General features: G+C 38.7%; 2 protein-coding genes across 5 annotated transcripts; both read left to right on the top strand.

Moving 5' to 3' along the window:
- Positions 1–20,572: 20,572 nt before the first annotated feature.
- Positions 20,573–61,579, top strand: PIK3C2A (phosphatidylinositol-4-phosphate 3-kinase catalytic subunit type 2 alpha). Of its 4 annotated transcripts, XM_059826153.1 has the most exons (33): positions 20,573–21,450; positions 21,532–21,689; positions 26,309–26,409; positions 28,112–28,269; positions 31,264–31,384; positions 32,032–32,143; positions 32,724–32,803; positions 32,908–32,971; positions 35,508–35,651; positions 37,844–37,886; positions 37,975–38,188; positions 38,271–38,393; positions 40,025–40,192; positions 43,580–43,688; positions 44,454–44,596; positions 45,228–45,416; positions 45,889–45,982; positions 46,249–46,343; positions 46,662–46,842; positions 47,736–47,840; positions 48,754–48,846; positions 49,181–49,310; positions 50,872–51,008; positions 51,691–51,860; positions 52,975–53,131; positions 53,549–53,658; positions 54,438–54,645; positions 57,054–57,178; positions 57,579–57,696; positions 57,793–57,874; positions 58,320–58,429; positions 58,669–58,794; positions 59,392–61,579. In XM_059826153.1, the coding sequence occupies exons 1-33, from the start codon at positions 20,580–20,582 to the stop codon at positions 59,572–59,574; spliced, it is 5,022 nt and encodes a 1,673-aa protein (XP_059682136.1). In that variant the 5' UTR covers positions 20,573–20,579; the 3' UTR covers positions 59,575–61,579. The 4 variants fall into 4 exon arrangements, with proteins under 4 accessions (XP_059682136.1, XP_059682134.1, XP_059682135.1 ...); XM_059826151.1 differs by having other exon boundaries at positions 20,573–21,689; XM_059826152.1 differs by having other exon boundaries at positions 20,573–21,689; positions 26,303–26,409.
- Positions 61,580–62,780: 1,201 nt separating this feature from the next.
- On the top strand, positions 62,781–67,244 carry RPS13 (ribosomal protein S13). Its single transcript, XM_059825847.1, has 6 exons — positions 62,781–62,837; positions 63,268–63,316; positions 64,855–64,933; positions 65,843–66,012; positions 66,372–66,472; positions 67,167–67,244. The coding sequence occupies exons 1-6, from the start codon at positions 62,815–62,817 to the stop codon at positions 67,198–67,200; spliced, it is 456 nt and encodes a 151-aa protein (XP_059681830.1). The 5' UTR covers positions 62,781–62,814; the 3' UTR covers positions 67,201–67,244.
- Positions 67,245–71,413: the final 4,169 nt, after the last annotated feature.

Raw genomic sequence — 71,413 nt, 5'->3', positions numbered from 1 at the left:
GTTTCTTATATTTTCAAGGTTGAAAAAGTCCATTTCTATCTGTCTTTAGAAGCTGTTAAAGTCTCTTTCAACCAAAGAGAGATATCAGAGATGATCAGTACTGCATATTCTCTGCTGTGTTTAGGAAAATGGAGTAGACAGGAACTACTTTTAAAATACTTCACTGCACAGTGGGGCCATTTTGTAAGACTAGCACATTCATCTTTTTTTCAGGTTTAAATCTCATAAAGACTACTTGGTTTTAGAAAAATTCTGGCTTCTCTGATGTAAACCTTGTGGATTTTCAACGGTTTTTAATATTAGATAGGAGATAGGCATTTTACTTCGTAATCTAATGACCAGGTTAGAGTTGGACTTCTTTGTAATAATGTGAGACTAAGAGGGACAGTATGACCTTGCTAACAGGGTGTGAACAAATAGCTGGAGGACCTAGCTTTTCATTAGTTTGGTATTTTTAATACATAGTCTCTCACAGGTCAAGGATTCAGCCAAGTACCTTTGGGGGGTGCCAAAACATTGCAGGTGGATTCATCCATTGGTTTTAGTGGGATGAAGCAAAAATAATTTTGTTCTTTTTAGGCTATGCTTTCAGTGAAACCAGAGCAAAACTTCCATTGATTTAGGTACGAAACCAAGATCATGCTTAATGTTGCTGTGATGTGATTCCTGACTGGGATGATGAATTTCTGCTCTTCCAAAAGACTACGTAGTACTCTAATGGAAGTAATATTTGCAGGTGACATACGCAATTTAATCAATTTTTGCTGAAAGGCTTGGGACATAGTTGAAATGAGGTAGCTAAAGATTTTTCCATTAAGAAGTTTCAAAGAATCACTAGACCGCTCTACACTTCTACCACACACATGCGTAAACTTAAATACTTGCTGCACCATGGCAAATTAGGTATGGTATCATAGGCAGAATTAGCCAATGACACTATATGGAGGTACCATTCCCTTATCCGTATCCTCTTCCACATCCTTCAGCTACTCTTGAGTATATTTCTCAAGCAAAGGGCCATTACTATTTAGAACTTAATATTACATTTATGCTTGGAAAATAAGTAATTTTCTTAACATTGATACTGGGTTTGCAAATGCTTCAATACTGCCTGAGTGCTGCTCTTAATTACAATGAATGCTGTATTTCGCCATGGCCTGATGTGTCACTGCTTCATTGCAGAAGGATGACTGTGGATCCCAAGAAGGTTTGCTGACAGGTGGTTTCTCTGACACCTTGGAAGATGAGAAGTGACATTCCTTACCCGTTCTGCACCCCCACACTTGGGTGCATAAGCCTGATCTGACAGAGTTCCTGATCCATTTGGTAGAATTGTTCTGATGGGTGAGGAGTATCCACAAAGACAGGGTTCGTAATGAGGCCAGAACTGTGCGGTGTGATGATTAGCTGTCCTCCTCCTTGAAGTTTGTCAGTGAGCAGTGCATACATGAACACACACTAATTTTTTTCTCCCACACACACAAACTCTGTGTCAAAGTGTTTAAGTGAGTTGTGACATGTATTAATGCTGTTGGCTTCTTTCTGCTGGGGGCTGACTACTGCAATCCTGTCTGGAAAGTTTTCCACCAAACTCGGAGATAATTTTCATTAAAACAATATCCAGTTTTGTCCCTCAAGCATGGGTGTCTTTCTACTCGTGAGTGTAAACAGCAAAGGCAAGCAATAACTCCCTTTGAATAATGTGCCAGTACTCTACTCTTACATAACTGTCATTCCTAAGTACAAGACACTTATTTACCAATTAAAGCATCTTGGCAAGGTTTTCAGGTATTTTAAATTAACTCTGCTGCTTCTAGAACATCCATTAGATAAAATCTGTTGAATTTGCACCATTGACCCTTAACCTGAAAACCAGTTTTGCAAATGTCCTTCAGGAAACACATCGTGCACTTAACTTCCCCTATGAAAACTACAAAAAATTGTATACCAAAATACAAGGATTAAGGACCAGAGACATGACAGAATTACACTTGGACAGGGATATGAAAACTACCTCACTGAATGTACTTGATAGTGGACATTGGTGAGAAGAAATTATCCTGTGTGACTACAAATAAATGCATGACATAAGGATTTGTTCATTTTTTTTTAATAGTAGAGTATTTCCATTGACTAGCAATGTTTAAAGAAGAACTGTGAAGTTGTGATACTGATGAGCATAGGGTTACTACAAGAAGCTTGATGCAATTACCTCATACCAGAAAGGAAATACCAGATTTCGTTGATGAGGGCTTGGATCTTCCATGGAGCTGCAGGAATCTGAGCAGCTGGGAGAAGACTCTGTAGCCTCTTTCTCAGCAGCCTGCCAAAGAGATCACTGTGGCAGTCTCTTGCTCTAGGATTCCTACGGGTGGCGCTGGCTTTATTTTGCTTGTTTGTTTTATTTTAATTCTTTGATATGGGATAATTCAAGTGAGTAATCAATATGAAGTTTTATCATCCTCTGCCTTTGGATGTCTGATTAAGCATGACTTGCTGTGATTGGGATTTTAAATACCAGAAGTCTTCCCAATTACCTCAATTACCTTTACCCAAGGAATGATTGCTATTTCCAGGTACGCATCCTGTTACCCGCAGTTACTCCCTCAGGTTTTTCTGGCATCATTCTTACATTAATAACCCTTACCAAAGCATACTGTAGACTAACAACTATCCCACGATACCTCCTCAGTATATTGCAGCACTGACACAGTTTCTGCATGCATTTTCTAACTCTTCTGCTTCCACTCCATTTTAGGAATGTTCAGAAGCTTCATTTTATTTAAGGCCTTCAAATGATAGAAATTGTGTGTATCTACATAGAACACGTCCTATCCAAAAAGCATTTCTTAGAATTTCTTCTCTGATTATATAAACCATCTATAAAAGGAAGTTATATTAAAAAATATATATTAAGTGAAAAATTACCACAAAATATTTGCAGTAAAACAAGTAGTCAAATGTGTTAAATTGTTTCTGTTCTTCAGTTCCCTGGTCCAGTAGCTCTTCTCGACATAATTTATTCAAAAAAATTGGGGTAAATACAAAAAATCCTTTATGAATTTCAAATGTATGCCCTGTCATGCCATTTTGAAGAGATTGTTGCCTAAATTGTGTGGGACATACCTAAGTTTCTGTGCCAAGATCTGTAGTAGTATTTTGGCTTCTAGTGCCTAAATTCCCATTTACTGAAACAGGACCTGGGCCCTAAGAAAGAAAAACGTTCATTTTCCTGAGAGAATATTTTACTTCCACTTGAAACTAGCATCAGTGTCTTTTGATTACACACCAGAATTTTCTTCTTATGTTTGAGCCTAAGTATGTAACTTTTATATGTAGTCAGCTGAAATTATTGTATAGATTCTGAGATTCATAGGCAGACCTTACACATGCTGAAAACACATGCAAGCTATTGCATAACAGTGAAACAATAAAACCAGAACCATGGCCTATTTTTCTCTTTCTTTCATTACTAACACTGATCTCCCCTTTCTCCCTGAAAGAAATCCACCATGAAATATAAATGGCAACATACTGTTGAATAAACATCTGCCGATGTAAGCAATAGCTATTTAAGCTTGAATAACCACTCAGAACAAGAAGTGTGAGCATTAATAATGAAGTTCAAAATTACCAAGAAAAGGTGTTGTGAGACTAATCTAGGAAACTATACTAAATTTTCAGAAGGTATATTTTTGAGGAAGTAATACAGTCTTTTGCTTTCTTTAGGAGTAAAAAAGAACCTGTCTCCCTCTGCTGGTTTTCAGAGAAAAAAATAAGTTTATAGAGACTAAAAAATCATAGCTGAAAATTTGATACAAATTACCAGATGTTCCAGAATTAGGACTTAAAACTTGTTGCCTTTAAATACATAGTAGTCACCTTGCAGACTACAATTACAACTACCTGTCTGATTAGCTGAGGATTGGTAGATTTTTTGGTAGTTACTCTGTTTAAGCTAATAGTTTCTCAGTATATCTTAACATGATTTCTTCGTATGTATGTCTTTAAGAAAATGTAATCTAAGATAAATTTAAACTGTTTAGCCTTTAATTCAAACATCACTGAATCTTGTAGGTATCCTGAAGAGCAGCCGAATATTAGAGTTGTAAATGTAGATGCATAATTTTCCTTTCCTGCATAGTCTGAGTTAGTGTACTTTATAATTCAAATTAAGCCTTTTTCTTTCAAATATGGGTTTCTAAACTGTTCCATAAATATAAGTCACAAGCCATAAGGCTTTTGAAGGCCACACACACAAGGATAGCTACAGCGTTGAGCATAGCTCGCCGCTTGCGACAACTGCATGGGGTTTCTTTGAATTGCGCTGGGACTCCGATGTTTAGGCTGGGTGCTCGCACCTGGGCAAAACGCAGCGTTGGCCGCCCTGCCGAGCTGTGAGCCCCTGCACTGCCGTTTCCCCAGACCGCTCCACGAGGCAGTGAGACGCCCATGCGTGGTCTGTGCTGAGGAGAGTGTATCAGCGGGACGGGAGCTTTGTGTTGCAGTCCCCACCCCGATGAACAGATGTTTGGGAATTTCCATGGAACGGACGTGTTGCACAAAGTAGGTACCATGTTCTGATACACGTCATGGTATCTGCAAAGAGGTTTTTGTCCTTGGTACAATATGCTCCATCTTCCTATTGTCAGAGGAAACACATTTGTTCTTTAATGTGCGTCTGCTAATAATTTCTCATTCACAAAGAGGATACTCTTAACTATAGACATCAAGTTTATTCCTTCCAATTAGTTAAAGGCAATTAGCAATTCCAGTTGTTAAAGTAAGGTGTTCTGCTGTTAAATTTGGAGGGCTTACATAAATGCATTTTAGGCTGAGAAGAAAATGAAGGCAATTTGGTTTTAAAGTTGGGTTTTTTTGGTTTGTTTTTTTTACTTCCCATGTGTTATCTTCCCGAAACACATTTGTTAACGCTTTGTTACATGTAGCTGTCCTTTTGATCTGGGTATACATCAAGCTTCCTTGTATCCTAAGTATTGTTTTAAAAGGCATCTGCCAGGGGCAGTTTGTCATATTTCCAGTTAATACCAGTGTCAGTATAGTTAATTACAACAAGTTGATTTGATTTTTGCATATGTGGTGTTGGAATTCTTTTATGAAGTTTTGAGTATCAGGGTAGTGAGCACAGCACGCACTTTCTGCACAGATTTGACCAAATTATCTCATGTTTTTTCTGCCTGTAGTATACAATTTAAATTTTAATAAAAATGTTACTGAATAAAATTGTATGGATTTTTACTGCTTGTCTATCTACAACACACTTTTTTTTTTTTTTTTTTCCACAAGACACAGCTTTACCAAGTGTCTCCTGAAAACTCTCAGGACAACTGTGGCATTTGGTCAATGTATCACAGACAACATAAATAGTAGCAAGGTAGTGAGACTGCTGAGACACACACCTTGTGCATTGTATTTACATGGACATTTTAATAACTTCCTGTATAAGAAATACTTTAAAACTGATGTAATGTTTTCATGTGGAAATGTGTAACTTGTAATTACCCATTCATAAGCAAGTCTGCAGGCTATGTCATTGTTCCCCTCATTGACTCAACTACCTAGGGGATAGTGTCATTTTACCTAAAAACTGGGCTTGCAATGCCAAGCAGTTCTCTCTCCTGCAGCAGAACTATTTTGGCTGCCAAGCTGCAGAGAATGCTCCGTGGCATCTGATATACAAATGCTATTTCTAAAACTGGCTGGTACTGCTTCTAGAGTGCACCTGATAATTGGTATTTATTTAATGTGAATGTAGCTGAGAAACTGCGAAAGCAGAGGCAAAAGTACCGGCGTTGGAGTTGCTTTTCATTGTAAGGGGTGAAAACCAAGGAAGGAATAGCATATTCAGTTTGTAATTTAGTGTGACAAAAGCAAATCAGTACCTATTTAACATCAAGTGGAATTTGGGTTTTATGTAATCCTTTGTAACCTAGAATATTTTGCAAAAATGGGATACTGCTAAAAAGGATGGGCTGAAGTTATTAAAATACATGCAAAATAGCAGGAAAATTACCTGACAAGAAGGAAATAATTTCTAAGGAAAGTCACAGGAGGTTCTTACAGTTATCATGGGACTGGTAGACAGGCTTGATAGTCTAAAATTCTGCACTGATCTGTAGAATGAACCACACCATCTTTCCTATCTTGTCTTTTATGATTCATATTTGACTTGGTCATGCTGTCATGTATTATGTAATGTGATGGAGGTTAGTCAGTCAAATAGTCATGATCTTGTTGAAATCGTAGCCTAAGCAGATGAACACCTCTTTGGTTGGTGATGGATGAAACATAGAAAAATGATTGTCCCGGGATGAAACCCTGTGGCCAGAGAGTCAGTGGCGTAATCCAGAGCAGTTTAATGTGACCTGTGTGTGAGAGGGAAAGCAGTGCAAACACCATGGGAACTGTTTTGCACTGGGACATGCTAGTCTGTTGGATCCCAGGCAGAAAGGCACTCTGTCTCTGTAAAGTATCATTTAAACTGCTGTTTATTAGAGCCAGCACTGTGAAGAAAGAGAGGATAGCACAGATAATCCTACACTCCTATAGATGCTGGGAACCCTCAGTTGTGCAGCATCAAACAGGCATGGCATACTCTGCAGACCCCATCCATGGAAAAGGGTTTCCCGTTTCAGTCATTGTAGGATTTTCCTACAAGAAAACAGTTCTATCCATCATTTCTACTGCTGAACAGAAAGGATATTTACACGGGAACCTCTTGATGCACTGTTAGATGAAGGCAAGGTGTAATTGCCAGTACCAAGTGGGAGCTGCCTGCAGACTCCTCTTAGAATGAGCCACAAAGTGCATCCTGCAGCCGAGGGTTACGCACAGCCCAGCACAGGTGTGAAGGCCAGGCTGTACGGGCAGCGCTGCACGGCATGGCACAGGCCTCCGTCTCATTGTTACGTGGGTCACTAACTCCTCCACGTACAGTGGTCTTCTGGCCAGGATCACTGCAGGAGCCCAATAGAAGAGGTGGGCAGGAGACGTGACTGCCAGGACAAAAAAATCTGAAATGCAATCTGGAAAGAAGATGTATTTGGACAGACGGTCTGGAAAGAAACCTGGATCTTGAGAGAAAAGTAGATGTCTTCTACTGATGCTCCGTTCTGCGTTCAAAATTGGAACCAAATTGCCTTATTGATTGTCAATACTGGATTGGCATTAGAAAGGATTGATTTCTCCTCTTAATAACTGACAGTCTGACACATTCTTGATAGCTTGGATGACAAGGGTAGTAAGAACTCTGGTAATTTTTTTCATCTGTGTAATTAAAGCGTCACGCCTGTGATGCTTCTACAGGAACACATTTTGTGTCAGCCTTCCAGGTCTCCATTTTGCTCCTGTGGAAGTCACCTGCAAGGGCTTTCATTGACCTTAATGGTGCTAGGTCAAGATTTATCGGATAGAAAATGCTTAGATGCAAAAATGGTGGGGTTTATGTATAATGACACAGAAAATGTTGCTGCCAGCAATGTATTCATGACTTATTTTTATTAATTCATTTATTATTGTAGCTTCTAAACTGACACTTTTTCACGTGTCTTCTATGTGTCAGTAAGCATTTTGTATTTTTTGGAACTTCAGTGTGCTAAAAGGGCTGAATAAAATGCCACTAGGCATAAACTGAATTCTTTGATTATTTTAAGTAGTATTCCCTGAGTGGACAGAATATAAAATTACTCTCCCTGGAACTCTTTTGCATCTACATTAAAAATGGTATTGTTACTTCTAAATGCCCGTTACAACTTTTAATTTGATCTTATGAAAGGCCCATTGTCTAAACTTTGTATAAAATCCCACATGCAATACTTCCGAGCATACTCAAAGCATTGCATTCTTTTGAAGCTATTGTGAAGGTCAGACCAAAATACTGCCTTTTTGAGACGTGTTGGTATGTCAGGAAGGCCGGAGTTGACAGCAGGGATCTGCCGGGGCCGGCCAAGTAGCTTCTGAAGTTCAATTGAGCAGAATTCCGTTCAGTGGGACGTGCTGTTCCAGACCACTGGAGGCAACTGGCGAGTGACGGAAGCATTTCTTTCCACAGCGAAGGCCCGCGTGCCGCGGAGCGCCCTGGTTTCTCGGCCGTCACTCTCGCCCTCCTCCTCCGAGGAGTTTTCTGGCCCCGGCGGGCGCGGGCAGCGGCGGAGGAAGTTCCTTCTTTCGCGGCCCAGCTCCAGCCTCCGGCACGGACGCTTCTGGTGCGTTGCGCAAGTCCCCAGTCACGCCGAGCGTTCTCGGGAAGATGGGCCGATAAGGGGAGGAAATGACGGAGGGGCACCTCAGAGCCACCCAGCCCCCGCTGCCGTGGCCGAAGGGGCCCGGCCGCCACAGCGGCGACGGCGGCAGCCGGGCCCCCGCCGGCCGCTACCGCCCCGTTTCCCCGGCGGGAGTGGGCCCCCGCTGCCGGCCGCGCTCCGCAACGTGCCGCGCCGCCCGAGCGGAGGCGGCGGGGGGGACAGGTGAGGTGGCGGCCGGGCGGGCGCCCGGGGCAGGGTCCGAGTGAAGCGGCCGGCGCCGCGCCCCGCCCCCCGCCCATCTCCTCAGGCCCGCGCCCCGCCCCTTGCCCCGCCCCAGCGCTGCGGGCCGGGGCCGGAAGTGAGCGCACGGCGGCGGCGGTTAAGCGGCGGGAGGGGGTTGCTTCTAGCCTGGCGCGCGCGTTCCCGGCGGCGGCGGCGGCGGCAGGAGGGAAGAAGGGAAATGGCCGTTGCTGCGGGGCAGCGGCGCCGCGAGGTAGGCGCGGGGAGCCCGCCGCTGGATGTCGGGACGAGGCTGGAGCTCCCTCCCTCCCTCCTTCCGTTTGGACCCGTCCCGTCCCGTCTCGTCTCTCCCTGACGATGTCCTCTTGCTCCCCCTTCCCCCGCTTCGCCCTCTCCTCCCTCAGGGGTCGCGGCGCCGCCACCCTCGGCCTCCGGGCGCTCTCCGCTGCCGGCTCGGCCTCGGCGCGGCTCCGGGCCCGGGGGGGGGGGCAGTGTTCCCCGCGCCGCCGGGGCGGCACCTGCGAGCGGCGGGGCCCGGGGCTCGGGCCGCGGTGGCGGGTGGGCAACGGGGCCGGGGTCAGCCTGCCCGCGCGGCTCGTCCCCGCCGCTTCGTGTCCGTGCGGGCTCCTGCGAGCCGGGAGGCGGCGGCGAAGGCGCTGCCCGCTGGAAGTACCTCACCGGCTAACTGCGGTGTTTGGGGCGCTGGAGCGGCGCCGCTTCCGACGCGGAGCGGTAATTCCGAGGCGTCGGGAGGAGCTGCCCGCGCTCCGTGGCACTCCGTGGCACTCCGGCTCTCGGAGGTGCTGCCCGTACCTGGGGGTGAATCTGCGGGGCGGCAGGCAGCTGTCAGCTGGCGCTGAGCAGGAGGCACTTGGGAAGGCTTTAGGGAGCCGGAGCGCTCGCCCCGTGGGGGGGGACCTTGGCTGTCGCCGCGGAGACCCACCGGCTTTACATTCCCTTTTAATCTTCTGTTGGCTTTTTGAGTGGGTTAGCTAACCTCGGGTTGGTGCGTTGCTGTGGTTCCACGGAACTTGGCTGTTTACAAAGTTGATCCTTTAACAGCTCTGCTGTTTCCTCTGGGAGCTTTTCGGGTATTGGTAGTAATACATGGAAGCATGTAACTGGCTTACTGTTCACAACTTGATCGAGTTTATTCTGCGTCAGTGCAATTAAAAAAACGTATACCTGCATCTGTGTTAGCACAGGTAACCTCCCACTAACAGCTACGCTGCTGTTGTTGGGGAAAGAGGATATGGTAGTAAGATGCACTCAAAAGAAAGATTCTGATGCTCTTCCTCATCATTGCATTACTGCAAATGTGGTCCTAGAGCATTGTGCAGTTAAGCTGATTTGAGGCAGGGGAGAGACGCAGAGGTTTTAAATAACAACCTGGCATGTTTAACACAAACCTTTTTCCAAAGGGAACTGAAAAGTCAAGAAAAAAAATGTGTGATCTTTGTACAAGATGTTGTGCAATACCTACTTAGAATATAAACTGTGTTCAAGAGTAGTAGTGATGGATGATTTATGAAGAATCCAAAGGGGAAGCAGAAATGGGGCGGAGAGAATGAAATCTGACAGACGAAAGTATTTTGTTAGTTGGTTTTGTTAGCTTTGAAGGCAGTTGTGTCCTTCATTCCTCCAACACTGAGAGTGGGCCTGGAAAAAACTTTTTTTATGCACCTGAGAGGAAGAGAAGTTGCTTAAATTGGGCTCACTTACTGTATTTGGGGGTGTGGGGAATGGGACTATAATGCCCACCAAGTTAATTTAAAGAAAAAAAAAAAGAAAGCAAGTTGAAGTGAAACTGGTAACAATAAACAGACAGTGAAAGAAAGTTGCATAAAAGAGAAAGGGAGTGGGAGAAGTAAAGTAACAAATATTTGAAGTTAAATGGCCTTTTATTGGGGAAGAAGAAATAAACCAAGAGAGTAATCGTAGAATCATAGAATTGTTTAGGTTGGAAAATACCTTTAAGATAAACTATTTAGAGTCCCATCTTCTTAAATGTTGTGCTGCAGTTGAACAGTCTTTTACATAATGATGCTTCTTTATAAAAAATACATAGGAGGTCTCAAGAAAGATTTAAAATTCTGATTGATTTAACAAAATAGATTTGTCCTACTTACTTGCAACATAATAGTAGTCCTGGTTTAGAAACTTGAGGTTCTTCTTCCCTTTTGGAGTATTATTGTCATCATTAAGAACTCAAATGTAAAGGTTCATCAGTACAGATAATCAATGTATATAAAGGTAAATTGATGATGTAGTTATTTTTATCTTTTTCTGAGTAGCTCTCTACGTAGCAACAAAGAAAATTGCATGCCTTAAGTGGAAAATGATGCATTTCAAAATGTCAAGTGAAAAAATCTTTTCTGAATCTGTGTTCCTCTGGTTCTTACTTCTCAAACTAAGTCAACTTGAAACTGGTGATATTTCTTATCCAGTGCTCCTATTATAGCTGCTACTTAGCTGAAGAAAATTTAATTAAAATGTTGCTTAAAAAGTAAAAATGCTGACGTGATGTTTTGGTGGTTTTTTGGTTGTGTTAGGCTTTGATGTGGGACCAAAACCAGACCACTATGGGGCTATCTAGAAAAATGAATGCTAGATTAGAGTAGGATTGTGTGTTGTTTGTCTTTTAAACTCTTGAACAATCTAAGGCTATCTTAGGGATGCTTTAAAAATGGCAATAAATTAACATTGATAGGTAGGACAGTGTAAGCATAATGCTAACATGACTAGAATTCGTAGAATGTAGTATGTGTTTTAAGGTTAGCTTTAACGACATTCAGGTAATGATCTTCCACTTTTTATTTCAGAACTATTGCCTTTTAGTGTCTGCAGTTAGTGCAGAAATTGCTGTGGTATTTATTTATTTTTAGAATAGTACAACAAACTTAAACATGAGACGGTATAGCACAAATGTAAATTTTTTGCTTTGTGGAAGTGTAACTGTAAACATATTCCTCTATTTTAAGTAAAAGATGTGGATGTGTAATTACTTATTAGAGCCAGAGTTCAGTTATTATCAGCAGTGGTCAATAACGTCAGTCATCTAATACAGCATTCATCCAGCCTCTTTGTACACAAGAAGGTTGCTGTGATGTCAGATTTTGCAGAAGAATGCAGAAGTTGTTTCCAGACTGGATAAGTAAGTGAAGGAGGAAATGTTTCAAAGCATGCCAGTAACGATAAACCTCACTTAATCTATAAAAGACTTAGAATAAAATAATTTCCTCAAAGCTTACATTCAAAAAAGGTTATGAGAAATATTACTTTGATCTATACCTTAGTAGAAATGCAACCTGAAATTATTTACTTAGAGTCAGTTTAGTTTGTTCCAAGTGGTGGTCACTTCAGAGTGCTTTCATTGAGGAAATTGAAGTAGAGAGAGAAGGTGTGTCTGTATATTTCATGTAACTTATAATTTTCAGATGTGTAGTATTAAAGGTTTAAACAAAACATCACTTAAAAAAAACCAACCATAGTTGGAAACTTGGCCTATGTAGTGTATGAGGACCTCATGATATTTGTGTTATGAGTATGTCACTAGCTCAGATCTCGAGGTTGGTTACTGCATGATGACGTAGGTGAAATGATTTGGTCCATACAGAGTTTGAAGCTTGTAGGTTTCAATATTGTAGTTGATGTTAATAGTTACAGGAGTCACATGGAGAACAGGTCATTGATAACCAATATGGTTTTCCACTTAGATGGTAGTCACAGCAGAAAAGCAGAGTGTGGTGACAGTGCTGAGTTATGAGGCAAGTGCTGAAAGTTTACATGAGTTCAGCATGCAGCCGAACAAATTCTTGGAGCAAAAATCCATCAGGGGTCTTTAATATTAGAGAATTTACCTCAGGATTCAGGAAGTCCTTGAGTGGCAAATGAGTAGAGACTAGAAGAGTATTTTGAGGAAGTGTCATTACATGCTTGCCTTGTTTAACGTTTTTCCATTTGCATTTCTGAAGCCACCCTTACAGACAAGTTAAGGACGAGATGAACCTTTGGTCTGAGTATAGCCATCCTGTTCAATTTCCTGCCTGTGTAGTGCTTAAAAAAAAAAGTAATCATTGAATCAATATGTCTAATAAGCATTTAGTATTTTCTAATGTATAAAGCAAAAAGGTACATGTGAACAGTGCATTTGTTCTGTCAATTAATAATCAACAGTTCTGCTTAATACTTACATAAATACTAGATTTGTGACTGAGAAGCGTCTGCTGGTTATAACTGAAACTGTGCAAGTTTCCTGCCTGAGGGGAAACTCATCTGCTAAAGCAAGTGGTAGAAATAATTTGGCTACTGCAGCAGAATTGCATTTGGTTAGACTGGTAGGTTGATACTAATACTAATAACTGAGTTAAATCTGGGACAGAGCTGTGGTGGCATGGTTTTGCCTCCCTATTCTACTAATGGTTTTGACTATGTTCTGTTGAAGGTGTATACTGTGCATTGCTGCACGGGGAATAGAATAGGATCTTTGTGGGGGAGGGTTGTTTTCATCTCCCTGTGTTAATAGCCACTGGACATTGCATCATGAACTTCCTGCATTTTGCATGCTTTGTGACATTAGGAGGATATTTGCAGGGCTTACTTCAGGCGTGTAACTTCAGAAAATTTGGGGTTTTACCATGGTCCTCTGTCTGTGCTGTAGAATGTTGTAAAACTATATGGAAGGTGTTTGGGCATCTGTATTAGGGTAATTAAGGCAGAGAGCACAAACGTTTCTTTGCTCTTCTCTCTGCCCTCCCTACCTTCTAGATGCTTTCTATATTTTTAATTGAATTGGTTATGTAGTTTAAAATGTTGTCTACCTTCTGCTTAGTACCACTGTTACTGGCATTAGTGGATGTACTAGTATAGCTAGATGCTCCAGGTAATTTGTCACACTCTACTGTGATCAGGCCTGCACTGTATGAATAACTAAAACTTTGTCAGTGCTACTGCTGCCTGGAGAAAGCCCTGAGCATCCTTGTCACCTTCTCATAGCTGACCCTGCTTTGAGCAGGTAATGGAACTAGAGACCCCCTGAGGCCCCTTCCAGTCTTAATTGTTCCATGAGAGTGGTATTCCGGAGTAAAATTATTTTGCAAATCATGGTTTACTGGGCAAATTATTCAGCTGGGGAATCAAAATATTTGGGGCAATGTCATTACTTAAAAAATAAAACACCCAAACCCTAAAACAGTAGCTAATTTTGATTCTGTGTGGAATATTTTGTATTGCATGAGTGTTTTCAAGTACCCTTTGAAAAGAGGGATTGGTGGAATAGAGCGTGAATCATAAAGGTGATGTGGAGAAAAGCATTACTTTAGAGGTGGCTGAAAAGCAAGAGAACCAGTAAGAAGTTTGTGAAAGTAAACTTCTGAAATAAAAGGAATGGATATGAAAGCATTATTCTGTAAGGAGAAACATTGCAACAGAACTAAAATTCTTAGCCTTTGTCAAACAATGCTGGTAATAGGCTTGGCTGTAAGGCATGAAAAAAAAAAAATATCTTGGCCAAGTGCATGAGAATGAAACTGATGGCATCCCAGGTTGCTTCATTATTGCTTTTTCTGGTATCTGCATCCAGAAAATACTGGGCAGGAACAGAATTGCAGGTATGCTGTTAGAGAGCTGAGAACAAAATAGGGAGAAATATGGAGATGCAAAAGTTGGTGAGTAGTTCTACAGCTGATGAAACCAATGTCAGGTTTCTTGTTGATTTGTGTCTTCAACTGATTGGCTTTAAGGACTTATTGCCATGATTCAAGCATTTATAAAGATTATTCTGGTAATAAATCTGTGGAGTCCAACAATATGAGCTCATGCTACTGCTTTCTTCTAGCTGTGACACCCAGTGTTCTTGACAGTGTTGGGTTGCTTGTTTTTATGAAACTTGGATAGAATTTAATTGTCTTTAAGACCCCTATCTCTTCCATAGACTTAAATGAAATTATGATTGGGCTTAAAATTTGAGGGGAGGAGTATTACAGCACAAGTATGCTTAAGAAGCTTGCAAACATACTGTACCAAATCTCCATGTCTCCACATCTGCTGGTGGCTTGCAGTGGTTAATGGTGGAAACCGCTGGTTCAAGAAAGGGAAGAGTACTTTGTGGCAAAGGAGAACATATGATCTGTAGGTAGCTGTAGCTGCCTACACCAAGATTTGGCTGGAACATCGTGATGGATGCTTGCACCCTTTGTCTCTCTTGGAACATTGATCCAAAAAATCAAGGTTCTACAGTTACAAAGTATGCCATATCTAGTAACAGTCTTCTGCACAGTGTCATGGGTGAAAATTGATTTAAGTAAGAAAGTTCCTAAGTGTTTTTATAAGCACTGAAACAGCCGAGGCTTTTCAGATTTTTCGAGGGATTTGTTGCCAATATTGAAAGACCTTGAGGCATTCCTGGAGACTTTCTGTTCTAGTACTGGAAACGCCATATTCTTACCTAGCTCTAAAGATCAGTGGTTTTGTGATGAAATTGTCCTTTTTAGATGCAAATGAATTTTCAAAATCAAAGTTAAGAGATGCAGTTGCTGGTCTCAGTACAACTGCTTAGGCATTTATGAGCGGAATGATTTGAGCAAAACAGAAATGAGTGCTGGTTCAGAGTTTGTGTCCAATTAAAAATTGCACCTGTATTTAAGCTAGTGAAATTGTCTTTGAAGATTCTGTAGATATGACCTGAAATGAAATAGATTCAGTTTTTTGGTTAACGGTGTTAATCTCATCTGTAAGGGGGCACTTTCTAATGTGTCTAAGATGACTAGATTAAAGAAGCTACTAAGTTTTTAGTGGGAAGACAGCATGATAGAACTATATACCTGAAACACTAGTCTTTCAGGATTACTTACGCGCACATTATTGAAAAAATTCTAATTTAAACCTAGCAGTATTTTAAAAAATATTGGACTTACTTACTTCAAGAGGTCATGTCACGAGTATCTGTTCAGTTGTTTCTTGATTTGTAGCAATCTGAATGCATCTGGCAGAGAGGGCTTTTGAACATCAAAGTTCTTGTATTTTTTCTTGCTAAGCAGTTTTCCTGCTGTGGCAAATTTCTTGCTATGAATTCCTTTCCAGATGATTAGTACTTTCCATAGTATATTACTGCTGTCTTATTTTGCTAAGTTTTCCCATAAAACTGCTACCATCTCTGGTATGCAGGCAAGATTTCTTAATTCTGAAGTTAGCTATCATTCAATGTTAGGCAAATGCCTCAAATATTTTTTCAATTAATGGCAAAATAAGCATGGAGTTATTGTGAAAACTGCACTTGTCTTGAGGAAGCTCTGGCTACTGCATGTCACAGCATTACTTTATAAGGAATGTAGGAAACAGTCTGACTTGTTATCATTGCTTCTGTTTTTAGTGCTTGGACTCTAGGGAATTTATGTGTACTGCTTTGTGATAACTGTAAAGTATTTCTTAAGAATGAATTACCAAATAATAGGTTCTGTGCTTGTTTAGCATCAGAACAAGTTATAAATAGAATGTTAAAAGCCTTGGGGTTTTTTGAAAAAATTGTTGTGCAACTCATCTTAAGTAGGGAAGAATGTTAACATCTACATGAGCAGATGGTGAGATTACCTCTGCTTAAGGTAACAGGGTTTATCTCTAAAGTCATCCCTTGCTCTTTAAGATAGGAAACTAATTTTAGATTTTGGGAGTCTTTGTCCTGGTAGAGATGTAATATAGTGTATTGATTCTCCTGAGGTTTCTCAGCAGAAACCTATAAATTCCTCATTAGAAAAAAATTTCTTTATGGTTCAATATTATGTATTTGGAAGAGTAGCACATATGTAAATATATTTTGTTTTTTATGTAAGCCTTTAAGTGAAAATCTGGTTGGAAATTAATTTCCATTCCATGTAGAGGCTTTGAAGGAGATGGTCAGACATCTTGCTGTTTCTTGGTTCTTGATATTAATAAAGTTTTGTTGATGCAATTTTTTTTTTTAAAAGGAGCATTTTACTCCTTTGAAATAATGAATAATGATTAGTACTCAATTAAATAAAATTACATAGCAATACGCAGGTACTTGACTGAGCAAATTAACTTTAGAGTCTAAACACATTTATTCAAAATTGCCACCAAGGAAGTGTTGCTCTTAAGGAAACTGCTAGACTGGAGCCAGAGAAAGTAGTCTGCGGACTCATATCTGATCACATCTGGTTGAATAATTAAAGAAAATATTGCTTAAAGTTAACTAAGTCTCACTGCAAGAGACTTACCTTTCGTCAAAGCTGTAGATAAATCGGGTGGTTGAGATTTTTAGACCCACTTTTAAACAAAGTGGGCAGTGTTGGTGAGTTACTGCTGGGGCAGTGTAAATATGGTGACTTTATACAAAATATGAAGTGTCCATTTAATTTCAAGCTTAGGGGAGAAATAAGTGGTATAGGAGACTTTTTATCACTTTCAAATTTCTGTTATAATCCCTGCAGTTGCTTCTGGTTTTCTTTTTTTTTTTTTTTTAAAAAAGAAGCATTTGACCCATTCTTTAAGTGTTTGGAGAGAGAGTTGTGCTCCTGAAGGTGAACAGATTGACAGTTGAAAACTGATTATTACCATTACTTAAAGTAGTGTGCAGCGGTTGAGAACAATCCTGACTCTTTAAGGATTACTTCTAGGTCTGCCGATAACTTCCAGTTGTTGCAAACTTCTTGTGAATTCCTATGGTATGGTCAGTTATGGTTCAGGTATATCTCTTGCCTGTTTCTGGGATTTGAATTGCAACAGTTTCTTCTGAGTGTTTGAGACGAGTTCCCTGCTGATAGATGGTCCAAATGGAATTTGCCCTTCTCTTAAATGTTGGAGAAGTTTAAATTCTGCTTGCTCTCTGCCTTTGAACTTAGATGGCTGCAAAGTCAGAAATTCAAAGTGAAGCTAAACTTATGTGAAAATGTTGACTTTAGTTAGCATTGAGAAGATGGTCTCTCTTTATTTTAATCATGCTTATGCCCAGGGAGCTTTTCTTCTGATGTTTTATCATGTGAATTTACAGCCTCAAACTGGCATGCAGCATAAAGTTTTGCGAAAACTTTAAGCAGACTGCAGTTTTCAAACAGTTTGAAGTTAAAAACTGATTTTAAAAAGCTGATAAAATTGCAATAGAATTTGATAGAAGTTTGTACACTGATTTAGTTTTAGAAGTTTCCCAAGGATGGGACTTAAATACAGCAATCAAATTAAGTTTATGTATGATGAGACTCTCATGCAAAAATAAAAATAAAATTCAACTCTTCATATAACCACTGATGATGGTATCCTTCTGTCTTGAATATTAGAAGTCACTGTTTTTGTCAGTGCAAGTGTGCAATCATACACTGATAAAAATGCAGCACTGTAATGTGAAATTGTAAAATAAACAAGCAATTATTGAGTGATTGGGATTCTCTAGATGTTAGGAATGAATGTGCTGCAGTAGCTGTGCTAAGGAATGTATGTTTATCTGCAGTTGTGACTTTGTGGAACAGTGACATGTGAGTAGGAGACTGCTTGGAGGGTATGGAGATCAAAGCTGTCAATTTCAGCAGAGAAACAGGGCTTCCTACTTTTTTAAGGAGCCAGAGTTGTTGTTCTATATAGCTACTTTGAAGACCATATGATCTTGATATTTTATTTCCCCAAGAAAAAACACTTACTGCTGTAATTATCAAGCAGCACCAGAATGCATTGATATCTTCTTCAAAGTTGTAGCCCAAACAGTTCTGAATACTCTCAGAAAGTATGATCCTATTTTAGTTTTTTGAATAAAACTAAGGCGGGGGGGGGGGGAATCCTGCTGCTATTTGGACTCCTTAGGCAACAGTAAGACTGTGAAAACTGTGCTTACCTCATGCTGCTACTTCTTAGAAAAGCCAAGTAGGAATTATTGAGAGGACTTAATAAGTCAGGGTGTTCTTGCATCTGAAAATTTGACATAGCAATTTTAACCAGCCATAAGTTAATAAGGAGATTAAAGCCTGCTTGGATATCTAGGCAGTCTGAGCAGTTGGTGTAAAGTGTATTAGACTTCCTGTTGGGATCTTATCTGTGGCTACTAGGCTTAGACCATCTACAAAATACTCAGTACATCTTTAGGAGAAGGTTTAGAATGACTGGCTAGTAAATAACCAAATGGCACTGAGGGCCACAGCTGTTCTGTAAATAGGATCAGGGACCTGCACTGTCTATAAAGGAACCCAGCAAAAAAGTTTGGGGTTTGTTTTTTTAATCAGTTCCCTGATCGGGTTCAGCACTCAGCTGTGCAAATAGGCAGTAGATAGGACAGGACTTCTTTCTGATGGCAGTAGTTGTGGCTTTAATGAATGTCAAAGTCTGCAGCAATATATTGTATGGAAAAGGATCTGGTGTCTGCTTTTTTCTGTAGACTTCATCTATGTTGAATATCGTTATCTAATGGAACAGATGCATGCTAGTAACTTCCAAAGCTTCTCCTTAAGACTTTATTCCCCAGGACTTCAGCTGTGTGGTTTTCAGGGGTTTATAACTTTATTAGTCTGTCAGTGTTTCAGCCTTTCTGAAGGCAGCCTCTTTTATTTAAATCTTGTCTTGGTACCTGTAACATCAGTTCTAGTTTAATCTTGCTTTGTGAAGGGTTTCACCTGAATTTATGTTTTCAGACTTAGCTGAAATGTATAGAACATCTTATAAAGATGTCTGTCCTTCACAATGCAAGCTTCTGAAATGACGTAGATAAAACAAAAGCTTGGCCAGAGTCTTAAAGAATTTAAAGAATCTGTTAGAAATCTGTTAAGAATCTTGCTGTCTATGTGGCGAGTCCACAGAAGTACAGTCAGTTTGTTGAAAGCACATATCTCTGGTCTGCTTCAAGGGGGAAAAAAACCCCAAACCATCTAATGGATGTGAATAGCAAGGGAACATACTTTTGAGTTATCTACGTTATTTGCTGCAGAGAACTCTTTAATTTGTAGATTGTTGCATGACTTAAACCCATGATGATTTACATCTAAAGGGCTCATCTAGTTCAGTGAAACTGTGTTCTAATGAGGATTGCTGTTTATGTAACTCTCCTAGCAGAAACTCATTATTCATGATTTTTATCTTGCTACTTGATATGCATACTAGCTGTTGCTGGAAGACATCTTATCTCCTGGACTCAACTCTAACCTGTCTGTGTGTAAAAGCTGTAGAATAAGGTAGAACTAATACTGAAAAATAACGTAGTTCTTGTGGTAATGTCTTGTAAGATTATTTTAATAAAGAAGCATAGATACCATGGTGAATATGGGAAGTTGTATAATTGTACTGAGCACAAGATTGGAATTGGAGAAATGTAAGGTGTAATTTTCTTGGTGGTGGCCTTAAGCAAAAGTGACCTTTCAGAGTTTCTTCTCTTATATAGTAGTGAATGATGCTTCCTCTGAGGGGCTGTTAGAGATTACTTACTGAGCAGCTGTACTTAAATAGCTTATTTTGCTTGTCCAAGAAATAGCATTTCGTAAGTATTACTTCTTTTGTTAAGAGGGTAAAGTACAGCGATGTTTTTCCAAAGGAAGGTTGGTCCTTAAGCATCATTATGACCATCATAATCATGGTACAGCATTTTGATAGGTATATAGATTTTTTTAATACATTGTACTAAACTGGAAGTCCTCTTGACTTGTATAGCCTTCAGAATGATTTCTACTTCTGAGATAGAACTTGGCTAAGTGTGCAGAATTGCTCAAACCTGAAAACACTTGGGTACCTGAATGTAGCTTTTCTGTGTCTTAGGTTTAGTGGTGCAAAAAGAAACCAAGGACTTGCTCTTACTGGTAAGAACTAGTAAGAAAAATAAATGGTTCTCACATAATTCAAAAGTTGTGAATTTAATTATGTGGCTTCTCTTTAAGTTTGACTAAAAAAAATTGGTCTCTTTAAAATTTTAATGTCCTGGATTTCTGAAGGACGTGTGCAACCTTGTCAGTTGGTGATGTATTGACTGAGTAGTTCTCCATATATGATTTTTTTTTTATGTGTTTCTAATGTTTCATTTCCTTTTCAGATCTGCTAAATCTATTCCGAAGCCAAGGCTGGACAACCAGTACAAGGGAAGTGTTGCTTCTTTAAATGGACATCTGCTCTTGCGGTATGGCCCAGATATCCAGTAGCAATGGATTTAAACAGCGCTCCTCACCTTCTTTGGCAGCCGCCAGGTCAAAAGATGTGGACAAAGAGGAGGCGTTGCAGATGGAAGCTGAGGCATTAGCTAAGATGCAGAAAGAAAGAGGTGTAGCTGGTAATAAACAAACTTTTCATTCTTTAAGCAGCACCAGACAAAAAGCACAGGCTCATAACAAACAGGACCATGATCTCATGGTGTTTCCGGAGTCTGATGCCAAGAGCATGGAAGATAAACTAAGTACCATTGATATAGAGAAGCTTACTCATGCCGAACTAGAGAAACTGCTGCTGGATGACAGTTTTGAATCTAGTAAAGTACCTACGTTATCAGTGAGTCCTATTTTGAGCCCATCTGTGTCTTCGCAATTTTATCTTGGGCCTATGGGTCAGAGAAGACAGTGGACACCTGGGATACCAGCCCCTGTGACATGCACTTTACCTCCTATTTACCCCTCAGCTTCTTACACAAAACAGACTGGTGTATTTCAAAATGGATTCCATCCAAATATGTCCTCCTACCACTCTAGAGAACCTGTTTATCTTGGTCTTCCAAGACAGTCGCAATATATTTCATACCCATTGGCAGCTACTACACCTTTCCATCCACAGGGAAGACTACCTATATATCCTCCAGTACTTACACCAGAAATGGCAAAAGTATTTGACAAAATTGCAAGCACCTCAGAATTTCTGAAAAATGGGAGGTCAAGCACAGACTTAGAAATGACTGCTATCAAGTCTGCCGTTTCTAACCTACCAGCCTCGGAAAGCTGCAGGGATGTTAGTAAATTCGATTGGTTAGATTTGGATCCCCTAAGTAAACCAAAAGTGGATAGTGTGGAGACTTTAAATAAGGTAGAGAATGATGGAGAGAGGGCTTCAAGTATGACTGCTGAAGATCCATGGGATGCTGTGCTGTTAGAAGAAAAGCTGTTAGTAACTTGTCATCTTGAAAGAAAAGTTAATGGGAAGTCTTCTGGAGCAACAGTTACAAGGAGCCAGTCCTTAAACATGCGAACAACTCAACTTGCAAAGTTACAGGGCCAAACATCACAGGTATGTAAATCAGTATTTTTAAATTCAGTGTAATAGTAAAGATTAATCACAGCATTTAAAGACACTTTAAGGTCTGGATTTGTTTGTTAAATATTACTTGGCTTGAGCAGTGTCCAAATAATGGGATGTTACTGGCGTATGTATGTATTAGTGATACTCAGAAAATTGAACATTACTACTGAACTAATTCCCAAAGTAACCTGTCAGCTTTTTAAAAATAAATAAATAAGGTGGAATAGAAAGGTGGCATAGTCCAAACTCTTTTCTGCTCTCCCAGCATCACTTGCTGTCTTTCACAGGACCACTACAATTCTCTTTCATAGGGAGAAATCTTTTCTTCTGTACAGGAATGCTAGAGAGATTGTAACAACCTTTTGGTTACACTGTCCTGGAGGGTGGGATGCCTTTTGAGTCAGAAACTGTGTACTTCTGTTCTGAAAGAAGGGAAGCCATCTTTGTGTGATGTTACTTGTATCAGGCAGGGCAAAACAAGACATCACGTTTTAAAATATTAGTTACCTCACTAGAAAGTGAATATGAATGCTTCCGTATTTTTATTTTTTGGTAGAGAGTACAAAAACTGAAGGAGAAGTCTTCAGTGGAAAAGTGAACACCCTGGCAAGGATGATAACGGCAGGAAAAATTGTATTTGTAGAAACTGTTTGGGGGTGGGTAAAAGATTTGTTTGCCTTGGAGGCTTTTGATTGCAGCTGTTTTGAACCTTATGTATTGTCTTTCTAGGTGTTTTTAATAGGCTAGGGACATGCCACAAAAAACAACTGTTATCAGTCAAGGATATTTTCCAATTGCTCCTTAATTCTTCCCTCCCCCCACAACTTGGGGGGGTGTTTATGTTTTTATTAAAAGGAATTTTTACTAGACTGCAGCTTAAAGGGCTGTCTAAATTTCCATTGAAGTGAAATTTTTGGCCCCTCATTTGAAGGATTTCCTGTTTTTCTGGGCTAGTTGACAGTATTCTGGCAAAAGTTTAATAGAAGGGCAGTGGAGAAGGACCAAAAAAAACCCTAAACCCAAAAAACCCGTTTACCTCTCTTTTTAAGAGATCACATTTTTAGCATTACGTGTGTGAAGATCTTGTTTCTAACTTAATTTTATTTTTTTCCACTCACTGCTGAGCTGTGATATGTGACCTCTGTTATTTCCTAGTATTTGGAAAGGCATGTAAATTTGGGCTCTACAGCAGTTTGCTTCTTCAGTTTGTCGTGTTACCTAGTGATGTGTTTGTCAGTTTTCCAGTGATGTTTGGTTGGTTGTGATATAACTATTGACTGGAATAGCTAGACTATATTGGATCAGTGCTTCTGAGATGTTGTCTGTAGAAATTAGTATTTGGCTGTTGCTAAATGAAATTTGTTTTAATAAATTCCAGGATTTTTTCAAGAATGCAGGATTTAAATGGGTCTTTCCAGTTCATCAGGTCCAATCCCATGCTATTTGCAGATCATGTGTTAACTGATTCATAAAATGCTCAAGCTCTGCCTTCATGTGTGATCTTTTCCTCCTGCTACTTTTCCTTTAAAGGCTGTTCTAGACCCTCACTGTCTTCATCAGTCATCTGATATTTTTCAGCAGAAATGCATTCATAACTAGCTCTTAGTAAATGTTCTTCTAAACAGGATGGAACAGCAGATATTTAAGTTAAAGAACCATTTTGATGTTTACCTCAAAATGTTATAAGAGACAGTGACTTTCTGTCATCTTTCATTGCAAGTTCTGTGTGATAGCTTCTCTTTCCTGTCACTTTTTTTGAAGATGGCTTATGAGAATTTTAGTTCTGTATGTGAGAACCCAGTGTACCATGTGCCTTGTACAGTGTTATGAATAAACCCTCATTACAGGTAGGGTAGGCTTGATACACTCTTATTGTGTTTGCTTTATTCACAATGGCATCACAACAGCACATATTGATCCTGTAGTCAATTAACATATCTAATTTACTTAAGCCACCATCTTTTTCAAACAAATTTGTAGTTTATAGCAGATTCCTGCAGTGAATGCCTAATTGAAGGACTGAGATTTACTTTCCGCTTGTGTCTCTCCGGTCTGTGGTTAACTAGTTTTGGCATAATACTCCAGTTCTAGTCTGTGTTACGAAGTTAGCTGATGATACAAGACTGCAAATTATCAGCAGGGGTGTTTCTGCTTCTTATGCTGAGTTAGTAAAGAAGGTAATAGATAGATCTAAAGACGAGTCTCTCAAACAGATGTCCTTTCAGCATAACCTGTGGCTTTTGCTTTATCTTTTGCCCATCCTGTGCTGCTAGTTTATTTTCTAGTTGAAATAATTTTCATATTTGATGAAGTATCTATATATTCAGTATTTCCCTTTAAATACTTCAGTGTTTGTCACGGTCCTTTCTGAAAGCAGAGGCAAAATCATCATTTTATCCTATTTTAGGTGTTGTCTTCTCTACCTTTCCTCTCCACAGAGCTGAAGAGTATTGTGGCTTTATATACTTATGGGATTTAATTTAACTTGACTTTTGGTAATTTACTGGGGTTTTTATTGCTAAGAGTAATTGTATTTGCAGACAGTCTATTTTTGCAGGCTGTGCTGATATGAACTATTTGTCTAGTTTGGCCTGAAGGCCTTTCTTACAAGTTATTTCCTGTTTGATAGCTTTTGCACCTCCTAGATTTGCTCATCTGGGAGTTAAAGAAACTCAAATCCTACTTGTTGCTCAAAACCCTAATCATCTGAGTCCAGCCAATTTTAAATAGATTTCTTAGTTTATCAAAGCTTGTTCTCCTGAAATAATCTTCCAAAATGTGATCAAAAGTTAGTATTGGAATTCAACTAAAAAAGCAAGGAGGTATTTAATGTTCTTAATTTTCCACCAGGAGGTGATTTCCAGCAATAGGTATTTGAATTAACATTAGGTTTCTTTCCTTAACCAAATGTGACCCTGAGGTCAACTATGGGTAGCCAAATAAACCTTTTTTCTTTGCTCATTACATTAGAATTTGTTTACCCTGGCTAAGCTTGCATGTGTAGAAATGTGTTGTAGTTCCCTAAACTTTTTTAATTTAATGGCAGAATAACCTGCAAATTTTGCTGTAAATAATTCAAAAGTGTAACAGAATGGCATACAGTGGCAATGTTGTGTCACTGGTGTGACTTTATTTTAAGTAATCTCATTGTGTATTGCTTTTATACTCTGGTTAGAGTTGCAAAGTGCTTTGAGTGCTTACTTGTAGTATTACTTAACTTCTTTAAAAAGAGGTCTTAAATAGAGAAAATTTACTATTTGTATAGCCAGCTTCTTGATTTGGAATGATTGAGTTTTGTGAGTGCTGACCAGCAGTTAGTTGAACGTTTGTCAAAGGTGTTTACTTTTCACTTCCTATGTTAACTTCCTGAATCCTTGTATGATTCTTGTTTTGTTACTGTGTAATTGCTTAAGGAATACATGTACTAGATAGAATTGCACAGGTTTATCAGTAGGTCTTGTGCAGTTGCCCGGAAGTATTTTTATGTGATAGAACCTGAGGTGTTAGAATGGAAGAACCTTTTTAAAATTAAGGTATTATACATGCTCCTGAATCTCATTCCAGGTTTTGTGGCTTTACAGCTTCCTGTTCTAATTGCTTCCCATGGTATGGCTAACCCCCAATTATACAGAATTTATCCTTTTGAACTGATCAGCATTCATGAAACCAGTATTTTAGCTGAAATAACTAGGTTTAAATGCAATTCAAGTGGCAGTTATGGGTTGCGTATATTATCTCTTCTAAGTTTATGCTATATTGCTTGAACAGGTTAATTTGAGCAAAAAAAGTTCTAAAAGGAAAAGGCTTGACAGTCTCTAGCTCTGCATGTTACAGATTTGACCCCTTTTCTGAGACAGTCTAATTTGACTGTATTGTCTGCTATGCTGTAATGAAATTAGATGCTCAGCTAATAATAAATAACCCATGTACTAGTTAAGTAGTTATTCACTATTTCAGGTATGAATAAATTGTGATGATTTTCTGAAAATCAATAGCGCAGTCTGCTTTTTTTCTGGACTTGTGGGTAGATTACAGGTTTCTATAAGCGTTGTAAAAGCTCTGGATGTAAGATGTGACTGGTCAGAAGGCTTCATCCTCTGTGTGTAATGACCCTAAGTTGGACATGAGTAATTTGATACCACGAGATTAGTTCTGAGTTCAGTGTTCTGAATGCTGCTTCCTTCCAGTGTACAATTTATCTTTTCCTGCTTTATAGCAAAAGGTAGTCATGGGCAGAACTGATGTGTAATGGCTCTTCCTGGGACTATACCAAAGGCTGAATCACAGAAGTGGAGGAAAAAACATTTGTCTGTCTTCCTCCTTTGGTTCAGCAAAATCTACTGCTGAGAGCTCAGGAACTGTTATGTTTGCAACTTAATCTTAACTGATAATGATGCTGTCAAATTACCTTCTGTAAAGGAGTCACTGGTCCAGTGAATCTTTACTTTTCAACTTAGTAATGATACACGTTTTTCTCCTTAGAGAAGTAGACATAAAACTAATACTAAACCTCAGACTCCTGAAAATCTATCATCTACATGTGGCTTTGCTGGCTATAGGAATATGTTTGCAGCTATTTAAATACTGTATTATCTTTTGAGTTGCAGAAAGACAATGGGACCACTGGCATGCTGACAGAAAACGTGCTTCTCCAAGAAATTGAAGGGCAGAATCAAGAACTGTCAGCTTTTTCTCAAGCAGTTACGAAGTAAGAAATTACTGAACACAAATAAGCTTTCAGAAGAAAAAAAGCTAAATAACTTGTTTTCAGTTAGGATGACAAGGCCAGTCATACACTTGGTTTTTTTGCTTGATGGGCTGGATTTCAGTATGTGTCCTTTTCCCTTCTCTTATCCCAGTTTTTCCTGGTTTTGTCTTGTTTTTTCAAGAATGCAACTGAACTGTTGGTACTAAGGTTTTTGTATTATCATATCTCTTCTTTATTCTTTTAGTCCTGTGACTTTCCTCTCTTTTTTCCTTATTTTTATAATACTTTATTCTCAAACTATTTTTCTGTATTTCTATATTCTGTATCTCCTTCTATATATTTTTTAATGTAATTACTTTTGAAAGAATCTAGAATCATTTTTTGTTAGTTGATGCACCTCACTGAATCCTGTCACTTAATGGCTTTCTAACCCTTAAATGCTCTCATTTTTTATTGCTTCCACAACTGAAGTTCTGTAGCAAATAAATAAAACCTTCAAACCTGTTCCTGCTTTGATCAGGTGGTGAAGCTTCTTAAAGGCCATACCAAAGAAGATGGGACTTGATAACACAGAATGCTCCTATGTTTTTTTGCTTGCTGCCACAATTTAATAAGAGGTTTTTTGCTCTCTTCCTAGAGAAGACAAACTAGGAGTCTTGCCTTTTTTCCTCTCAAGATCAAAATCCAAGAACTAATGAAGGAAAAAGAGATCTTTGAAGGATAACACTATTTTTTAAAACAGGAATATTTATGAAATGAAAAGTAAACTCCATAAAACCAGTGAGAAGGCATATACCTGTGAAACTTACTGATGAACAACATGAAGACAAAGCTCACATAAAATAGGCTTGTTGCAACAGTTTCTAGTTAAATCTAATTGTTGCCCTTTCTTTCAAGACCCAGTGTTCAAAATGCTGATGGAATTTTGACTGGACAACTCATGCTAGAGGGATTCCTTCCCGCCCCCCCCCCCCCCCCCCCCTTCATGCTATTGTCAGGAATCAAGATGATGAAATAGATGACCATTATAGATGAGTTCTGTTCTTAATGTCCTACAAAACTACTACAATGTTGGCAGACGGTTAAGGTTAAATTATTTCATCTATGTTAATTAGCAGGAAATAAAAAGCAGCTATCAAAGTACTGTCTTCTCATTACTAGGTGAATGTTTTATACTGTTTGTGTCCTAAAGAAAAGCCTTTCCCTTAATTTAGGCCTCTTTCTCAACTTCCACAACTTGGAATAACTACCTTCTGCATCGTATCTAAGTTGAGATTAGACTTCCAAAAATAAAAGCATGTAAAGACTTTTGTGGTGTTTTGTACATAAAAGAAACTACTCTTTTTTTAAACTAATTTTTAGCAAATGCCATGGATTAGCTTTTTTAAAACTGTTTTAGAGCTTAGCTTCTACAGAAGCTGGGTATGTCCTGTAAGCGTTGACCTATTAAATATTTTAAGCTATATGGAAAACCTGCCTAATTATAAGCTAGGTTTTTCCCCTCTCATAACTACCACTTGGATAATTATTGTGGGCAGTGTTCTGTTGAGAGTAGAAAAATTAAATGGTATTTTGTACATACAATTTAGGTAAAGAGCAAAAGGTAGTCTTTACTGTTCTGGCTTGTGGTTATTACTATGTTATTTTGCTTTGGTCTTAGACTTATCCATTGCAATGTTTCATAAACCTTCTCTACTTTCAGATTGAGGACCAAGTTTCCTTATGCTAATCAGCAAACAAATCCAGGCTTTGTGCTGAGTCCAATCATGCTGCAAAGAAATATAAGCGGGGAGAGTGCCAGTATCAAGGTTTCTATAGAAATCGAAGAATTCCAGCAACCAGTAACTTTTACGTGTGATGGTATGTTTCTGATTTTTAAACTGGAGTTTGCTTGTAAGACTTAGAATGGTGGGTTAAGACTGTATACTCGGTCTAGGCCAGTGGCTTTCAGTTTTTGTAATCCCTGGGTCTCAGGTGCGTGGGTTGCTTGCGGGGAATGTGGAAAAGGTAACTGAAGAAAGAACCTAATTTTGGGTCAGTGCTTCCATCAGAAAATATTTAGAAGCTGACAAAGTGAAACACTTTTTAAAAAAGGAAAGCCAAGCACTATTCTATCCACGGCTGGGAATAGTTTTTTCAAGAGTTTGACCTACTTTATGGTAATTGAGGGGACGGTGACACCAGGACTGAGATTCTTAACATCTTATTTTTTTATTTCAACACTCTAATGTGTGTTTAAATAAACTCCTGCAGGCTATCTAAAAATTCAGACAAATTGCTTTTGGGAAATAAGAATAAACACTGAAATTATGTATTACTTGACTTCAATATATGCTTATGAACACAAACACTAAAATAATACTGTCGTGATGTACCACAACCATCTGGCCCAGTTTTGTGGGTAACCAGGAGTATTAGCTTGGGGTGGAACTTGTAGGTTTGCCTTGTTCTTGTACATAAATTCATATCTTCTGTACAGTCAAGACTGCACAGCGTGTTTGTATTAAAGGCTATAATTCTGGATGATACCAACTTCTGGCAGTTCTTGGTGATGAAATAACTGATAATAAATTCCCTCAGGAGCAACTTACTTTTTAGCCTCTATACTGCTGTAGTCTCTTAGCCCTTGTGAGGTGTCCCATTCCCAGACACTGTCACCTGGTAGTGGGTCTGTGCTGGGGTGGATTTTATTGTTTGGCTCTCTATCTGTAACTGTAAATGCTTTTGAGTTTGTTTTTCTCAAAAGATAGGAAGTTGCTCTATTACTCACTTAAACTAGCTGCTCAGTTGGAAAACAAGCTCTCAATGCCTAAGTGTTTTCATTCTATATTAATTTGCTGGGCCTTGTAGTTATTCTGCTGTGCTGTAATGCTCTTTTGTTAAGAAATGAGGTGGACTGTAAGTGTAGCCTAGGAAGGGTTTCTGCTCTTCATCCTTAAAATTACACTTTCCTAATATTACAGGCTTAATCCTGTCCTACAGAAGGCTTTGGAAGCATAACAAAAATGTTACGGCTCAGCCCTTTATTTCTAGAAGTTTTGTGAATACCTTGGAATGTGTTTTGCATTCTAGCCCCACATATCTTCTTCTCGGTGCTTTCTGCTCTCTTCCTGTTTCTGATGCTGAAACTAATCACAGTTAAACTACTTGTCTTCCATAGCTAGTGAAAGATAGGTATCAGTAGCCCATACGTGACTACTAATAGGTGTATTTAAAGTTATTCTCTTTACTTCCGTTCTTGGTCAAATCGTTGCATACCTTAGCATCCTAATGCTAGAACTACTTTAGTATGGCTTTCAGTCCTGCTCAGAAGGAGCTGCAGCCTTTCAGTGTTCTGACAACTCAATGTGTAGAAAGTACCCAGGAGGGAAACAGATTAACTATAGAGCTTATTTGGGTATACCTATTCATTTTGCATTCATTTATTAGACTTTACATGGAAGTACAAGTCTACCTGAGCAGTCATTGCATGTCAACAAGAAATTAATGTCTTTCAATAAGACGGAGGGCAGGAAAAAGGTGGTAACATTATCTTTGCATTACTCCGCTAGGCTTTGCAGGACTGGCAGACATTAACCAATGCAGCCTGTGACTAGAGCCCGTAAACTGTTAGTGCGTCTTTTTTTCTCTGTCTACCACCGTATTCTCTACTGAAGGTAGTACAGCAGTTTCACTCTAGGTTAATAAGTTAAAAGAGTCTTAACGAGTTAAATAGTGTTTCTGAATTCATACTTCTTATTATTCCTTGTTCTTGAATTCCACGTATTCATTCTTCATATGCTATCAAATACCTCTATGCTTGTAATAATTAGTTGTCTGTTAATGAGATGAAGCACTTGCATTATTTTGTGGAAAATATTGTTGTGGCATTACCTCTCTGTATCCACCATAGTAGTAACATTTCTTTCTTAAAAAAAAAAAAATGGTTTGGGAAAATTAGGAAGGTCCCTGGAGGGGATTGGAAAAAAAAACTTTATACAGTGTTTTTACAGAATTTTAAGGCACTTGATGACATTGTTTGCAAATGATTTAAAGGAGAAGATCAGACACTGGGTAGGGAGGGGTAGAGAGCTTTTTGTACTTAAAACATTTGTGATGTTAAAATGTATCTATGTATTTTTTGTCAGTGACAGGTAGTGGCTGTGGGGAATGGATTTTGGGTTTGACTGGGATTATTTCTTTTGGTCTGTAGTTGTTGGATGGAAGAGAGAGACTGTTTACAAAAAAAAGCATTTGGAGCCTGATGTGAAAGTACTGGTAGTCAAGAGTTGCTTTTTGCAAAGGCTTGGTGATGTTTACTGAGATATGATCTGTACAATGTGGAAACTGCCCTAGACAAATGGAAAACAAAAAGCAAAAAGGACTTTCAGTAGGATTTGCCTCTGCTACAGCTGATACTCACTTTCTCAAAAGCAGAACAAATACAGAGGTTCCACCTCCAAGTTTTCAGATAATGATTTTTAAGCTTTAAGCAGCTCTGGGATCACTTACCTATTTGAAGTACTTGCTAAATAAAGGCAAATTTATAATAAATAAAAAAAAGGCTATCCTCATATAAAAACTCCTGGAAAACAGACCGCAGACTGTTTTTGTACTTTTGGTCAAGTGACTACACTGTATCCTAGTTTAAAAAGGATTTCTACAGGCAGGTTTTATAAGATGCCTTTCTTTGTGGGGGGGGAAAAAAGTGAAGATCTCAAACTATGAAATTTAGGAGATTATAGAAGCATAAGAATCTTCCCTACAAGTATAAAAATAAATTTCATTAAATAACTACAATTTGTGAGTGAACAATGGTTAATATCACTTGCTATAGATTTATATTTAACTTTTAGATGTAATTTCTTTAAACAGTGAGTTCCCCTGTTGAGCTTATAATAATGCAGGCACTTTGCTGGGTGCATGATGACTTGAATGAAGTGGACATTGGCAGCTATATCCTGAAAGTCTGTGGCCAAGAAGAAGTTTTACAGAAGTAAGCAAACTCTCTTTCATTAGTATTTAACTTCTTTTTCATGGCACAGTTACTGGAAAGTATATCTTTAATCAATTAATGTGTGAAAGCAGAAATCTTGAATGTATAAGAGTCACACTTTGCACAAAGATCAGAAGTCTTTAGAGTTGCTTTGCGATATAGCAAAGTAGGTTCTCACACAGCTTCCTGAAAACCTGTTCTAATCTGCCATCTGTTGTGTTGAACACACTTCAGATGCAGATTTCTAGAGCATTTCTGTAGATGGATGTTGCTATTTTCAACTGCTCTTCAAATCCTAGCAATCGGGGGAAAAAAACCCTACTGATTTCTAATAATTTGAAATAATCTGTGGTTTTGTTTTTTGTTTTCTTCAAAACTAATGGTTTACAAATACCCATTAGTTTTCTGGGTTAGGGTATTTGGTTTCATTGTTAGCCACAGTAAAGAGCTTTAGCAAAAGTATAGGTGTCTGTAATAGTATACTAAAAATTCTGCAGAAGTAAAAATCAGATCAAGAAGTATGGTGTGGAGGTTGATTCAGCATTTCCTTATTTTGAGCCAACAGGTTGCCTTAAATATTCCATGTGAGGTTTTTTGAAAAACACTGCATGTTTTTGGTGTAACTATAGCTTTCTTTTGTTTAAAAGTAAGCACTGCGTAGGAAGTCATGAGTATATTCAGAACTGTCGGAAGTGGGATACCGAAATCAAACTGCAGCTCTTGACCCATAGTGCAATATGCAGAGATCTGGCACGAACTGTAAGTAGCTCCTAAACTGCAGCAGCAATATAAATCTTCAAGAGGCTGGGAGTTCGCATCAGAGTTGATGGATCTGAGGTGTAACCTTTTTGTGTGATTAACAAATTAATGTCTGCTTGGTGTTGGGAATTGTATTCTCCTATACTACGAGGAAATGAAATAAGGCAACTAGTATAAATATGGATAATCTCTCTTTACTAGACTAAGTACTATAGTTGGAAAAAGTATGCAAGCATTTAGGCATTGAGGCCTGAAAGAGAAGCAGCAAATTTCAGAGCTAAGTAAAAGTTGAGAACAGTTTTTTTGAATTTAATTAGATATGTATCGGACCATCAAAGAGGAAGGGAGGAATATTTGATATCTGCATAGTTAGGCACTCAATTGCTGTTTATTCCCCCTACCCCCTGTCCCAATGTGTACATGTTTCATAGGCTATTAATTAGTTATTTCTTTTCCCTTTTGAAATGATCACCTTATCTTTCCCCTTATACTCCACAGGTATTGGTAATGAAACTTATAAAACAGTATTACAAATTATAGAAAGATGAGAACTGGACTTAATACCTATTATTTATTGCAGGAAGATGATGACAGAACACCCATACATCTAACCAAACACCTCTACAAAGTAGAAAAGCCCTTCAGAGAACCTATTATAAGGTAATGTTATGTGGTTATTTTAGTAATCAAGCCCACTGCTGAATTTCTGACCAAGGTTATGTTATGCTCTTGCACTTGTGTTTAATAATTACTATTTCTTGCAGGTCTTCAATAGAAGAGCTTCTTAATGTGTATCACAAGCAAGTTAACATAGCTCTTAAAAATGAGGTAAGGGCATTGTAAATTTTTGCTGAACCAAAAGTAGCATGAGAAAGTTTACTAATGAGATAGTTTGAAAAAAGACTTGCAGGTATTCTTGGGGAAGCTCAGATCTGAACAAGCTGCTAAATGTAAATTTGGAATCATGGATTTTTAGATTGCTTTTTCTCTTTTCTTCCTAGCTTTTCTTGCAAACTAATTATTACCTAATTGTTACAACTAGAAAGGTATTTTCCAAGTCCTGGGGTGCAAAATAACCTTTTTCTCAAAAATACTGGAAGAGATTAATTTAGGGGAATAGGGAAAAGGTCTGAATCCTGACTGTGTCAGTTGTTGTCAGCCATGAGTAATACATTGGTAACAGTAAAAAAACTACACAAAAGTGAGCAGTGATAGTTGTGTACAGTGGGAGTTATGACTGAAGCATGTTGGGAACATACAAGTAAGTTTTACATAAAGTGTAGTAACATCTTATTCTGCACTATTGAATTAGTTTAAAACACGCTGTCAAAACCATTGTCTATTTCAGTGTATGATAGGTAGCTTAAAACAGCTTGCATGTGGTGTAGTTTGAATTAATTTTCTAAATGCAACAGCTTGCTGAAGATAATCTGTTTTACTTATTTCTAAAAGGAGAAGCTTAGTTTAACTCTTGATAGTAATGTAACTTGGAGACCTAATTTCTTAAACATTAGATAACTATGTTTCTTAAACAGTTTCTATAAGAACAGTCTTGAAATCAATGACTTAATTACAATAATTCCCATTTCTGCTATGTTTGCTTCTCCAGGAATGCAGGTTTGAACAAGCTGATGTGCACTACTTACATATTCCCTTAATGTTATTTAATTCCTTTGATGGCGATTCACTATGTTCTCAAGGGTAGTTTTGAACACTATCTTTTTGTAGAAGAGTAAGATGTTGTTGCTCCTTGCTATGGTGGTGTGTTTGTTGCTTTGCTCTTGCAGCTGCTTCAGCTTGCTTGTTTAACTGTGGTTGCACAGGCTGAGGAATGCAAAACATCTCAATTCAGACTTATATTCTACTCTTTCTACAGTCTTTTTGAGGATGGGAGATGTAGCTTGTAGGTGATGATGATTGGGTCCAAATATCAGCAGTTCTTGCATTTGAAATTTTTCCACTTCCTGAAGTGAGTTCTTGTACATATTCAGTAGCTGAAACTTGCTAATTGAAGTGAAACAGGGTAAAGTAATCTGTAAATAACTTGTTTATAGCCTTTGATTTCACATAGTTGGACACTTGGAAAATTAGCTATTGTCTTTTATATTGAGATTAATTTGAGAGCCAGTGAGGACGATAGCAGTGGAAATCTTGCTTTGTTGTGTGCCAAAACAGCTGTTATCTTCAAAGTGTTAGTTTTGAAAGTATGGCTTAAATATTTACAGTGTCTTCTGACTTCTAGGGTTATTTTCTTACCAGGACAAAGTTAATTGTTGCCAGGTAACTCCCAATCCCAAAACTTTTTGGTTCAAATGGCTTCTTTGCTATCCATTTGTAGGAAGGTCATGAGAATATGTCTGGGGAGGTGGGGGTTGAGAATTGGTTTACATCTTACCAAGAGGATATTACACTAATCCCTCTTACTTAGTTTTAAGTGCTTATAAGTGATTGTGAAAGAAACCTATACATTAAGCCTTTAAAAAATAAACAGTTATTTTGAAGCAAATGTTTTCATTTTCTATGTGTGTTCTATAAAATTGGATGAAAGCTTTGCTTATATTAGGACAAAACCCAAGAAACCTAGGGTTATTTAGATTTAAGTGGCTTTTCCTGTATTTGAAGAGAAAGAAGAAGGGAATATTAGCAGCATCTCAACTTTGTCTTAAGCAGCCTACCAGCACTTTCATTCACTGATAAGAAGCTAATCTATTCCTTTCAAAAAAGATTCCTGTTAAGTGTGCAATCCCCTTTACTTTCCTTCTCCAAGGTGACAGTTTGCGATTGCTTCATCTGGAAGAACCATTTAAATTAAATAATATGTAAGGCAAAAGTTGCAACAAACTTTTTTCAAAAATGTATTAAAGTGACGTAAAAAGGATAAAGTTCCATTATGGAAGCTATACGGTAGTGTAAGTGTAATTTGAACCTATATGTTTATTCTAAAAGGGCTGAAATTGAAACACTGCTTCTTTAGCATTTCCTCCTCATGCTAATTGAATATCCTTTTTTGAACTATACTTTTTTATGCCATGAGGCAATTTGAGCTTAATATCTCATTAGAAAATACTTGACTGCCTACAACTTAATAGAAAAATTGTTGGAAACCTCCTAATGCTTCCTAGGATGCCATTCTAGAATTCGTACTACTCCTATGTCTTTGGCATTGATAACTGAGCTATAAAGAAGCTCTCAATACTGAGGTTTTTGTTTAATCAGATTATTACACCGCAGTTTAATGTAGCTGAGATATGCATTTCATAATGAAAACTTCTTGGCAATCCATTCTAAAAAATAAATATTAAAGCAATATTGCGTTTCACAATTGTGATCAGATCAATCTGTTCTTTCATACATTCCCTATTAGAACCAGCATAAAGCAGTAGATCACGTAATTAAGACTGTCAGAAAAATCTGTTCTACATTGGATTGCGTAGAGACTCCCGCAATAACTGAATCGGTAAAGAAGCTAAGGAGGGCTGTTAATCTTCCAAGGACTAAAAATGCTGAGGTAAACTTTCACACTATAAATTGCATTCTGAGGTATGCTTTTTAACACTGTTAAATACTATTTCATAATCTTTGATAGCTGCAAATACCAGCAACAGTTCGGTCAGGGTAATGTTTGGTTTTTCTATTTTACCTGATATCTTCTATTTATTTTAACATCTCTATGCTGTTAATGTGTTAATCACTTGCTCTTGGAATCCTTTCCTGTTCTAAATAGTGATGTTTTAAAACTAGTTTTAGAATACTGTTTTCTGGTTCTGTAACTACAGACTTATGTAACAGTAGATGCTACTAAATCTGACCGAGGGAAACTGACAGCTAGCTCATGCCCTCTAAAATCAATGCAGTTATACTTAAAGGAGGAATTCACATCATGTATTTTCTGTGCAGTATTTATGTGAATAGCAATAGCATCTTCAAACTCTTAACAGTTCATGCTCCTGCATTCCTGAGCGTGTGGACAAAAATAAAAATCTCTTAAACAGCACAGATTTTGATGGTAAAACTGCTGTACAATGAACAGTTCACTTGAGTAGAATTGGTCTCAAATCACATTGTCAAAACCAGTCATTAAGTGGAGAAGTGGGCAAATAAAAAAGCTTAATAGTCTTGTAATGCTGTTTCTGTTGTGCTGCTGCCTTATTAGACTGGTGATTCGTGTGCTTTTCTATTCACTTTTGGCTTCATCAGTTCAATGATATTTTTGTAATACTGAGCAGAAGTCTTGCAAAAGTCATAGACCAAATAAATACAGTTGTCACAAGAACTAAAATTCTTGCAGGGAAATGCAGAAGACATAAGGAAAACTTAGTGAAATACAGCATATCAAATATTTCTTCAATGTTTGGGTTTTTGATAGGAGAAAACTGTAGAAATAATTAGATTACAGTGTAAAAATAACTTACAAAAATAATGCTTTCCCAGTAGAATTTGAAAAAAGTACTTTTTATCAGTAAAACCCTGCAGTTCTGTTGTGATGAACATTACTGTTTAAGCTAATGCGTATGAAAGCATATAGGTTTGCTTTCAGAAATGAAATTGCTGTGAAGTTTGGAGCCAGTTGCATCTAAATCTTATGTAAGAGATTGTTTGATTTATTTTTTTAAGTAGTTGTTCTGTGGTTGGAAGAAGTAAAAGAAAACAGTGAATTGTCAAGTAGAAAATTTCGTGTATAGTGCTGTTTCAACAGTTTGGCATCCTGTCATCCAAAAGTACTTGGACTACTTGACAAGTATGGTGGAAACATACAGCAGTTTTTCTGAAAGTGGAAAATAATGTGATTTTAATTTTTTTCCCCTTGAGTTGCTGCATGTTTTCTATAAGAATGTGAAGTTTTTTGGTAATTAAAACTTGATGTTAACAAGATGCTCAATTAATACACTAAAAGTGTAAGGAGAGCTTTTATTCTTCTGCAGCAGTTGTGGCAAACTTAGTAGATTTTTCTCGGAATTAGGAATTTTTATTTTTAAATCTCAAACTTAGTTTTCATTAAAAGTTTTAGTTTTATTAGAACTTGAATTTGGCATGAAACCCTTCCTTATTAGAAGGGAGTAAATTCCCATGATTTTTTTATCACCTTTTGGGTTCAACAGTGTCCTTTTTGAGACTAGACATTGTTGTAATACTGTATCATGTTTAGACTTCCAGTTTAGCAGACCAAGAAGCAGACACAGCAGATAGTATAAAGTGACAGTACTTGCTGTTCAGTTTTCTCAGTTGTCTAACATTTTTTTTATTCAGTAAGTTTATAGTAACTCTACCTACAAAAGATACCTTAACAAATGCCATAAACAAAACAGCTGTTCAGACTTAAATTACTGGGTAATAGAGCTAACAGCTTCTGCTTTCATCCATAACAGCCCTGACCCAAATTTATCTCTACTCAGAGAAGTTAGAGTATCCTGAGCAATATTCCAATGTTCTGTGTCGTTTAAGAGTTCATGAAGGGTGTCAAAACAGTTGTGACTTGACAAAACATGAGCTTTTAAACTTGGTGAATAGTTGCTGCATGATATGGAAATTGTGATGCTGTCAGTTAACTCTTGAGGAATTTGGAGTAAAAAGATGTGTTACATAAACCCAAATATGGGCCTAATTAAGATGTTCCATAATTTCTGTACAAGATACTTAAGAGCAATGGAAAATTAATATGGGTTTCTTGGTACTGAAATTTGCTTTAACTTTACTGTGCAGGTATCCTTAAAATGTGGTGATGACACTAGCAAGAGCTCATCTGGTGAGTCAAGCTCTTCAATTTTATTTAAAAAACTGCTTTCAGGTGGCTGTTTTAGGAAGATATGTGTTAAAGATAAATTATCATTTAGGTTCGCTGCAGCCTGAAAACCCTCTGAAAGTGAGTATAGACCAGTTAACAAGAGCAGTTGAGGCCCTTCTGCGACTCCACGTGAATTCATGTGGCAGTTCTGCAGCAATTTCTCCAAAAGATTGTAAGAGTACTAAGGAAGCATGGACTGCCACAGAACATCTCCAGTTTACAATATTTGCTGCACATGGAATTTCTTCCGGTTGGGTATCGAAGTGAGTAATTTATTAATTGTAAAATTCATCATTTTATGGATTTTTTTTAGTTCATTTAATTTACTTTCTTTTCCTTGTCCAGTTATGAAAAGTACTACTTGATTTGTTCTCTGACCCATAATGGAAAAGATCTGTTTAAACCTGTTCAGTCCAAGAAGGTTGGCACATACAAGAACTTCTTCTACTTGATTAAATGGGATGAACTGTAAGTGACTTTAGCATGTTAAAACTCACTAAAATATTTTGGTTCAGCTAGTACCTAGCTAGCTGCTGAATACAGTCATTCAAACAACTCTTGCTTCTGATTCCATTTGAAACGTTGAAAGAACAATGTGTGAGACTTACTGACCAAAATGAGAAATATTTTTCCAAATAGTATTTCACTACTCATTTTTAAAAATGTGAATGGAAATGCTGGAAAAGTGCCCTATGCTAAGGTATTTGTAGTATGCAATTATAAAGAACTGGGAAGATCATAGCATTCCTTGTAATGGGAACAGCTGGTGCTGCTTAAAGAAGGATGAATAAAGCTTCCCTATAAGCAGTGCTCAAATTATGTAAATGGGGAGGAAAAGCAACTCACTCTTACTAACGTTAATTCTGAATCAGTTCTTGTTCCAAATACATTGTAACAACTTTGTATCTGAATTTAAAAATCTCATTTACAATTATTTCTATAAAGAGAGCAGATGCGTAAGTGCTTAAGAGTATGTGTCTATGGCATATGAGAATGTCTGGTTTGAGCTACTAAACTTCAGTTTCTCTTATGGGGCAGCAGAAGAGGGTGGAAAGGAAGAAGGAAAGGCATGCAGAGAAGAAATAGGGAGAGGATGGCAGGTGATAACTGAGAGGGGAAAATATTTTTCATTATCGATGCACAGCTTACTTTTCTCCACTTAATAGTTATCAGGCAGCCTGCCATAACTGGAGCATCAGGTGAGCTCCACGTTGCCCTATATCAGTTTTCCTGACTGTTTTTAAAGGTCAGAGATAGACCCTGAGGAATACCTTGAAAGTCTACGGTGACAAATTATTTCAGACCAGGAATGAGAGTTTCAAGTTCTAAAATACATGCCTTCAGAGAGTAATCAACTACCTTTTTTTCCCTGATGATACAGGGGATTAATTGTCAGACCTTTTGCTAGCAGGTATTGGTGTATTACAGTGAAAGATGTATCAGATTGCTTGTAAGCTGCTTAATATAGCTGTAGTGTTTCATAAAGTAACTGGCTTAGTAATACACTGTGATAAATTTTAGGATGATATTTTGGTGTGTTACAGAAAATTGAACTTGAACACTTTAAGCAATAAAAACAGTGTAAACAAAAATCTGAGTTTGAATTGCTCAGTCAGGTGTATACTCCTCAGCTGCTTTGTTTATGGGTGCTGGTTTTGTACCATTTGAATTTAGCTTTCAGTAGTTCTGTATAGATTCTTCCATTTGGATAGAAAACTATTGTCAGCTGACTCTAAATCTGAGATATTAGGAGGCAGCTAACATGGAATTGTGTCTGTTGTCATAGTGAGTTGAGTGGGAAGACTGGTTATGCTGGACAGTGTGGTTCTGTGTAAGGAATGTGATTTAACAGACAAAGATTAAAAAGGGTTGTTCTAAATCTGGCTACAGTGCAGAAATGTAACTTAGCAGGTTTTGCAAACTATTGGTACAGGAGATAAAGTGGAGTGAAATATAATTTCATGGAAATGTAACACTTGCTCTTCAATATTAATTAACTTTTTGAAAGCAAGAGGCATCTATGGATTATATGGATAAGCCTGTAGCTTACTAACAACTGTCTTTCCTCTGACTTACTGTTTAATACTTTTATTTTACAGAATAATTTTCCCCATCCAGATTTCACAGCTGCCTTTGGAATCAGTCTTATGTCTGACTTTGTTTGGAATACTAAATCAAAGTAGTGGGAGTTCTCCTGACTCAAATAAGCAGAGAAAGGGCCCGGAAATTTTGGGTCAGGTTTCTCTACCTCTTTTTGATTTTAGGCGGTAGGTATCCAAAATATGGGTAAGATTATTAATATGATTTACTCTATATAAAGCTTACTCCACTCCCATAACTATAGAAACTGCTTCTCTGTCACCGAATGTAGTAGGCCATGATAAAGATAAGAATCATAAACTATATTGTTATGGAAATAATACCTTCAATTAAATAGAGTACAAAACACAGTCCTGTATTGTAGTATTTCCATCTAACTGGCTGAAAAAACTTACCTGCTGGAGGACATTGAATATTGTTCGGATGAAAGTGGTTTTATTTGCAGGAAATCTTCACAGTAATGTGGGCCAAAAGATCATGTTAGTACCAACTGTTTGTAAGTATGCAGCAGTTGAGTGTGTAAGTATAACTCAAATTGTCCTTCGAGGAATCCACTGATGTTCAGGTGATGCCCTGTAAGTCATACGCACTTGAAATATTTGCAGGTGTCACTGTCTACTGAATTGATAGCCTCCCTTCTACTGAAGGAGTACAGTCTTGGCAGTGGCATTTCATGAGTTCTAATATCTGATTAGAAGATCTAAAGTATGTTATATTTGCTAGAGGCAGTTCAGTCAGTATTCATATGTTTTAGCAGGTGAAGTGTAAACAGCCAGTTTTCAGCCAGTTCACGAGCCATGGTGATAGAGAATGCAACTTGTAAAAAAAGTGTTTGCAGCAAGCCTTGGATTCAGCAGGAATAGTGTCTAGTGCAATACAGAACAGAATCCAGACAGCAGGTAAACAATGTGCTATGCTTCTGTCGTGTCACTGGGAAAGAAGCACTTTTGCCTTAAAGCTGTCTTAAGATAGGAAAGAATAGCTCTTATCTTATGCAGTCCTGTTTGTAGAGCAAAATATGGTGATGGCTCAAATTTTTAGAAATAAAAGACCTTTAATTTAAGGTCTGCAGTATTTCAAAGTACTATTATTCTTTAGAGGCATCTTCACCTTGGCTGCAAAATATTCAGTGCTGCATGTTTCATAAGTTTACATATGTAGGAGCCAAACTGGAGAATTTTTGGATATATTGATTTTTTTTCTTTAATCCTTTTAAAAATCCCTAAATCTGATAGTAGGATGGCAATATAAGCCAGCAAGAGAATCAAAATACTATTTTAAATTTTATGATATATTTTAAAATACAGATGGTTTTTCATAGATAGGAAAAATAAGCCATTTCTTCCATCAGCCTGTTTCTGCATAATAGAGATCACAGGATGTTCTGAAATGATTCCTTTTAATTCAGAGTTGGATTCATTTTAAAAATTAAAATGAAAATAAAGGGATAATTAACAACTGTGTTAAAATTAGGGCATATTTCTAGTTTGAACTGGCCTTCCTTCAAGTACTGCTGTTGGATCCTCTTATACCTTTTTCACTAAGAATGAAAAGCCTACAATGACTTCCCTCAGTTAAGTATTCCTGGATTTATTTAAGTTGTCTTGTCCTTGAAACTTCCATTACGAAGTGTATTCCGAAATGCTTATCAGTGTGGTAGCTATTCAATGAAACATTTAACCAATAGAATTGAACCACGGATGCCAGAATTAAGCATGATGTTGCAAAAGTGATCACACCATTGCAAAGTAGCTTCAGGATTTATGCTTAAGATTTCCTATCTATATGTGCTTCTGACTTCTAGGTCTTCCTAGAAGCTTAAATAATAATTTATTGTCATATTTAATTGTCAGCCAAGGCTGCAGAAACACAACAGAGTCTTTCCTGGACAGTTCTATGTATTGCTTGTATCTGTTCTGTGTGGTTTGCGTCCTCTGGTTCCAGATATGGCTCTACTTGTTTCGCTTCCCTTCTTGTATAGTGATGATTCCAACGGTGTGGGGGTGCTTAAGAGTTTAGGCTTTCCTGCATTGCAAAGATGGCCTGCAGTGGCTTTCAGTCACCACTGAAACTAGGATTTCTTTTCATAAATGATGCTTATTTCAGCCTTCTGTTTAAATGTTGCATTTTGGTCTCCTATCTAAATATCACTTTTCACAGTCTTTGATTGAAAATATAGCTTTTGTTTTGATTCAAACTGCAAATTTATCTTGTCTTCATGCTGCATGGTGTTCTCATAGTAGTTAGTTTGAAGAGAAAACTGTATTTTCTGTTTATGCAGAGCACTGCAATGGAATATGTTGTGCCAGGGTTTACTGAATGGCCTGTGTGTGGCAGCTGTAGAGATGCTAGTGGTCTAATCCACTTGCAGTCTACCTAAATTAAATCCAGACCTAGGTAATTAAACATACTAGCCAAATATTCCAGTAAATGTTGAGAATAGCAGGGGCTAAAACTTTTAGCTAACTAAAACATAGGAAGAGTAAAAAGTCATATGTGCTTTGGAACAATCCGTAGTCAAGTTAAAATCCCTTCAGATGAAGTGTGTGTGGAGTGGCTTAAAATATCTTTACTTGTGGATGAGACAGAAGGCTGTGGGAAGTGTATTAAACTGGAGAATTATTAAAAAGAACAAGCTGTTCAGTTACGCTGTAGTGGCATGATTTAGTGATTTGTATTGGCGTCATAAGCTCCCACTTAATCAATATTTACATATAAAGAGCTGTTCTTTCTTTTGAAACACATATAAACCCTAAAGCATCTTTCAAAATATACTAAAGGCTTGGCCTTCAAGCAGTCTTCAGAGACTTTTTGATTTTTTTTTTTAAGGACTGATAGAAGCTTTCTGTGCCGAATATTCAGTGCTTACTGATTTATGAAGCATCCTCAGTTGTGCCTCACAAAAACTGGAAATGGTATTAATATTGGGAGTAAATTGACAAATACAAATGTCACCTGATATGTACTTGCAGAACCTAGTAAGGTGGATGGTCCGGGTGGATGGCAATGTCTATACTATTCACATGCCTGTGCCTTTTTTCTGAGAAGTTAAGAAGCGGGGTGTGTGTGTGTGTGTGTGTGTGTGTGTTCAGTTTATTCCTCAGAGGCAAAAGAATTTCTCCCTTAAGTAGGGAGCACTTAATTTAGCTGGGTCAGCTGTGTCAGCACTGAACTTTTTTCTTTGCCTTTTCCATGTAAAAATTGTATGCAGCATTTTGAAGGACTTAAAGTACCGAAGACATCCAGTGAAAAGAAAGAAATTCATTTGACACTTGATGATCATAATTCCCTTTTTTAAGCTCCAGACTGTATTGGCTAGTACAGTTTGATTTCCTGTGTTCTTTTCTGAACATCAATGTTGAAATACTTGTCATAAGATAATTCTTATCTGTAGTAGAAACACATACTCAGTTTACATATTCTCCTATACTAATATTTTGGCGTTGTTTCCTTGTAGTGACCGTTGATCTTCACCAGATAGTGCTTTAATAACTAATACCTTGAAGTAAACAGATTGTGACAATACTATCTGTATATTCTTTTTTCCCCCTCAGATTGTTAACTTGTGGGACAAAGCTCTTGCAACTCTGGACCTCATCACATCCACATCATGCGTCAGGGATGGCCAGTAAGAAAGGAAATACAGAAAGAATAGTATTGCAGGTTATATATAATTCTGACTTGATCTGACTATGTTTTGTTTGAATATTGTGACTTGTAACTCTTGCATGAGTGGTAATAGATCAATTAATGTTTGGGGAAAGTGTCAATATTGCTAAGTCATATTTGAAAGCCAGTATAGAATAGTGATTATTAAACACTAAGGGCAAACAATGGAAAGCTGCTCTAAGTGTATACAAGTCAGTTATTGAATCACTTTCTTGAAGTAAGAGCATGTACTACCAAGGCATTTCCAATTTCTATCAGTATTGGGAGAGAACTGGGACAAAAGCGATCTATAGAAATGTATGCTGGGACAGGAGTTGTCTAGACTCAAACAATAGCAATTCCCATTTCTTTATACAACATCAGCACCTCTCGTTCTAAATTCAGAGTCCAAATCTCCCTCCAAAGAGAAGGTACCTTATTAGGTGGGGCTTAGCACTCCCAAAATATGGTCGGAGTTGGTGGTTGAGTTGAAACTGCTAATAGTTCTGTGATTAGTCTCTGCTCTAAGCATTCTCACATCACTTCTGAGGAGTACTCCAACTACTGGGTTGTGCAACAACACAGTTGTCATATGTTTAGGCACCATAGTTATGTAGAAGAATTGAGATAGAAGAAAAAATAATCAGGGAACAGTATCTGAAAACCGTTACAAATGCAGAACGAAGGAGTTGGAATGCCTAAACGTCTGAGGTTGCTGAGAGGGGGGGCTTTCTGTACTGTTTTTAAGGACTTGCATCATCTCCCTTTTTTTTTTAATAGATTGACTTCCCATCCCATACTTTTGATATTGAATATAAAATTCCTCAAGCTGCAAAGACTACTGTGCATCATTCCATAGAAACATTAGAAAAACCATTGAGAGAACGTCTCCTTGCCATTCTCACCAAGGATAACACTATTGGGTATGTTTGTCCTTTTCTGCTATGGTCTCTGTATGTGACAATTTGTGGTTAGGATATGGAATGCTTATTTATTGCTAAATTTCTTTAATATGTTTCTAGTTTATTTTTGAAGACCTGTGGAGACTTAAACAAGAGATTGAATTAAACTTCCGAAGTAATGGTGCTGACTTAATGAATTTACTTGTGCTTTCCATGGCCGGTGTCATAACATTCTCCTGTTAAAGATTGCTACCCTTTTGACTGCCAGTTATATATGCATATTCCTGCTTGGCAGTTCTTCAGTCACAGTGGGCAGTGCCAGTTTCAGCAGTGGCTGTTCATATGCCACGGAAGCTTTTCTGGCAGGCTTTCCCACTCACCTGCACCAAGCTAACATTAACATTTTGGTTCATTTCAGATTATACTAAAACTTATTTTTGTCCCGCCCAAATGATAATGTTGAACAACTGGTTCCATAATGTTTGAGGCTTTATTTTGCTTCTTGTTTTGACTTTTGTGGAGGAAATAGTCATATTAATTTCATTCCTTTTTGTGTTAAATTATCTGTATGTATACAATGACCAGTAGCATTGGGGTTATTCAGGTGATGGTCTGTAATGTGTGTTAAAAACTGAAATGCTTTTGTCTGCAGGCTATCAAAAGAAGATAAAGAATTTTTGTGGGAGAAGAGATATTATTGTCATAGTCATGCTAGTAGCCTACCAAAAATACTGGTTAGTGCCCCTCACTGGGACTGGGCAAGTCTTCCAGAAATATATTCATTACTTCAGCAGTGGCCTCCTTTATCACCCTTAGCTGCACTGGAACTACTTGATTCAAAGTAAGAAAAACAATGTAAATAAGTGTCTGTATGTTGTGCTTTAAATAACTTTTCTTCAGTAGAAGATTCTGAATGGCATTCTTGTGGAAAATATTGCTGAATTTCTTGTAGTAAAAGCTAAATTTTCATAAAATTTTGAAGAACACTTGCTTACTTTTCATGTAGACTTAACCAAGTCATGCTGTGAAAGAATAGCAATAGTGGTTAGGATTCTGAAATCTAAATTGCAACAGGAAAGCAAGCTATACAGCCAAGCTATCAAGACTGAAGTTTTGAGATATTAGTATGCTTGTCCTAAACACGCACATGTGTTTGCATCTCAGGTAATAAAGGGCCTCAAACTTGTAGGTCCTTTATTGAGCTATTAAAGACTTTATATTGGTTCTTTTGTATCTAGCAGATCTCAAAAAGAGGAAAAAAAAATCCAACATGAACAAAATAAACTTAATGTGGATTTGTGGTGACTTTCTAGGTTTGCTGATCAGGAAGTACGAAATACAGCTGTGAATTGGATAGAAGCATTAAGTGATGATGAGTTAACAGATTTCCTCCCTCAATTTGTGCAGGTAAGACTTTCTGCCTACACTAAAGTTTGAATTTTTTTGCTCTTGAAAACCCAAAGGAATTGCTGATTACTAGTAGCAGAAGTGCAACTACATGCCTCTATACTTAATAACCTTAATGCATGGTATGAAAAACAATTTGAGTAAATAATCGCTCTGTGACTGTCCTATGGATTTGTGGTGATTCAGTCTATGCATTAGTCATAAAATCTCAGTCTTCATCTGGAATGAAGTCCAGACCTGATTTATTTAATTTTCTTTGCATTTAGGCATTGAAGTATGAAACTTACCTTGACAGTGCTCTTGTCAAATTTCTTTTGGCTCGGGCACTGGGAAGCATTAGAATAGCGCACTACCTATATTGGTAAGATGTTCTTTGTTCCATTGTTCACTTAATGTTTATTATAAGATTAATATTTCCAGAAAAAAATATTCTTTCTTAATAACATAGTTCATAACAATGAATGTTTTGAATGGAGAGTATACAAAATTTAGATCCTGGGGCTTTTTTCATGAAAACACAGACAGTTCCTCTACAAGGCACAAACTTCTTTGCTGTGTTATATCCTATATATCAGTCACTTCGGATATATGTAGCACTGATTCATTAAAATATTTTAATGTCTTAGTATTGCGTTGTTTGCAGTATTTTCCTTACAAAAACTTAAATCCTTTATTTCAGGCTTCTTAAGGATACACTGTATGACGCAAAGTTTGGTGTAAGGTATGAGCAAATTCTTGGAGCTTTTCTTTCAGTCTGTGGAAAAAGGCTGAGGGAAGAGCTCGAGAAGCAGACCAGACTGGTGCAGCTTTTTGGAATGGTAGCAGAAAGAGTGAAGCAAACAAGCGGATCTGCTCGGCAGGTGTGTATATATTTTTAATATTCTTTAGGAAGATTAGACTGAGTATACCTTCAAAATAATCCACTCAATTGCCTTTTTAGTCTAAGTTCAGTAGGATGTTACATAAAATATACAGGAAGATCTATGAATCTATTGCTCTGCATTTTAACAGGGAAATGGCTTAATGAAGTTGATGTTTTTGACAAATCTGTCAGTCATCTGAAATGTAAGATTGTGTGAGGTGATAGGGTAAGAAAGTAGGATGGCTTTTGCGTACAGTAAACCAGAATTGTTGGTCTCTTCTCCCAAGAGACTAGCGACAGGACAAGAGGAAGTGGCCTCAAGTTGTGCCAGGGGAGGTTTAGGCTGGATACTAGGAAAAATGTCTTTACTGAGAGAGTGGTGAAGCAGTGGAACGGGCTGCCCAGGGAGGTGGTGGAGTCACCATCACTGGAGGTGTTCAAGGAACGTGTGGACGTGGCATTGCGGGACATGGTTTAGTGGGCATGGTGGGGTTGGGTTGGTGGTTGGACTTGATGATCTTACAGGTCTTTTCCAACCTTAGTGATTCTGTGATTCTGTAATTGAGTTTAAGCTTATAACTGCAGAAGAATAATCCCATTATGCGAAAGAATGGGATATCTGTTTATATGCTAATAATATGAACTTATAGTTTGATAGGGTGAGATGCTATCATCTGGTTCAGTCAAAAAAAAAAAGTCCACAAACTTGTGTGATGTTAGTATTGTACTGCTAGGCTTATGTATTTTTAATAGTTAAAACAGCAGTTATAATTTCTAGCATTCCTTTGACACTGAGGAGTTAAAACATTGGCTTCAAGATAACTTTGTCCAGAAGTTTTCTGTAGATGTTCCAGCTAGGAAAATGTCAGCTGAATTTTTTTTTGTCTGCAGGCTGCCTTGCAAAATGGTATGGAACGTGTGCAGTTATTTTTCTTGAAGAACAAATGCCGTTTGCCTCTCAATCCCAGTCTTGTGGCGAAAGAGCTAAATATTAAGGTACTGCACATCCAGAGTTTCAAAACCTTTTTGTAAAAAATTTATACAAATACTTGTGTAAAACCAATAAAGGTACTTGTATTAAAAAATATATATATATCTGTAATAACTTATTTCTTCAGACTTGGTCTCTTTTGAGACCAACAATCCTGAGTATAGTAAAGCAGGGGAGTACTCAAAGTGCATGGAAAGGTCCTGTTAGCAGTAGTAATCAAAAGAGAAAATTGAGCAAGGTTATAAAGCTCAAACAATCAGTAGATACTGTGAAATAGGCAAAACCACCTGTTACTGGTTGTATCCAAGAGATGCACTGAATCCAGGGAGGCAGACAGTAGCTTTATTTTATTGTGAAGGTCCAGCAAGTAATAATGTAGGAGAAGCAGGTAAATTACTTTTCCAGAACTCTGCAAGGTTTGACAATATCTGCTTAACCACAGTCTTGATTATACCATCATGCATGACTGAGAACCTAAAGGTCTGTGAACACTGGATTTAATCCTGTGTGGAGAGACAGTTTGTCTTGCTTTCCTTCTCTGCTCTAACTATTAAATCATGAGGATGTACTTGAAAGCAGATAAATGAGAAAATACTGTGAAACATGCAAATGTCCTTTTTTATATATCTTCTGGGTTTCAGAAAAGCTACTGATAAAATATTTATCCACGTTTTATTCACTCTTCCCTTCAAAATGTATAAAACATCACTGTGCAGCACTATTGGCTTTTGTACAAGAATTCAACAAATAACAGCCAAAGGGCTCTTTATTCAAAGGAAGCACGTATTTGCCAGCATCGTAGTGTTAAAAGTCTGAATAGGCTCATTGTGTGTCAGACCTGCTTGTTGTCATAATGTCTTGTTTTCTGGGTTAGCCGGAATAGTCCTTTTTGAGTATTAACACTAAATCTACTTGTAGGCATGTTCGTTCTTCAGCTCCAATGCAGTACCACTGAAAGTTGCACTGATAAATGCAGACCCTCTGGGAGAAGAAATTAACGTGATGTTTAAGGTAGGCCTTACATACGCATTGGAGGAAAAAATCTGACTGATAATCACTATTTCATTGGTATAGATTAGCTTTAGCATTGACCAATAAGCTTAGTTACTTTGTGAGTTTGCTCCCGTGTATCTAGAAACCAATGTCTGAACAGGTGGTAAAATGTGAAAGTCTACTGCATGTGAAAGCTTAAATGTAGCTTATTTCTCTTTTTAAGTGCATAGCTATGAGGGAGTAAGTAGCATGATGTGTCACTTCCCAGAAATGTAAAGCAATTAAAATCTGTGAAGTTTAGTTTTTCTGAAAGCTTATTATGTCTTTAACTTTTTTATTTTTCCATTTTAAGGTTGGAGAAGATCTGAGACAAGACATGTTGGCTTTACAAATGATAAAGATTATGGATAAGATCTGGCTGCAGGAGGGACTGGATCTACGGATGGTTATCTTCAAGTGTCTCTCAACTGGAAAAGACCGAGGTGCAAAACCAGATGCTGCCTATAATCTTTGCTCCCCCACTTCAATTTCTTGTCACACTGATAGTGGAAAAATTTCTGTGCAGAGGCAGGCTCAAGAAACAGTGGAAGGCTAGAAGCCTTCCATGCAAGGAACTTCAGTGGTCAAGAGTATTCCAAGTTAAATTGTTCTGAATTTCCTGATGGCTGAGTTGCATTTAAATGTGTTTCTTCTCTTGAGTCCTGAGATTCTTACGTGTTCTGTTGTCAATTAACAGCAGTGCAAACAAGTAAACATAATCAGAGCTAAGGTTTTTCTGGATGCCGTTACTGTAACCCAAGAAAATAACGGTGCCATAGCAATCCTCAGTCTGAAAGTTTAGTTATGGTGAAAGAAATTATTCAAGTCAAAACTGAAATTCTAAAGTATTTAGAATTTGCTGCAGTTGAGTCAGGGCATATCATTCATGTACTGAAACATGCAAAAGGAAGAAAAATTTAGAACACATGCACGCACACACACGCTATCCCCCAGAGTTAGTGTCATATGTGGGTAGAAGTTCCTTGGGAATATGATGCTATCTTTCAGGTTTCAAACTAGGTCACAGATCTCCGAGTTCGAGTGTAAATACCACCCTGCACCTTGAACATGCTTTTTGCTAGTTTTCGCTAATTCTCTAGAGCTAGCCAGTAGGACCCAGAAGATCTTTAAGAGTATAAACAATAACTTCAATATTTCTTCAGTCAGATGCTAAACAGCAGGATGAAAACGCTTAAATACATGGAAATGTTGGAAATTTGGGTTGGCAAAACTAAGCAAAAAGCTTCTGTTTATGCAAGACTTGCTTTTTAGAGAAACAGACGGCTTTTCCTCTCTGCATGATGACTTGATTGCATAGCATGTTACATTGTTTTTTTGTTGCTGCTAATATTAGTATTCCTAAATTACTTGAAGGATTAAAGTGAGAAAGAAAAATGGATGTAAATTACAGATTTGCCTTTAATAAGGCAAATCATCTTGGCTCTTGCCAAGATAGAATTAAAATTCTGTTAAGTGAGTAAATATTTTCCTTTTATGATTTAGCAATACAAATACTTCTAGTAAATGGTATCTCCAAAATAAGGCCACATGTAAAGCCCGTTGCCTTATTTCTGGAGCAACAGTCTCATCTGTTTCAACACTTGACAGCAGTTAAAGTTACTAGATTACTTAAGTGTCAGTGTATGAGAAATGTCAGCATAAAAATATTTTGCAGTTATTGCTTATAGACCAATACTAGTTTATGTAGTAGGAAGTAATTACTCAAAGTGTAATTTAGATGTGCATTCTAGCAGCCGTAACTAATTGTAGTAAAGTTAAGCCTAACTTGGATTGCTACATGTGTTTCATGGTATGCTTTGTAATACAGTCTGCAGAAATGCTTAGTAGACTAATAGCACTATTTTTAAACATAACTGGGTTTTGAAAGAAGTTTAGTCTAAGATTATAAAATCCATCATTGTCAAGAAAGTTTCTACTGAATAATGAAAATGGATTATAACTGAAGGAGATGGTTAAATACACTTTGTTATATTTTATATAAAGGCATGGTAGAGCTTGTTCCTGCTTCAGATACACTTAGGAAAATTCAAGTCGAATATGGAGTGACAGGTTCTTTTAAAGACAAGCCTCTGGCAGAATGGTTGCGAAAGTATAATCCTACAGAGGAGGAATATGAAAAGGTAACTTTTTTCAGTGTTCTTTTTTGAAGATCTTTTAAAAGGTTTAAATACCATCTTATGAAAGAATGAAATTCTTATTCCAGATCTTCCATTGAAATTTTTGTTTTATATCTCTAGGAAACTTGATGGTTTTTTCCTATAGTTGAAAAAGAGCAAATGAAAATCCCTTATGTAACTAAAAAGGAGCCAGATGGATTCTCAGGATTCACATCAGGAGTTTTTATCAGATATAGAAAAAATGTGCTTGAAAATTAAGATAGGGAGGAATGGTGGCTGCTCTTAATTGTGGTATAGGAGCAATGGCCTCTTCTTATACAAGCACATGGGATTCAAAAAATAAAAGGTTTTCTTTTGGCTACAACGCTGTTACAACATATTGGAAAAATAAGTCTTGCACCCTTTTCTTTGCTAAAATTTATTTCTTTCTGTGATTTGTCTTCAACTCCTCTTTTCTCTTTCACTTATTTAAAAAACAAAACAACCATTTTTGCTGGGAAGTGAGTTATCTAATGATTTTTGCAAAGCTATCTGTTTGAAGAACACTATTTTGGAAAAAAGCAAATTTTAGGGCCTGTCTTGCCTGGCTTGGATTTTACGTTTGTCAGGGTGGACTGTTGAATGCACAAATGCTGTTTTTCCACTGATATTTGATCTCAATTAACTTTTTTTCTCTCCCTCCCAGGCTTCAGAAAACTTCATTTACTCTTGTGCAGGATGCTGTGTAGCTACTTATGTATTGGGAATTTGTGACCGCCACAATGATAACATAATGCTTCGAAACACAGGGCATATGTTTCACATTGACTTTGGAAAATTTTTGGGTCATGCACAAATGTTTGGTAGCTTTAAAAGGTATTTTCTGTAGCTAAGCAATGTAGAGAATTAAGTAATTTTTAATATATTTTTATAAGCATTATAATTCTAAGCATTAACTTTTAAATTCCTGTTATCTGCTGTTCTCATTATGAAGCCAGTATCTTCCAATTTAACAACTGAGTTTCCAGAATGTATTCAAATTTAACTGTATAGAATTAATTTTGAAAAGGCTCCAGCTTCCTATTTCCATGTTCTGATCTCTGGAACTGTTTTAATTCAAAACACATAGGCATAGCTTTCAATTAAAATTACTGTTCTAGCTACAGGTAGATTGAAATAAGGAATTTAGTCTCCTAAATGTCACTTATCTTCCATACTTCCAAACTGCACTCATTCCTTAAGAGCTTTGTGCTATACACACTTGGCAAATCTCAATGGGAGTTCCTTTACAATAGTTATAAAACCCAAGTATTTTGGTTCAGGAAAAGATTAATATAACTTTTTATTGCTATTTGGGAGCCTTACATCTGACATAAATCCTGGTGTCATACTTTTCCGGAATATTGGATAAAACAAGTGTAGTTTCACCTTTTTAGCTATATTAATGTAATTATGTATTGCATACTTGTTAGGTAAACTTCATCAACAAATGAGAAATTGAGTGCCAGGACCTTTTACGTCATCTGAATTTCTGAGTGTGAAACAAATGAGAACAGACTCTTATAGAAACACTAGTGAATGTCACCATTATAGAGAAGAGTGAACAGCAAGTTTGTATTTACTGATCTTCTGTGTAGGAGAAGATAATCTGTATCCAGGATAGAGGAGTTACGTTTTAGTCAGGTGCTAATATAGTCATTACACTTGTTTTAGGGTGTTATGGCTTCCAGAAATGAGGGATGGAAGGCATTGTAAGGTAACTTGTCCTCCAAGCATTGCCCCAGGAGATCTGCTGTAGGCCCAGTACCATGTGAATGTGCTGGGAATCTGTGACAGCACTAAGCAGCTGAACCCAACCCAAAAAAGTAAAATCACTTTAATGGATTATGTAATATCATTACTTCAGGGTGGGGGTGGAGGGGAGGAGGAAGCACATGACCAAGTGAAGAGACCTTATAAATAACTTATGAATTCTGTGCTTTTTGAACAGGGATCGAGCTCCTTTTGTGCTAACATCGGATATGGCTTATGTCATTAATGGTGGTGAAAAACCCACTATTCGCTTTCAATTGTTTGTGGATCTCTGTTGTCAAGCTTACAATTTGATAAGAAAACATGCAAACCTCTTCCTTAACCTACTTTCATTGGTAATCATTTTATTATTCAGTTGAAACTTGATAGATCTCTGTTATTGGATTGTATTAAATGCTAAGCTTTTAATGCTGCAGAAACTCTTATTGCATTCTTTTAAAAGCCAGAAACTTCAGAATTACCTTTTTAGGAAGGTTGTATTTGGATTTTTCTTTTAAGCTTTTCTAAATTCTCAGGAAACAGATAGGTAGTAAAACTAAGATACCATAAATTACATGGCAAAGTGTTTTAACTGCTTTTAACTGAGCAGAAATGGTGAAGGGAATAACCATTGATTGTAAGTAATTGTTGGCTATTGCTGTTAGCATTTAGCAAGTTAGTGCAGCTTCAAATGAATGTGATGGTCTAGGTTTTAATCATTTCAATGTAAAAGTATATTGGTTTTATTGCATTAAAACTGTAAATTCCTGCAGATGCTTTCATCTGGGTTACCAGAACTAAGTGGGGTTCAGGACTTGAAGTATGTCCAGGATGCTCTCCAGCCCCAAACAACAGATGCAGAAGCTACCATTTTCTTTACAAGGTACTAGATAAGTGAAAACTAAAATATGTCCCATTAAGAAGATGATGCTGGTAGATTTCTGCTATGAAAAAAATGGACTAAGGATGTTCACAAGCGTGTCTGTAGAAGTTGAGTAGTTACACTGTACAATCATAAAATATCAGTTAACCAGTGAACTACATAATAAGATCAGTTTCATATAAGATTAATGCTTGTGCTAAAATACTTTGCCTTTAAGAGTAACCTTGTACAGAAATTTTGTTTGAAATACTGAGAGCAGATCATTCTGTTCGGCTGTTTGAGACTTGCATTTTGAATGCATCCTAAATTGCTTAATAGCAGTGTATATGATGGGAACCTTGTAATGCATGGGAAGAAGTTTTCTCTTCCAAGAAGTGCTTTTGCACACTGGGTGGGGAGGGATGATGCTCCAGTGTGGCAAGTAGGGGGCCTGTGTATATAGCAGCAACTCAGTTGTTGCTATCTGTTAAAAAATGTGTTGTTGTACCTAATTTTAAATATATGGGGGAAACTGCAGTAGTATGCATGTGACTTTTTTACCAACTCTGGAAAGACTTCACTTCTTCAATGACAACCTATTCCAAAGTTTGGATACTGACTATTAAGTGCTGATATGCTATTTATGTAGCCAGTTGATCACTTTTAGTTTAAAAACTGTTTCTCTGTCAGTAAGAAATTGGTTTTTATTTTTCTTAGGCTTAAGTCTGATTCATTGACAGAACTACTTTTGTACGTTCTGACATGTGCTCTAGTATTTGACGTTATTTTTTCTCTTCTAGGTTGATTGAATCTAGTCTGGGAAGTGTTGCCACAAAATTTAATTTCTTCATTCACAATTTGGCTCAGCTGCGTTTCTCAGGTCTACCTTCTAACGATGAACCCATCCTCTCATTTTCTGCTAAAACGTATTCTCTTAAACAAGATGGCCGAATCAAACAAGTGTCTGTGTTTACATATCAGAAGAGATATAACCCAGATAAACATTATGTAAGTATGTGGAATCTGTTCCCACATACTGTGGAAACAAATCTGTGCATTTTCTTCCAACAAGATACATTCTCCTTCTTGCCCTAAGTTCCGTACTTAATCACGGAGAATTAGTCCAGGGGAAGCTTGCCTTGTTTAGCCTTAAGTAGCTAGGTTTGAGGTAGACAACTAGGTTCCCTTTATTGACAGCTATAGATACTTACTCATTTAGTTGGGCACTAATGTCAGATTTAGGATGACCTGTAGAGGTTTCTGACGTCTGACTGCATTGACTATAATGGGAGCCTAGAAACCCGCACCAATGTTGACACCCAAAACTAAGCCCCACTGTGGATGACTTGAAAGCAAAACCAAAACCCATAACTGAAATTTAGGTGGGAATGGGCCTGCTTGCTTCCTGGAGAAGAACAGAGTTGTATTGGCTCTGGCTGGGATAGAATTATCTTTCTTCATAGCAGCCCACACGGTGCTGAGTTTTGGATGTTTCACTAAAACTGTATTGATAACAAGCAATTGGTTTGGCTGTTGCTGAACAGTGCTTGTGCAGTGTCAAGGCTTTCTCTTTCTTCCGCTTTGCCCCTGCCCCCCCTGTAATGAGTAGGCTGTGGGTGGGTGAGGAGTTGGGAGGGGACTCAGCAGGCACAGCTGACCCAAACTGGCCAGAGAGATACTTCATAGCATATAATGTTATGCTCAGCAATAAAAAGCAGGGGTAGAGGAAGAAAGTGGGGGGCAGGAGGATGTTGTCTTCCAAGGCGGCTGTTGCTTGGGGCCTGGCTGGGGACAGGTCTGCTTGTGGGAGGTGGTGAGAGATTGTCGTTGCATCACCTACCCTCCCAAGGACTGTCTTTATCTCAACCCACGGGTCTTCTCACTTTTTTGCTCTTATTCTCTCCCCTGTCCCATTGGTGAGGGGGTGGGAGTGAGCAAGCAGCTGTGTGGGTGCTTAGCTGCTGGCCAGAGTAAACCAACCACAGGAGTGCTAGAGTACAGATTGGTATTTTTAGCATCCAATAATATTCTTCAAAATGAAGACACTTCTTGAAGATGGTCCAGAAGGAAGCAGAAAAGGCAGAAGTAGTGTTGGTGGAGATGATTTAAAAAAAAAAAAAAAATGGGGATTTGAGTCATGTTTATGTGCTTATGTAGCCACCTTCTGTAAAAAGGCTCCTTCCTGAATAGGAATCATTGAGTCAAACACTTTCTGGTTTTGTTCTGACCTTCCATAATAGTTGTATTTGCTCCTCTTAAGTAAAAGCATCACATCCTGTATTAATGCACCCATGCTCCTAGTCAGTCTTACTAGAGGCAGCAGCATTACAATTTGCCCTCAGGATTCTGATAGACCTGGGTTACCCTTTAAGACTTGTATTAATATTTTTATTCCTATTCAGAGGTGCAACCATCTTCACCTTTTTTTACTTCTCTACTGCTGTTTGCTGTCCTAGAATAGTAAGCCTAAGTTACATTTTCCTCAAGTTGTTTAAAAAGTGAGCTATATTGATATATGCAAATGTACATCTCTTTCCAAGTTATATTTGCTGTAAATGTATTAATCTGGTAAGACACTAGCTAGGGAAGGTAGAACAAAGCTGAGTAACGCTAGAAGTGAAGAGCAGCTTTATGTAGAATCCCTGTATTATAAATGTATTTGAGCACTCCTGGTCTAAGCCAAAACAACCACTTATCTTCCAGAAAACTGTTAAGATGATGTAGTCTCCTTCTGGCTAGATTTTTAAACCTCTTCCCAGTTGCACATTTTTTTAAGTATACATTTAACTCATCTGCCCATAAAATGAGTCCACTGAATTGAATTTTCTGTGCAGTTTCTCAACCTTCATTTCCCTTTCATAATAATGTGAGTAACTACATCCTGGGAATGTACCCCCAGTATTTTTAAAAATTCCTTTTATGTAATGCAGTACACTTGCATCTGCCCACCAAATGATCACTTTAAAAGTGGAATCCTTTAGAATCTTGAGAGAATCAGATTGAAAAAAATTAGGCATTAGTTTCCTCCATATCCACACCTGAAAAGTTTTGTGGTAGTTCTGGCCCCACAGATGCATGTCTAGAAGTAATCCTGCACTGATGTGTTAAAATTTTGTACCCCTGCTATGCAAGTATGAACTTATAATGAGGCTTAAAAGAGAGAATGTGGAGGATAGCTTAGCCTTAACTACCTTTATCCCCCTGTCAGTTGTGGATCTACATTATGGGAAGATCATGTGATGTTACTTTGCTTTACAGTAGGGCTATTTATAATTTTAACTCTACTATAAAATGCAAACACTGTTACTGGGATGTGCGTGCAGGAGAAGGATTGCCTTAGTAGAAAGAGTTAATTGTTAAGGAAATTATATTGTTAATTTTGTTACTTTTATATTTTTTGTGTGTATTTTGGGCAGATCTATGTAGTGAGAGTTTTGAGAGAAGGGCAAGTTGAGCCAACATTTGTCTTCCGAACATTTGATGAGTTCCAGGAGCTCCACAACAAACTTGGCATTCTCTTTCCTCTTTGGAAGTTACCAGGGTATGTTTCTAACTCACTCATCACTGTTTTAACAGAAACAACAAAACTGCTCCCAGCTGGGTGGAGGAAGAAATCACTTGAAATGGAGACAAAACTGCTCAGGGGCAAACTAGATCTCAAAGTTGGCAATTAAGGAGAAAAAATGTTGTCTAAGTTTTTAAGGAGGAGAACCAGAGGAGCAACTCAGTGTCTTTAGTCTGTGTGTCATATCACTTATAACAATTACCTATAAATGTTTCCTTGCCTTTCTGTAATGTTGTTACCTATTAGTGTGCTGTGTTTCCACTCATGATTGACATTAAAAAAACGGATGTCAGCACTTCAGGATGGAAATGACAATGAAATCTAATTGTACTTTAGAGAAATTAACTGAAAACTCTATCTTGTTGTTCCCATGTAGCTTTCCAAATAAGATGGTTCTGGGAAGAACACATATAAAAGATGTAGCAGCCAAACGAAAAGTGGAGCTCAACAGCTACATACAGAGTCTGATGAACAGTTCGTCAGAGGTGGCAGAAGTGAGTTCAAATAACTTCAGCAAATCCAATGCAAGCTTTCAGATTTTGGTGCTTGTTAACACTTCAACTAATATGTAACATTTCTTCCAAATTTAGTGTGATCTTGTTTATACTTTTTTCCATCCATTACTTCGTGATGACAAAGTGGAAGGAATAGATGGAATAGCCAGACCTACAGGTACGTAATGTTTTTGGGGGGTGTTTATAAATTGGATGACTATAGTATGACACCTTTACAATGTGATTATTTTTTTAATCTTTTTTAATTAACTGTAGTTTTCCCTCATTGAAAGCTTTGCATCACTGTCTTTCCAAATATACCTGCATACAGTTTCAAGGGAATAAAAATATACCAAAAATTGCAGCAATATATGTGATCACTTGGGCTTGCTTACGGCTGGACTAAATTATTCAAGTTTTTACTCTAAACCTCCAAGTTGATTCTTACAAGAGAATGCAAGAATCTTTAAAACCTATGGCCTTGCCCTCTTACTAGAGAACTAGAAATAAAATCAGAAACTGAACTTGGTCTAAGGCTTGTATTTTTCTCCCCGTATATAATTAGTGTAGTACTGGTGAAAATGTACAAATATTACAGAGGAAATAATTGTGTATTTTTTCAGATGCAAGTCCATCAAGTCCTACCTCAGGCAAAGTGGGAGGAGAAGTGAAGCTATCTATATCATATAGAAATAGCACTCTATTTATCATGGTGATGCACATTAAAGACCTGGTAAGTAGAGATATTGAGCTCACTGCCAAAATACTGTTTCCATTTTGTCAATTACCACCTTGACTTAGTTCCACCATTCCTGCATCAACCTATCTCTCTTCCTGCAAATTTTCCAACTGCCAGCTTAATTAAGTGCTGCTTCTGGTTAGCTTGATTGCAAAGTCTGGATACCTGAAAGCAAATATTCAAATAGAAAACTGTTAGTGCACACCTAACTCTGTCTTGGTTTTGGATTGTAGGTTACAGAAGATGGTGCAGATCCAAATCCCTATGTGAAAACATACTTACTTCCAGATACGCACAAAACATCCAAACGCAAAACCAAAATCTCCCGGAAGACAAGAAATCCAACTTTCAATGAAATGGCAAGTTAAAATTTATGTAGTAACTCCCTATGGTTTACTATTGTCTCTTATTCTAAGCAGTAATGAAAATATTGTCTAAAAAAACCTCTGAAGATACATAAATGGAAAGGGAACTTGTTTGAAAAACTTTGTGCCCTGTTAAAAAAACCCAAAACAAAAAACCCCCAAACACACAAAAAAAACACCTACAACAAAAAAAAAACCCCAAAGCAACTGAGTAGGTAAATGTACTATTACAAGTAAGCAGAAGTTTCTCAGACTGACTCTGAGGAGTGATGGGGAGAAGGAAAGGAATCTTAAAACTAAAGATCCCCCTGCCCCAGATTCACTGATTCATAATATGGAGAAGAATGAATTCAGAAACCTTGGCATGTGAACAGTGCTTCCATCTAAAAACACTGGTCCTTTTAAACACTTAATATTGGGAGCACAAAATACAATACAGATGTACTTCAGCCCATCCTCTGAGAAACAGACATACTGAATGGTCATAATGTGCAATTAAGACATCTATCTGTGGCTAGGCAGTCGGAAGAAAGGGTGATCTGTGTCACTTCATTTGGATAACCAAAAAATTCTTGACTTCTTACCTTCTAGCTTGTGTACAGTGGATATAGCATGGAGACTCTGAAACAGAGGGAACTTCAGTTAAGTGTGCTCAGTGCAGAATCATTACGTGAGAACTTTTTCTTGGGTGGAATTACACTCTCACTAAAGGACTTCAACTTGAGTAAGGAGACTGTTAACTGGTATCGACTAACTGCTGTACCCTATCTGTGAACTCATTTCTACACCTGAGTAAGACCAGAACAATTGCGTTCACTTGTGCTTTGTGCATCTTCCTACTTGAAGATAACTTGTACATCTTAAAATAAGAGACTCTGCATTTCAACAGATATGTTGGACCAACATTCATGTAGCCTAATTTGGAGGATTTCTAGAAAACCTGGTTTATGCTTATGCGATATTATCAAAGCATCATTGTAAATGTTTGAGTTGTGGATAAAGGAAGGGGTTTTTAAACCATCCATGAAAGTGAGATAAACAGTTTGATCGTGCTTGTTGGTTAAACCATAACTTAATCATTAGGCCTGTGGATATAGTGCATTTTTTCCTTTTCATCTGTTACCTGTGTTATGTCATCCATGGCATGATGCTGGAGAACATGAAAGAAATCACATTTTTAGGATTACATTCCCACTACTAACTAGACATCACAGAAGCAGCGACGAGTAAGATTTTGGTGGCTTCACACACACCTGTAGAAATGAAGGTTGAAGGGCTGGAAAAATTCCTTAGTGTTGCATTTAATCCCAGATTCATGCTTCTCTAAGACTTATTGGAGTGAGTGCCAATAATAGAAGTTGTAAATAATGGTGCCTTATAATTCAAATGCTTCTCTTTTACCTCATTTCTGATATTTAAATATGTATACATACTAACTTTCAGCCCCTTAAAAAGGGGAGACATTCTCATATCTGATAACTTGCAGGTCTTACTGGAAGTCTTTTCCTGAGATGTGTTATTTACAAATAACATCAGTTATACTGATCTTCATAGTTAGTGCAACTTATACATTTTTTTTTCTACCCCATCTTCTATCCATGATATCTAAAAATTGAATGAAGACTGGCTGAATGTGGTGCCGTAGGAAATGTGCCCAGCTTCTCCGTGTTTTCAAATGTCTTAATCGCAAGAACTGTAAATGCTGCAGTGATTAAATGTGGAACAGATTCAAACACTAAATCCAACGTGGCATTTCCACCTACATTACTTACCTGTACCTCCAGGTAAAGGACAGCCTCTAGTTAAAAAGCACAACTGCTGGCTGAATTGCAGGCCAGAAATGAGTTGCATTAACAGAGCTTTGTGAGGGGAACTTAGTTACTTCTTTTATAACAGTTCACAGCAACACTCTTTCTCAGTCCCAGTAAGAATTAATTCCACTAAAAATACTTAATTACAAGGAACATTAGATTTGAACTATATTGTGACAGTGGAGTACAAATGTGACTTACTGCCTCCTGTTAATACCCCTGCTTCCTTAATTAGGTGTTTCTGCACTACAGGTATAGCCTTTTTGTTCACCTTACTCAGTGTTTTGGATGATCCTGCTCTGTCTAAACAAAGCTATAAGTAGAGTTGCACAATTTTCTTTAGTACTAAATTTTGAAGCAAGACAACCTCTCACCACTGACTATGACTAGAGTGAAGTTTTAAAGTAAAATATGCAACTATGAATGAAGACACAATATGGGCAAAGCCTTCTATATATCCAACACTAAAAACTGCTTTCATAACCTGATTTTTCCTTCCCTTGCTACTGACCAATCTCCCTTCAGTACAGAAGGGAGAAGTAGACTTGAATCTCCTGGTGCCTAAAATATTCACAGTCCAATTTCATAGGAATTATCACAATTAAAAAGCTAAGAATATCTTGAATGTTAGAAACTGGGTTGATACTAATGGGCGCTAACAAATCACAAATCCCAGTTTTATTGGGCATCTTCTGCATATTTTTCATTTAGTATATAGCCTGTAAATAATAAACTATATAACTAACTAGATATATTTCCTGCTCACTTGATGCTTTTTGAGACTTACTGCATTCCATCATTAGAATCACAAGTCACTTAAACACAGGAAAGTAGACTACTGTTTTTGTGAAACGTTCCATTGTGAAATAAAATGAAAGCAATATGTACTGCCTTTTTTGCAGTTTGCTATTAAAGCACAGTGTCTTACAGCACAAAATACAAATAAACTAAAATCATTTAAAAAATGATTTGCAGTTTTAACAGTTGTCTGGACTCTGAAGAAAAAAAAAATATATATAGTACTGTATTATTGTTAGCACTTGTCCTGACTTCTGATTTAGTCCTCTTCGTAGCTCAACTCATTTTGTGCCTTTCCCTTCCTTTTCCAAATAGTCCCTGGCTGAAGCGTTTTTATGGTCATGGTTTTTTATTTTGTCTGTGGGACCTGGCCTTGGCCTCTGCTCAGACGCAGAGGAACAGCACCCAGCTTGTACCTCTTTGCACTATTCTCAGTTCAGGAAAAAGTGATTGTTGCAATAAGACTTTAATGTACTGCATCCAAAAAAACGGACAGATGTGAAAGAGGAAAATATTCAGTGGGGGTGGAATTTACCAGTACACTAAGTAGCTTGAAAACATAGTTTTAACGGCTTTTTGTATCTTGTTTAATAAAAAGAATCTTTTCTGCACCGTCTGACCTGCAGCCAGAAATACAATTGTCTGTACAGACCTTGTTTTGGTATTTCAGCACACCAGCTTCCGCTAAGACCTCTTCCTTTTCTCTATTAACCGAGAACTTTGCACTGAAACTGTTATTACTGCCTTCGAACGCCCCACCGCTCCCTCTCCCCGGAGCACGGGCTCTTCGGTAAACGTCCGTTCCTCTCCTTTTACACCGGGGTGTAGAGACCCCCCTCGCCGGCCTTAAGGCAGGGCTCTGCGGCCGAGACACTGCTCTGGGCGAGGAACCCGGCCGGAGCCGGTAGCTGGCCTGCCTTTGTCTGTGGAGCTGTCAGCACCAAATACTTCCGTTAACGGCGCTCGTTAATACAGCTGTGCGGTACTGCTCTCCGTCGTGCCCCTGCTGAGCGGGTTCAGTGTGACTCCGTACCTGTCCTGTACGTACATTAAACGCTATTCTGGGACAAAGACCGACCCCGTGTGCTGCTCTTCACTCTCCGCCGGGGCGGGGCGGGGCGGGGCTCGCCGCCGTTAACCGCGCGCCGGCGGGGCCGGGGACGGTGCCGCCCCCTCACCGCTGCGGCCGCTCGCCGGCGGCCCGCCGCGCGCGCGGGGGCGGGAGGCGGGAGCGCGGTGCCGGCCGGGCCCTCGGGTGGCGGCGCGCGCAGCGCAGCTGCAGTGCCACTGATTGGCTGGCGGGCGGAGGAAGGGGCGGGGCTAGGCGCGGGACCGCCCTTTCCTGCGGAAGCGGGGCGGGAAGAGCCGCAGCCTCGCGTCGCTCCTTCTTTCTACCGGCGCCATCATGGGTCGCATGCACGCTCCCGGGTAAGTGGCTGCTGCCGGGCTGGGGCCGGGGCATGGGGCGGCTCGGGGCTGTCGCGGGTGCTAAAAGGGCGCCGCGGACGGGTGCGGGAGCAGAAAGGCTGTTGGGGGAGGGATGCGACGCGGCGTGGGTGGGGGCAGGGGAAGGCCGGCGGCTGCGGAGATATGGCGGCAGGGTGGGGAAAGGCTCGGGCTGGTGCTGAGGTGCGGGTTCCCTTGGCCGCCTCTGGGCCAGGGGTTTGTTTGTGCTGCCCGGGCTCCTGTTCCCGGTGCTGTCGTGGCGCAGCCTGTACTGGTGGCGGCACTGTCTCTGGGCGAGGAGGGAGGCCGCAGGCCTCGGCCCTGCAGGCAGGGAACGCTTGTTGGAGGCGGTCAGGGCGGCAGTCTAGCGTGTCCGGCTCCGTGCAGCGTCTGATCTGCTTCTTCCCCACAGAAAGGGCTTGTCCCAGTCAGCCTTGCCCTACAGACGCAGCGTGCCTACGGTAAGTAACTCTCCCGCCCCGTGCGGACCTAGGCCGGCCCGGGCGGCTGCCCTGAGGCCTTCGGTGCGGGGTCCGGTTCCCACAACGCAGCTTGGCAGTGCCCAGGGAAAGAATCGAAGCGATGAGAGCTGTAGTATTTTGTGTCTTTTTTTTTTTTTTAAATTATGGCCTGATAAAATGCTACTTTAGCCTACAGTCTTTAAGATACTGAGAAAGCCAGTATCGGTTTCTGGCCTGGTGATTTGTTGGGCAAAAAAGTCTCTCTTTCTCTTCGTACCTCCTGTTATTTAAGTGCTACTCTAATTATTTTTAGTCTGTGTGCTGATAATTCCTAGAGATTAAATCACTCTCTTCATACTCGAGTTTGGCCTTTGCCATTATGGAATAAACTGACTGTTTTCTAAACTGTTTACAACAGTAACTTGCTGGTCAGAGCACTAACTTAAGTAATTTCAGCGTGCCCTCAGTTCATTCGGGGTACTTCCACTTAAAAGGCTTATTACCTGTCAGCTAAATGAGCAGCTGCTTAATCTGCCTTGCTTTGCAAGGTTATGTGTTGGAGGGTCTATTTGTTGGCAGAAAGATGAATTTGTGGTGCATGTGGAAAAACATGTACTGAAAAACAGTTCAATGGAAACATTAAATTAAAGCCCAAAACATGAAAATAGAGAGATACAATTTAAAGTAAGATAATGTGAAGCTGCCTGAAGTACTGCTGGTGGCTAAACAGTTTAATAATGATTAGGATGCTCAAATGCTATATTTCTTAGGAAAAAAACTTGGTTTTCTTAGTTTTATTTGTATTCTATTTTGAATTGTAATCTGGAGAGCATTTCCAAATATATTTTTCACTGTGCTTTTCTATGGCATACTGTGACAGTATTAAAAAGGAAAAAAAAGGAACTTTTGTAGCTTGTTGAAAGAGCAAGGATTACCTAGCTTGCTGGTGTTGTCTTCCCCTTAATAATCACACAAGCAATGGCTCTATAAGCACAATTTAACATAGAAGTAATAGAAAAGGCAGGTCCTATCTGAGTAGATCCATTTGTTTCATTATTTAATTGATTTGTGTACTTGAAGTCTGATTTTCGCTAATCTCTTTAGGTGCTTTACTAAGAAAGAGATGGCGAAATGGTTCTCAATTTCATGTTTCTGTCAAAGGCCTGATTAAAGGGTTCCTTCCCCATGGCAGTGATAATTTTTTTTTTACCTCTGTAAATTTGTATTCATGTTTCTGGTGTGTCAGTTAAAGTAAACTGATACTAAAGCAGCTGGTTGCAGGCTATATGAGGTGTTTTCAACAGAGACTTTCTTCCTTCACCTCTGCCTTCCCCCACCATATTTCATTAGCACTATGGGTTCATAATATGTAAAAAAGTTTCTGTATCATTAAACGTACCATTTCAGTTCTTAGATGCTTTGTAATGCTTGAAAAAACAATCACTTCTACTATTTATAAAAAGCTTTCATATAGCTAGCCTATGCCTCTGTATTAAGCAGTGTTCATCAGTTGTTGGGTTTTTTCCAATCTTCTTTAGTGGCTGAAACTTACTTCTGATGATGTAAAGGAACAGATCTACAAGCTGGCTAAAAAAGGCCTGACTCCCTCGCAAATCGGTAAGGTTTATGAATAACTCTTAAATGGAGACAAAACACTTTTTTTCTGACACTAATAATGTAATTTTTCCTTCAACCTATATTAAATAACGTGCTAAGAAAATACAGGTTTTCTGATGTGCTATGTTTTCACTGTGGATACCACTAAAAACATAGTATGTTTCATTCTTGCAAAAGGTGTGTTTGGTTAAGTAGTTGAGGGGGTTTTTTTTGCGTGTGAAGCATCTGTTTAATCTTAAACCTGTCTGTAGGAATGGCCACCAGCAGATGTTATAGAGAAGTTTAGTCTGCCCAGTTCCTTGGAGAAAAACTTGACATCTCATCTCAAATATCGTCAGCCCTATGTTTAGGAGCTTACTGAGCCAGGCTCTGTAGCTGCATAATTGACTAGGTCTCAGTAGTTTGGATGCCTCTAGAGCTCTGTGTAAGTGTATGCATGCTACAACTTTATATGGTCATGAGTTCTGCAGTGTTATTGTGTGCGATGTGAATTATTTATTTATTGATAATCCTGAGAGTATTAATGATCCCTATGGTATAGTACATTTTGTCAGCGTAAAAATGTCTGTGACATCTTTGCTAACCACGGAGTAAAGGGTGATTGAATACCTAGCTTTAATGAGTCCTGTTGAAAATATCCCAATAAAATTGTAACACCTAACGTGTTACCCACCTAAATGTGATGGGTGATTTAGTTGTCTGTTAAGTGCTATCTGATAAAGTGTTTCAGATTCTTTAGGTTGTGCTTTGCTCACTCATTTTCTACCATTTTTTCACAGTTTCCACCAAGAAGGCTTTTAATTTAGAGAAGACCTTTTTTTGGATATCTTGTGAAACCAACATTATGGTTACAAGATTTGTTTGTGTAAGGTTTTTCTTTTCAGTGTGAGATGTAAATATTTGTTTCAGGTGTGATCCTGAGGGATTCCCATGGTGTTGCCCAGGTTCGCTTTGTTACTGGCAACAAAATTTTGAGAATCCTTAAATCGAAGGGACTGGCCCCAGACCTTCCAGAGGATCTTTATCACTTGATCAAGAAAGCTGTTGCTGTTCGCAAACATCTTGAGAGAAACAGAAAGGTGAGTGCTAATTTAAGTAGATAACTCTCTATGTTTGTTTTTTCAAATAATACAGTAGTTCATTTACAACCTGACAAAGCAAAGACTCTTAGTGCACTTCCTGTTAGCCACCTCTTTTGATTAAACTTCGGGGTTTGGGGAAGCATTTTGATAAAGGAGACTGGTCTTTGCCTGTGAAAAGGATTTTAAAAGCATTACTTAAACAACGTATTTCTGGTCCTGTTGTGATGACTTCGGTAATGGGAATGTGGAGTTTGTAGCAGTAGCTGTGGATTTTTTACTTTACCAAATCTCATCCGAAGCATACATATTCGAGAAGTCAAAGGAGTGCTTGATTGTAATGTAACTTCCTTTTCAAGGATAAAGATGCCAAGTTCCGCCTGATTCTGATCGAAAGCAGAATCCATAGGTTGGCTCGCTACTACAAAACTAAGAGAGTGCTGCCGCCCAACTGGAAGTAGTAAGTCTTTTCTTACATTTCTATTTTCACCAAGGTCTTGTAGATTTTGTGAACGGTACGCTGAGCTGTTACTCAGAGGGTAAAGAGTGCATTATAATCTGGCATATAGGTAAACCAGGCAGCAAAGAGTAGATATTTTCATAAATACTAACTGATAAATTAATGGAACTTTTTGCTGGGTAAAATGACTGTTGCAACACTTGGAAAAAATCATTGTCTCAGCAAGCGAAGTCACTACTAGATAACTTCTATGATACTTCATACAAACTGCAGTCTCTGTTCTCACTTGGATGCTTTTATAGTTCATGTTACTTCAAAAATGTATTGAGGAATGGCTTAGTAGCTGTGGCAAAAATGAAAGTAATTTGTAGCTTTTCTCTAGGAAAACTTAGCCAACACAGGAGAATTCCCATAGATGTCAGGGTGAGCTTCTCCTTTTCTGAAAAGACTCAAGTGCAACTAGCCAGGCTTTTTAATAGATGGTTTTGTGCTGTTATTCTAGCACTTGTATTTTAAAAGGAAAGGTAAAATCATTCTTTATGCCATAAAAAAATCTAAACAGATAGTGATTAAGCTTGGGGACTGGTAGTTAAAGCTTTGAACTGAAGCAGTATTTTTGTCAACTAGTTTGAAAAACTGCCTCTGCAATTAATATTTCTCTCTCTTTCTCTCTGTTCTTCTTCTCTCTTTTTAGTGAATCGTCGACAGCTTCTGCCCTGGTCGCATAAGAGCTGGCTATGACTTACTGAAAGAATAAATTTTCATTAACTAATTTTGTGTTGTCTCTAAATGGTTGGTGTCTTACAAGCTTTTGCCTGTTTTGGGAAGCTGCGTGTAAATGGACAGTTTTCAAGGTGGAGCAGATGTGTGGCTGTGGTTTCCATATTGCCATCCTACAGTGTCAAATCTGGGTAGTGGTTATTGCTGTTCTAGACTAGCTGTACGGTTTGTGTCTGTGCTTGAACTGGATTTTTTTATCTGGTAGCCTCAAGTTAAAGTGACCTAGTCATTCACAGCAAATGTATTTTATTCATGTGGGGCTGTGCCTCTCTGTGTCCTGCAGGAAGAACTGGGGAAGAAAATAATGACAGGAGGAAGGACTGGAAATTTAGAAAATGCAGAAAGTATTAGGCAGGAGGAGGTGTGGGGGTAAGGAAAACAAAATTGGAGAGGTTGATTAATTCACTGCAGGTAATGTGGATCTGCTTCTTGTGCAGAAAGCTTAAGCAGACCTCAGCCAGTTCTTGACAGTAACTGTTGCTGTCATTTGTAAGTAATTTTAAGAATAATTTTTGAGATTTGGGTGAATACAGACAACAGTTTAGCTCTCCTCAGATGTTATGTCTTTACTGAGGTAGTTTTCCCTAAAGCCAAAGGGCAGTAGCTATTGTATAGCCGCTATTGCTGAGGTTGTGCCTCCAGGTTCTAAATAGCTTTGACCTTAAGAGCCATCTTTCTGCTGGAGAACTGTGGAGAACAGACTGACAGCTTTTTCCTTTTTTAGGAGAAAATTACAAATGGAGTTATCCTGAGCTGTTATGACTGTTGCTTCTAAGTCTTGGTGCATTACTTAACTTTTGCCATATTGAAAAGTTAATTTAAGTAAATTTAAATAAGCCCTAACATTTTTGTAAAGTGTAGTAGCTACTTTCTAGACCATAACCAGTGGCACCTGGTAACTTCTGGATTAATTTTGCAGAAAGACAGGATTCCTGTGCCCTGATTATGAAGCTAAATATAGACTTGTGATTAAGACAGTTTTAAAAGGAAACCACTGCACTCCAGTTGAACTCTAAAGTGCTACTGCCTGGTCCATCTTAAAAGGTAAATTAGCAGCTTCCATATACTGTCAAAATACTTGCTTTCGTTTCTGAAAGCTTTTGGTGATTACTTGCCAGGCTCTCACAATGATAATTAAGTGTTCTGGGATGTAGATGTAGTAAACCACTTTCATAATGATGGAAAAAAAAACCCAAACCCTCAAATGCTGTGAGTCTTTGGGGTTGGAGGTATTGCCAGCTGAAAAGCATGGGGACACTTTCACTACTCCTTGTTCTAAAGTAGCTACATGTAGATAATGAAAGTACCAGCAGATGGCACTTCGAAACACAGTGTTTTTAAGAAGTTCTATGTTGCGAATAGTGCCACCTGGAGATCAATGTCAAGGCTGATGGTCCAAGCCAGTGAACAGATTATATATTTAGAATTGTAATACTACTATATATGTGGTGCCAACTGATACAATGGTTTTGAGCACAGTAGTGTTGAAGCTTACACAATTCTAGTATTTCATGCTGCTGGGTGTTTTGGTCTGAACGCAGTCTGTAGCGTGTCTGTTCTGGCACTGGTTTGCTAGAGGGGCTGAAACCCATCCACTGGTGCTGGAAGCTGCTGACCTTGCCAGAAGAAGAGGGAAGGGCGGGGTTGTTACAGTGATGGGGCCTGTCTCACTGGAGGGGAGGGGGAGTAGCATGTAAGTAATTGCCTTGTGGTCTACTGTCAGGAATGAAATTACCCAGGGACAGATCCTGGGCTTGCAGTAAGGTCAGAGCCTGGTGTTGAAGGTAGTCTTGAGGAGAGAGAAAGAGAGCTGTACACCATATTTACTGCCTGTAGAACTTCGCAATCTCTTGTCAAAGAATGGTAATGGTATTGTGATTTCTACTGTTATGCACATATATTTCTACTACTTACATTGCTAAAGGTTCTGTATTTCCTGTAAATCATATAGGCTGGCTTAAGTAAGCTGTCCATTCTCATTAAGGTTGTCAGTCCCTTACCCCTTTGATTACCAGAAGAGGCACACCATCAGTCGAACTCCTTTGCCCCAGGGCATGCAGGTTGGCTACTCAGAAGGTGGTGTGCCACGGGGCAGTTCCTGGCCAGGTGTGGGAACCTTGGAGCAGAGGCACTGACAGGAGTAAATCCTCCCCGGGGGAGTGGACCCCTATGAAACATGATACTGAGCAACACATTTGGAGGATTTGGTCCTACAGTGGGTGTCTGAAGAGGGGAGTGTGGGACCAGGGGGAGCGTGGTCCTATGGAAGTGTCAGGTAAGTTTACCGTTTGGGGCTGTGGTGCAGGACTGTACCGGGGTGAGAGTGAAACTCTTTCAGGTAGTCTCCTAATCTCCTACCAGATAGCTGAGCACCAGGACTGCTCGAGGCAGTTCAGGACTTGTGATCCAGCTGCCCAGGTACAATACAGGTCATGATTGCCTGTGAGTGTTAGTGGAGTCTTCCCTGCTGCTCTGGGTAAAGATACTCTAACTTCCTTTAGCTGGAGACATGTGATAATGGGAATAAATCCAGATCTGCAAATAGTTGTCCAAAATTAATTCTTTATATGAATGAGCACAAACTGTCTCTGCCCCATGGTTATCTCCAGGTTCCACCCTGGCTTCCCTCTCCCCAGCAGTCTGAGGTGTTCTGCGGGCTTTGGGCCCCACTGCCCTCTTGCTTTCTCCCGTCACAATGTATTGTCTCTTTATGGTTTCTTTTGCCTTGGCTTAACGTTCAGAAGCTATGTTCCTGTTTCTGCCTCATTCCCAGGAGCCTTTTCTGTATTTCCAGTGTTGCTCTTTTCCTCTTGCAATATTTTTTGTTCTCCCGGCAGGTACACGTCTGAGTAGTGATTTATTTCTTTTTTTTCCTCTGTCTCAATGTGAGCTTTTTCCTGTGTTGTGCCAGGGCACACATCAGAAAGGAGCTCACAGCCTCCCCTACTTAGAGCTCTCTTGGCCCCTCTGGCGCAGTGAAGCCTGCCCTTCCTTCTTCAGAGAGGCACAGCCAGCCACAGGGCCGCTGCCTCCCCGGCAAGCCGTGGCACATGGGGGACACCTCAGCAGCCAGGTGGCCACGCTGTGCTTTGCTGCTCCATACTGTGTTTGTTCGCATGGTGAGTTTGGTTCACAAAAGCCTCCCACTAGACTTCAGCCCTTGCCAGCTCTGCAGCTCTTCCAGGGCTGTGGGGTGTATGGCAGAGGCTGCTGCTTCTTTGGCTGATAAACAGCCGGTTTTGGAGGCTGGCTGCTGAAGCACCCTTTCCTCGTGCAGAGCCCCTGATGGCCAGGGTTGTCTGCCATTTCCCAGGAAGTTTTGTTGTAGGCTTGTTTTGGGAAGAAGGATGATTCTTGCAGTCACTGCTGGGTTGCTGAGGGTGGGAAGGAGGGAACTGGTTTCCTTCAGGTCTGAAGCATCAAGCTCTCTGCTGGACACGGCACAGGGAGATGGCACAGGGACATTCTTTGAGTTACAGGTTTTCTTTCTAATCCACCTGTTTTCTCAGGAGTGTGAAGCTCTTCCCTCTGTTACCTCCCTTTTGCCTTGGCCAGCACCTTTCTTCTCTACGCGTGCACACGCACTCTCCCACACTGCCCCCCTGCCCAAGTTTCTGTGCTTCAAGTGTTTGCCCTGACACTTCTGGCTGTGTGATTGAGTTCCTGTTAAGAAAATTCCCGTCTTGCCTTTTTTTTTTTTTTGCAAATCAGTGAAGCCAGTTTTCTTCCATTCCTATAGGTGACATGAGTTTAGCTTACCCTGATCTGAGTCAGCTAGGGCAGCATTCAAATGTATGAACACGACTTCATGTTTTCTTCACTTCTGCAGTTCGTCCTGGAACAGTAAGTCCAGAAAGGTGAGTCCTTATTCCAATGGTTAAATCAATAGGTGACTGATGGCATGTGCAGTTTCAACCTTTGTCTTTAGGAAAGAGTTTGAGAGGTGACTGTTAAGTATGGGAAAGATTAACCCTGACAGGGATTTGAGGGAAAGCTTTGATTCAGTCCTGTCCAGAGGACACTTTGAGTGCTAGATATCTGTTCGTTCTGAAGGATCTTGTGGTGTGTGACTGGTTCCCTCGTGGAGGCAAATAAACCATCTTCTATCTCTGTGAATTTTTCTAATCAATGATTCCTGTTTACAAGTACTTCTGTGAAAAA

The sequence above is a fragment of the Gavia stellata genome, chromosome 17, assembly GCF_030936135.1.
Source record: "Gavia stellata isolate bGavSte3 chromosome 17, bGavSte3.hap2, whole genome shotgun sequence".
Classification (NCBI taxonomy): domain Eukaryota; kingdom Metazoa; phylum Chordata; class Aves; order Gaviiformes; family Gaviidae; genus Gavia; species Gavia stellata.
The sequence above is the reverse complement of the archived record's forward strand: the minus strand, read 5'-3'. Positions and strand labels throughout refer to the sequence as shown.

What these genes read in the sequence shown, in the direction of transcription:
- PIK3C2A (XM_059826152.1), top strand. Translation starts at nt 20,580, where the DNA reads ATGGACATCTGCTCTTGCGGTATGGCCCAGATATCCAGTAGCAATGGA. An exon ending in AAATTAACGTGATGTTTAAG is followed by an intron (nt 48,847 to 49,180) that starts GTAGGCCTTACA and finishes TTCCATTTTAAG; the next exon opens with GTTGGAGAAGATCTGAGACA. An exon ending in TGGAATAGCCAGACCTACAG is followed by an intron (nt 57,875 to 58,319) that starts GTACGTAATGTT and finishes GTATTTTTTCAG; the next exon opens with ATGCAAGTCCATCAAGTCCT.
- RPS13 (XM_059825847.1), top strand. Translation starts at nt 62,815, where the DNA reads ATGGGTCGCATGCACGCTCCCGG. An exon ending in CCTGACTCCCTCGCAAATCG is followed by an intron (nt 64,934 to 65,842) that starts GTAAGGTTTATG and finishes TATTTGTTTCAG; the next exon opens with GTGTGATCCTGAGGGATTCC. An exon ending in ATCTTGAGAGAAACAGAAAG is followed by an intron (nt 66,013 to 66,371) that starts GTGAGTGCTAAT and finishes TTCCTTTTCAAG; the next exon opens with GATAAAGATGCCAAGTTCCG.